The sequence below is a fragment of the Pararge aegeria genome, chromosome 1 (genome assembly GCF_905163445.1).
Source record: "Pararge aegeria chromosome 1, ilParAegt1.1, whole genome shotgun sequence".
In the NCBI taxonomy this organism is placed as follows: domain Eukaryota; kingdom Metazoa; phylum Arthropoda; class Insecta; order Lepidoptera; family Nymphalidae; genus Pararge; species Pararge aegeria.
In genome coordinates this window covers 9695800-9767888 of record NC_053180.1, presented here as the reverse complement: position 1 = coordinate 9767888, position 72089 = coordinate 9695800, and the positions used below count along the sequence as shown (strand labels likewise).

Sequence of the window (72089 nt, the reverse complement as noted above, 5' to 3'; positions counted from 1 at the left end):
TGTGTGTAACCTTTACGCGCGATTGAAGTAAAACTTTTATTATTATTTATTCATGAAAGATTTACTCTTTCATGAATAAATGTTCCTGGGACTTCGACATTTTATTTAATATTCACGATTTCATTTTAGATTCTATTTAAAATTCATTAATATCACTTATAATTATAAATATTTTCCTTTGTTAAATAGAATAATTGAGAGTAAAAAGATCAGGTTAAATAGCACATGTCTATTTAACCTTGTCATTGAATATTATATAGAATGTCGCAATCGTCAGAAAATATACTAATGATTTATTTATTACAAAATTAATAAATAAACAAGTATATTTATTATTTATAGATTTTCAAAAAATCAAGAAGCGTGGAGTATATGACATATACTTACGACCAATCCAAATTATTATTTCTAAATAGCGGAAACTATACAGACGTCTGACGTAAGCTTTACTTCCGTCTGAATAATTCTGAACTACTCCCTAGTCGCGCCTAAAGAAGTTTTACTTCAAAAAACAAGAAAGATACGACTAGGTAGTCCCTTTGTACATGCAGAGAATGTTTGAATCTTGTCAAAAGAAACTTTTAGATTTCATGAATGCGGCAGCGCTAAGGGTAGATTCCGCGGTTTGTCAGAAGGCGTTGTCTTATACCCTCCTATGATTGACTGCAAAGTCGGTTTGGATGCATTGGTTTAGCATATGCGCAAAGATTAGACCCACGAGGTCTAATCCTTTGTGCCTTGAGCAATGTGTATGAGTGATGTGCGACATCGACGATGACACGTGATTATAACCTAACTACAGCCGCGGCCCTAAAGAAACTAATGACTGAAAACTACAGCTAATCTTGGCTGCGAATATACCAAAATAATGCGATTAGGTTACCAAACTTGGATGCTAAGAACTTCAGCTTTAAGCATTTAATAGTAAGCCTACAAACATGAAATTAGGAAGGTTCTTCCTGGAAACCAGTCGTTAGTGAAAGCGTTCCTGTGGCTCCGCCAGGTGGGTGAGTAAGAACACGGGGGCTTATCTCGTAAAAGACTAGCATTTTCATAAAAAAAATAACGCGTGTAAAAATAGACATTCTCCAAATATAAATCAACCTTTTCTATATTTTCAAAACAACTTAAAGGTTAAGGTGAAACGAGAATTTGAAATTATTAGTATAGGAAAATCTACTAATTATTAAACAAAATTTTTTACATGGAGTTTGATTTCAACGGGTGAATTCCGCTTCCGGAATGTCATAATACAGTTAGGCATTAAAAAGGTACACTGTGTACTTTACCTACTGAAGAATCACGGCATAGTATTAATCGTACAGTGCGTATTACTCGTACGAAAGTTGGCTGATAATAGGTTGCTGCTCACAATGATGATGATTTGATCGAAGGTTTCTATAAAGGTTATTACTAACCTTTTATTGAAAATTTCAAATCATTTGCAGAAAACCAACGTGAGCAAACCTGCATGCAAGAGAATTCTCCATAACGTTCTCATAGGCGTGCGAAATCTACCAATCCGCACACGGTTGGAGAGGTTGACTACACCCTTCTAATTCTGAGAGGAGCCCCGTGCCATGTAGTGGGCCGATAATGGGTTGGTGTGATAATGTTGAAAATAACAGTTGTATTAATGGTTAATGGCATCAAAAACGTGAACTCTCCTAAGGTAATTTGCTAGTAATGAAAAGACGCAACATGGAGCTAAGAAGTTAATGGTGCTATTTCTGTTGTCCTCAAATCACTGAGTTGACTGACTTGGCATGTTTAGAAATAGAGTCCTCCTTTTCCAGAAGATACAGAAGGAAAAGGATACCACTTCTTTAAGACTTGTCAGCGTAATTTAGAGATGAGTGGATTACTGTAGTGGATTAATCGTATATGAAACTAATTAAGTAAAGTTATAATATATATTTTTAGAAGAAGTAAGTAGAGCTGTTTGTCAAAGAGCGCGTCTGGGAAAGTACTACTGCCATGCTCCTTTCTGACACTAAGTAGCATTACTGTGTTCTGGTCTGATAGGCGTGGTTGGCGGTGTAATTACACCAACAAATTTGTAAGCAGCAGTTGATGGATACAGAGCGGACAGAGAGTCGCAAAGTGTTGCAGGACCTATTTCTTATATGCCCTGCGAATTGTTGCTCTGTTTATAGGCGATGGTATACCACTTACTGCATCGTCCGTCAATTATTGCTATAAATATAATACCATAATATACTACGACAATGCACACATCGCCATCTAGCCCCAAAGTAAACGTAGCTCGTGTTATGGGTACTAAGATGACAGATGAATAATTTTATGAATAATATACATAAGTACTTATAATACACACATAAACACTCAAACACTGAAAAACATTTTCCAGTTGTAGGAACCGAACCCACGGCCTTGGACTCAGAAAGCAGGGTCGCTGCAAACTGCGCCAATCGGCCGTCAAATTTATATATTATTATATATTAGTATTAATATATATTAGTAATATATATATATATATTTAATAAAATATATGCAGCGTGTAAAAGAAAACCGAAATAATACTTCAGAGGCTATAGAAGGTACATTATTTACTATCTCTGACACTTATCTGTGTAACTGAACCGCTTATATTTTTTTAGTAAACCACTGCCATAGTTTTTACGGAAAGACATCAAATACAGCCCTAACATCACATGCAAAAGTAAAATCAAGAGACTCCCGTCACCTTTTTAGGTACGCGTCGCGTAGCGTCGGTACTATGCATGCAAAACAGTTGTCATAAGTAAACACTTAGAATGTTTTGATTACTTTGTATGGAAAAATAAATATATGTACTTCTTTGATTTAATCTTTTTACAGGATGATTTCTTACGATATATACCTATGCACCCTTAAATAGTATTTCGTAATTCCGCTTTGTATAATACATCCCTACTAATATTATAAATGGCAATGTAAGTTTGTTTGTTACGCTTTCACGCAAAAACTTTGAAAACTCATGAAACTTTGTACACATATTCTTGGAAGTGTAAGAAGTAATATAAGATACTTTTTATCCCGACATTAAGCTCTTATCCTTTGGGAGAGGGAATGAAAGTGTTTGACGATTTTACACCATAACTCCGACTAATTATGACCGATTTAAATAATTGTTTTTGTACTATAGAGGTTATAATGTGTGTTTAATTTTGCCCAAACTTTATGTAGATCTGATGAATGTGGTTGGAGATAGAGGACAGAACTCCACAGCGGACAGCAGCAAACCCCTTATAGGCTTGGCGATACTGAATACTTTAAATTTTTTAGAACTACAACTCAATTGAATGCCACATCAAAAAATAAAATCAAACGTAGACGAAGTTGCGGACAACAGCTAGTATATATATATATATATATATACATATTGTAATTCAAATAACAGTTCTTGGACACTCGTATTACAGCTTCACAACTGACCGCGCCTATATAACGTCAATCAAATGATGAACAAATATATCTACGTCAAATGATGAACAAAGTGTCAACAGCCTATCCAGTGGGATAGGCTGTTGACACTTTGTTCATCATTTGACGTAGATATATTTCCCTCGTATCCTCCTTTATCATTATTATATGAGTTTCGTAATCCCAGGGCTCAGGATTCACTTTGCAGATGAGTAAAAGTATACTTACTTGTATTAATTTTCATTAGTCATACTTAATTTATGTTAACGTGACATAATACCCTATTTTTATAAGCAGTTGTGTTAATTGCATAACATCTATGTATTGTATAGTTAAATTTAAATTACCGATTACAGAAACGTGTGTATAATATGTATTAATGTAGATCACTGTGGTGATCGTTAGTATCTAATTATCCTTTATTAGATACTAGCGTTTTTCAAATTAAATAAATAAATAAATATACTACGACAATACACACATCGCCATCTAGCCCCAAAGTAAGCATATGTAGCATGTGTTATGGGTACTAAGATAGCTGATGAATATTTTTCTCTTTTTATATGAATATAATACACATAAATACTTATAATATACAGATAAACACCCAGACACTGAAAAACATTCATGTTCATCACACAAACATTTTCCAGTTGTGGGAATCGAACCCACGACCTTGGACTCAGAAAGCAGGGTCGCTGCCCACTGCGCCACTCGGCCGTCAATCAAATTAAACTATTGATAGATAGAAATATGGATATATTAATTAAAAAACCCATAACCAGCCCACCTAGACCCCGGGTCTCCTCCTACAATGAGAAGGGGTTAAGGCAGTAGTCCACCACGCTGGCCTAGGACGGATTGGTGGACTTCACACATCTTTGAAACATTACGTAGAACTATCGATTCTTTCCTTCATCATTGAAGGAAGTGATATTTTATTTACTTAAAACGCACATAACTTAGAAAAGTTAGAAGTGCGTGCTAGGATTCGAACTCGCCCCCCAAAAGGGAAGTCGAGCTCCTGCCCAATGCGCTAGATAGATGATATATGTTATATATATTAGATATTTTATAACTGGAATTGTTTGCAGTACACCCACAGGACGTTTTGGAAAGGATGTGAAAATGAATAAAAGTATATATTTTTTAATTACTTAGTTCCTCATCAGTTTATTTCATTTGCTTACACTACAGAAAAAATGGAATGTAAAATAACTAAGTCATCTGAATCCTCCGAATCCTGATGCATCATTATACACTGCGGGTGTACAGTATGTGTCGAGTTCTAGAAGCAGCCGACGCCCTCCACTCGGCATGAGTCGGTGAAGCCTTTAAATGCGCCTCTACTGTGTGATCTTTACGAGATACTGACTCTATAACGCACAAATGCTTAGTAATGCCAGCATCTCCTTCGGATGCACCGGCTGTTTTTTATCGTATATCATGGACTTCGGCAAAGTAACGCACGCTTCTAGCCAATATTTCAGCTCGAATTTTGTTTCCTCCTATTTTAGTTTTTTGGATAGTTCCAGGTGTTGTTAGTTCAAATGTGATAAAGTAAATCATAACTATTCCGAAATTATATCACGGTTATTTGAATGGTCCTATATTTATTACAAGCTCTACAGGTAATGTCCTCGATACCTTTACTATTACGAGAAAACAACATGACCCTGCGCTAAAGTGTTCTCTCTAACCCTTCTCTTACCGTGGGTGTCGTACGAGGCGACTCAGGGAAAATAACGGAGAACGAGTAGCAATGTCCTCTGTCCACGCTGGACAGACGGGTGGCGACTGGCGAGCGGGTGGAATAGGCGGCTTCAGTCCTATTAGAGGCTTATTGTGATGATGTTCTATGTGATGGGCTTTAAAATGAATATCTACGAGAATCATAGAATGTTATTATAATTAATGTTACACACTAGTTGAAAGATATTTTATCTTATTGTAAAAAAAAACTAAAGTTATTGCCTATATATTTCCCGTTTGAAGTGTAATTGAACATTAAAATGTACTAATGTTATACAAGTGCGAGAAGCAAGCCCGTGAGAAATAGTATAATCATACCGCATCTACTACACCTACACGCCCTTTGTAGCCATAAAATAGATTTACAACACGTTTATTTTTATTAACTGTAAGCTCACGATGTTGATTTAGTAATTATTTCGGACAGTAATCACTGAACTTTTCTCCCCAAAAATATTTCATTAAGATAACTAGTAGTTCATCTCGGGCTTCCGCAAACTTCTATGCAACATTATAAATAAGGTGTTAAATATAATAACATTATAAATAAGGTGTTAATTAAATAAATAAACTATTGTGCCTATTGTTGAATAATAGTACATTACGTATCAAGTATGGTATACATTGAATTTTACAGTCGTTGCGGTTTTATATAAAGCGAACCTGCTCAAAAAGCCGAGAGTGTAACAAGTAATGTACCTACCATTAGCTTCTCATACAACGATTTTCATCACATTGGTGGGGAAAAAACGGTTTAAACTTTTAAATACGTTCTGAGAACATAACTGACCCTTTTTTTGCTGTCTTTCCACTGTATGAAAGTTTCGTAGACCGCTCCCTAGATTTTGGTTGAAACAGGTTATTCACTAGCGATTGCGGCATCAATAATTATTCTATTGCTCTACTTTCCATTTTACACTGGACATTTTAAATTACTTAAAAGTTGATTATTAATAATTTTAAACTTAAATTAAACAAAATATTAATTACCGAAAATGGTGCGACGGTTTCTATTTCGCGCGCCAAGGTAAACCGATATACAGCCAGCATCGTTCACAGCATAATGCTCATATTAAGCTCAATTAATAAATGGAATATTTTCGTGTACTAAGGTCCGATGTAATAAGGTCCACGTTACAAACAAGTATGATGAAAAAAATAATACTAAGTTGTTAAGCAGTTAAAAGTAACATTTTAAATTGGTACGTATGTCTAGATTTAACAGGTGTGCCGCTTCAGTTTTTCCAAATAGGGTATGTTTGGGACACTTGAACATTGGGAACTGACATACCGACTAATCCTAAACCACCCAGACGCCGTTGTTTAATCGATATAATTGTAAAATAACTATAAATAACTCACAAGATTGTTTTATATTTATTTTAGGTAGTTTATTTATTTTAGCCTGTTAGTCTGGATAGACCGTTAATTTTTATGCCCCTAAAATTACTAAACCAACATGTATTAATTTTAGAATCTGCAATGATCTATTATTAACAACATGTCGAACGATCAGTACAATAAAAATACGTACTAGCCCATCGTTCTAATATTATCTACGCACTCATACAAACCCACCATACAAATCTACAGCTCTGTGCATATGTGTGCCCCTATGTTGCAATCCCTAAAATAGGGCAGGCCCTGCTACTAATAGAAATAGAAAGGGCCGGCGCCTGATGAAATCTATTCAAATTTAATATTTTTCTAATTATTTGTATGCGCATAGTTTATTTTTGAGATAAAGTTTCCTAAGGATACGATCGGGTTTATTTTTGTACGTATTTTACATTACCATAACTTTTTTTTTGACTCTTGACTTCTGAAGATCGTATTTGTAATTTATTGGGTTGTTCATTAGTAGTTCATGAAACTGCGCGGTACTTTACGAAACATCGACTAAGTACGTGTTGGACTTGCATATGAAGGGCTCCGTACCAAGTTCCAACCAAGTTTGAAACATCACCGTGTAATTAAACTGAATAAGAGTTGAAATCAATAATAGTATTCTATGGGTGTTTTAATACTAAGTTTTTGTACTATAGAGGTTATATGTGTTTAATTTTGTCCAAACTGTGGTTGGAGATAGAGGACAGAACTCCTCAGCGGACAGCCGCAAAACCGCTCATTCAAGGCTTAGCGATTCTGAATACTTAAATTTTTTTTAGAACTACAACTGAATTTCATACCACATCAAGAAACAAAATCAAACGCAGACGAAGTCGCGGGCAACAGCTAGTAATTAATATAAAGGCTTTCAACGAAAATGATCGTTTTGTGTAAGTACCAAAAAAGAATTCTGAATAGATGCAGCTGCTGAATCTGCTCACGTAAATTCTAAGTAAGAAAATATGTACGGCGTCTTTGTAGCGCATGCGTTTGAGAGTAGTTCTGTGGTCTTTAGATACGAAACATTAAAATTAGATCCACGCGTCTGGAGACCCAAAAGCTAGCGCTTATTTAGCCGTTGTGCTCTAAGCCTATTAAAAGTGAACACTTGGACCGCATTTATTATTTTGTAAGCCTTTAGTAGTATTGTTATTTGTAAGTATTTCATGTAATTCTCAGGATTTGAATGAGGGAAACATTTCTCTCATAATAATTGTGTAATTTATGTAACCCTTTTTACTTTTTCAAAGTTTTAGGAAAAGTGTTACTCAATGGTTTTGTTCAATTAACCATGTTAGGTAACTGTTACATAAAAATTTCCATTTTGTAAGGCGTCAGTTCGGCTCTGGTTTCAAACTTTGAAGATTGTTTGCATCTTTTAGTTACGGTTTTGGGTCACAGTTTTCATGTGTGCGTGCTATTTGATAACTTTATTATAGTTTTATATAATAATTCTGCGATTGTTTTGTACCTACTTATTAACTAGCAGGTATCCTCGGCATCTTTTATCATTTACAAATATTTTAATATAGACGAGTTTATTATGCACGGAATTACATAAAGAGCCGCGTATTGACGTTATTAGAAATCCTCGCGAACGTAGCGAGTATAACTAATAAAACAATTGATGCCCGATAATGACGTGGCTTTATGTTCAGATATTAAAGACACCCCTGGATACAGATGGATCATCATCAACTTGCGATCGGACAGCATGCTTAGAGCTCGTGTAAGTACATTTGCGATCGAAGACAATTTCACTATCGACTATCGCAAAGGTCTCTATGTGACGTATTGTTGACAGCGGATTCAACTATTTTGTTTCAGTTTATGTCTAATAGGGATGTCTCCATCAGCATTAAAGGTATCGTTATGCAAAATATTGTCAAGATTGGTTTGTATAAGCTGAGCATAGTTAGCAAAGGTTATTTTAAAATCCCGCAGAAATTGTGCATATTCCGGAAAAAGTTCATTACGATGCGAGCTATATCTGTGCAAAATTTCGTCAAGATCGGTCCACCGGCTAAACAGAAACAGGAAACCAACAACCGGACTAATTTTGTAATGTTATTAAGAATGTTATAATATACGGCTATCGATGTGTAGTACAAGTTTTTTACAAGTCGACAGCGACATTATCAACTGCATTGCTAGATGATTGAGATGTAAAGCTTTGTTTTACAGTATTTTTACCTCATTTTCTTATTCAGAAAGCCCTATCCCCAGTTATAACGCGCGACGTATGTGCGGAAATATAATAATACAATTCTACTTTCGTTTAATTAATGCAATGTTGCTTTTAATTTCAATTTAAATAAATTAAAACTATGTATGCATTTTAAAAATACATCTGTGTGAATTTTAACAAAATTTGAAAACACCCAGTATGCTATATAATAATTAAGCTATATTTATTAGATTACAAAAAAAATTTTTTACCTATTTCTAGGACAATAGCCCAAATAGCCCCAAGGTTACTCACAATACGGTTCAAAGGTTACTGGTACTTGTATTGACCAACTAATTTGTATTACCATAATGATTGTATGGTAATCACTGTCTCATCGCCTAAGTCGCAGTGTTGCCATCTCTGATAGTTAGTTCTGAACTTCTGGTAACCCGGAATGACAAATGAATATATTTATTATTCTTATAAATATGCTTTAGACGGGCACGTTATAACAAACATAATGGATGACACGCCGATTTATAAATTCTAATTTATATTATTTAATTTAAATCTATTTCCTTGACAAAAACGATCAATTTCGAGACTCGCTGAAGCTATAAGAAATTTCTTTGATATTAATATTGAATACTGTTTATTATAACGAGTGGTCGACATTGGACCACAATTAATTAAAATTATAAGTTTGAATTAAAGTACTGTTGTTAAAGATTATACTTCTATAATCACAGAGATTGCATTTTAAATTTAAATATTTATTAAAAAAATTAATAAAAAAGAGCATTGATTTATTATTTCACTACTGAAAAAGAGTATATATGCGTGTGTATCAAATACATTGTAGTATGTTTACCTAATGGTTTTTTTTATTGATTAATTTATTTTTATGCATAGTATAAAAAATGGTATTCTGCACTGCTTCTCTATATAAACTATAAGTATGAATTATTTCATACTCCTCCGTCCGCGCAAATTTCAAAAAGAGGGGTACAAAGTTTTGGCTTCACATATTAATATATAAAAAACTGTGGAAAAATAAAAGATAACAAAACCGTTTTCTTGAATTTAAAATTTAATTACTTAAATAACCTTACCAAAGTAATTCATAATTAATTTTACCATAGGTGCTATTGTGTAAGATAACTTATATTTATATTTGTCCCAATTTTCACGCGGCAATTTTTACAATTATTAAGTTCGTAACGAAGTGGAACCAGCTATGCACCGGGAGGTTCATAGATGATATAATGTACAGCATAGGGTGACATTCCAATATGATTTAATACTTATAAAATTCACACAATACAGACGAAGTTTCTTGTCTTAAGTATTTATTAAATGTAAATTTCAACGCAATAGATTATTTTCCAAGAAATATTGATTCGGCTATAATTCTGTTAGGTTTAACGGATTATTGGATGTTTATCACACCTAAATGTCGTTAAGCCTTCATACCACCTACGGACCAACGAGTCATCGAAGTCCTACGCGATGGTACCATAAAAACATAACCTAACCGAGCCGAATCACTAATACTACAATATTATAACGTAGCCACAGTGAAACCCTCCTAACAAATAAATCTGAGCCTTATTTTTAAAGCAACAAGATACTACATTGTATACTGGAGCGTGAGGTCGCGATACCAGGGCGTCATGACTTTAGTGCAGGTTACGCAACGCAGCACTCTCACTTTCGCGAATGAGGTCTTTGCGGTCTAATGCCATCTTTTATACATCGCTGGACTTTATGTTATTCAAATTTTTTATTATAACCATATTTTTATATATTGACGACTCTCAATTGGAAAATGATAGATATATATTTTTATCATTTTTAAATAAATGTGCATAAAACATAATGTCGGTTAACTAAAAACCAATGGCAATTTATCAAGTATGCAATCAGAGCCGTATTGAAGAAGATCTCTTTGCGATCGCAGAGATGAATTGTAACTAGTCCGGCGTCTTGGTGTGTAGACTGTAGTGTTTTAAACTGTTCAGTTCTCATCTTTCGCATTTGTTTTATTTGGCAAAATTCAGTCTCGTAACATTTTCTTCATTGGCTTTTTTACTGGCATAGGTAAACAAAAAATAACGAAACCAAGTTTAGTTGTTATATTTATAAATAAATAATTCATTGCGAAGATCCGCCTTTCATGTTCTCCGACCGTACCTCACACCTTAGAAATAATTGTACCCCACCATCCTGCTTTTATTATGGTCCCGGTTTTGGCTAACATGTATCTAATAGCTCAAGTCCAGAAGCCCGTATTGATAAATCGGGTAGTGTGTTACTAGGCTGTGGAAGATCATAATGAGATAAGCATAGGGGGAGAGGGTGCTATTTTTCTTGTATTAAATACAAATGAAACGATGAAACTGATATAATTTCTTCAAGGTACCTATTCAAATGGTACTACAGCGTACCGGCCCGGCGAAAGTGTGTCACGTAGCCCACACGGCTCCGGAGTAGGGATGCGGTATTCGGCAAGATATTTAAGGCTTACGAGCTATAAATTCACGTTTACGTATCAGTAGGTACATATTTTTTGTTGAAAATAACATTTTCACTTCTCTTACTTTAATGTTCATATTTATGTTAATTGTATGCGGTATTTAAACTTGAACCCTTTTGCTAAGTACAGTACCGTAAAATTTAGGTACCAGAACTTGGTGATTAAAATATTGAATCGGAATGACTACATTCACAGGCAGTAGGACTTAGGGATTTAAAGATATAAAGTTGCATACATGAAGAACTTGGCTTTAGAGTTTTGAACATTATATGGACGATATTATAAATTCTATAAAATGCTTCAATACGAAGAGACTAATTTCACTTTCTTTATAATTAAAGAGTTAACTTACAATATCACTGCGACTATGCGTCACAATCGAAGGTAAAATTAGAGTATATTGAAGGTTCGAATTTAGTCAAGTTATCTTTTCGGGTACCTTAAAAACTGATCATCAAAAGGCCGAGATTGATAAGTAATTAAAGTAAATAAGGTGTGAAGAGATCGATGCTACCCACTATAAAACATTACGAGCAGAACCAGCTATTGAGAGACTTTGGAATCCTTTAATAACGCACCCTACTCACCCTAGCGCGACTATAAACGTTGTTCACCTGTGAAGCAAGGCAGCTTGTGCCACATTTAACGTCTTGGTTTGCATAAAATTGGTTCAACCGGTAATCTTGTCCAGATAAATATCCAATAGAAATACAGCTGCTCTTACTTGGGTCACATGGAGATAGAAAAAGCCAAAGCTAGATTTATTTTGTACACTTAAGCTTGTCCTGATTTATATCTCCTGCAAATCAAGCTGCTCTCTCTTCCCGAGGTCGCATTAACATGGAAGATAGCAAAGCTCTCCAGATCTTCTAAGCTAGATCAGATTTAAATCTCAAACTGTGCACAAACTTGAGTCGCGACGAGATCAAAAAGTGAAACCTAAATATTATTAGTATTCGTTAAATTTTCCAGATACAAATCTCTTAAAAATCAACTGTTAGACTAAAGATCAACTCTTAAGAATCAACATTAGATAGACATAGAAAAAATCGAAACCAGAGCTCTAAAGTACTTGAAGGTTGTCTAGATTTATATCTCCTGAAAATAAAGTGCTCCTCAGCTTGGGTCATATGGAGATGGAAAAGACAAAGCCAGAGCACTTTTCAAACTGTCCAGATTCAAATAGCTTCCAAACATCTAGCTGCCTGTTTACATGGGTCAGATGGGGATGGAAAAGTCAAAGCTAGACCTCTTTAAGTAAATTTATCCAGATTCAAGTACTCTTACTAAGCTGCTTCCTCCCGGAGATACATAGACATGGAAGAAACCAGAACCAGAGTTATAGAGTAACTTTCAGCTGGTCCATTTGGACCATCTGAAATGGACATCTCCTGAAAATAAAGCTGGACCACAGCTTCGGTCGCATGGAGATGAAAAAGACAAAGATATCTTCAGTAGTTTTGAGATTGTCAAGATTCAAGTAGCTTACAGAAATCTACCTGTCTCCTTACTTGGGTCGCATGGAAAAAGTCATAGCCAGATCTCTTCAGTTATTCTAAGCTTGTCCAGATTTATATCTCCTGAAAATCAAACTGCTCTATCTGGGGGTGAAGATGGAACAAACCATAGCTCTTCAGTAACCGTACAGTTGTCCAGATTCATGTCTCCGTGGAACACTTGAACCGTCGCACGGCACTGGGTTACCGGCGCGGTTGCGTCACTCCGACAACCACTTTCTGCTGTCGCTCGCCTACTTACCCACTCACTGAGACTTGATGCTATCGTGTATTGGCCGTTTTAACTTAAATATTATTATTTTAATCCTTACCTATGCGATTTTTGCGGAAAAGTTTATGATTCCATCGGAAACTCCAGATATTAAAGAGATATAGATTGTTTTTCATTTAAAAAACAAACTATTGAACCGAATTGGATGAAATCTCTATGAAACCGATCTGAAATTATGTATTTTCAAATAATAGACGGATTTCTGAGGTAACAAACTAAAGAAATACAATCGAATGATTAATATCCTCCATTGTAATCGTTAAGTACAAGATTGCGATCCAATTTCGAAAATTGTATCCTGTATTAAATTTACAACCTGCGGAAAGCCCATTAAAACGCTGAGCATTATAACTCGGCTGTATACTTTATGCCTGCAGTACAGACACTTCATTACTTCGATCACAGACACAGAAAATTTTAGAAATTCATTTAATTTTACTTGTACCTAAACATGTGCTTTGAAAATGTTTATGCTCATTAGAAAGAGACCACGCGGATGGAGGGGATCCCGAAGAGTTGCAGGTTAAGCAAGCACTCGATTGCCCCATCTTCGGTCTTACCGTACGGCGGGGAATAGGAAGAAATGAAAGTTATAATGATACGTATACGAGTGAGGGTTTCAAAGATATAGATACAACAAGTTGCTACAATGCGGGTTACTCGCAATAACAGGGACTAAAGATTTTTTTTAATAAATAAATAAATTTACTGCGACAATACACACATCGCAGTCTAGTCCCAAAGTAAGCGTTAGCTTGTGTAATGGGTACTAAGATAACTGATGAATAATATACATAAATACTTATAATATACATATAAACACCAAGATAATGAAAATCATTCATGTTCATCACATTTTCCAGTTGTGGGAATGGAACCGAAGGCCTTGGACTTCAAGCAGGGTCGCTGCTCACTGCGCCAATCAGCCGTCTTTAACTCTGATGCACGGAGGTCGACATAATCAAGGGATATTTTTAGCATGAAACTAATACCTAAGAATCCACATTCTTCTTTAATAAAGGAACGGCTCAAGAAAAAGTATTTGTATAACCCTTCATAGACAAGTTTGTAAATATTTTAACAACCAGTGGTAAATGGCAGCAGTACATTGCGGCGGCGTCGTTGCATCACATGCCGCTCACCGCGCCCCCACCAGTGGGCCAGCAAACTCCTTCCAACCACCACTCCACTAATTGTACTACTATTTCAATTTAATGAGTACATACACTTCATAATGCATTCGTTTTATCAAACTACTCGTAAGTATCAAGTGCACCGATCCTAGATGCCAATCTTTAGTAAAGACTTGTATATAATATTTTAAAGGATCACCATTATTATGTCAGCGTATCCAACCGCAAGCAGACGCCTCTTCTAGTATAGGAAATAGGGATTTAAAGCATTCCATGCTGCTTGCTTAGCGTAACAACGATTAAGTCAAAGTCAAATATTTCTTTATTCAAATAGGTCTTAATTTAGACATGCAGGTCGTGAGAAGATGGTTACAACTAAATTCTTAAACTTAGAACTACGTTACTAGGCTTCCAAACGCACCTTAGTCTAAGAAGAAGGCCACAAAAACTTAGTGGGTGTTCTTGTCTTCTTTCCAACTTACCTTTTTCTTTCAATGCGTCCATTCGTTTGTGTGTATGTTAGACGGATATTATTTTTTATGTCGGAAAAAACCTCGAGACCTTTTGCGGTAGGGCTTCGTAATATCGATCTTCACAAAATTTTACACATCCCACATTTTAGACATCCCGGAAACTAAAATTTCTTCTACCAGAAATATCGAGTTCTGGTAGAAGCTGCCTTTTGAGGAACTGCTTATTCCAGATTGTATAGGCGTGGATACTTACGAGTATATTACACACGTACATTCATAATTAAATCTAATTAAAACTTATTCAACCGAAACACTTTATGTTTTGAGTAAAAGGAATGTGCAATGTTTTTTCTTATTAAGATTTTTTGTTGTAGTCAATTTTTCGTCACAACTTAATATCTTAATCATAACTCAATCTCTTAAAACGTTTGATTTTTCTGCATAAAAATACCGGGTTATGTAGGCATGGATAAATATACTACGACAAACACACATCGCCATCTAGCCCCAAAGTAAGCGTAGCTTGTGTTATGGGTACTAACTCAAGATAGCTGGTGAATATTTTTATGAGTATAATGCACATACGAGTATATTTATGTGCATTATATTCATTAAAATATGAATATAATGAAATGCATACTTATAATAAACAGATAAACACCCAGACACAGAAAAACATTTATGTTTATCACACAAACATTTTTTCCAGTTATGGGAATCAAACCCACCGCCTTAGATGCAGAAAGCAGAGTTTGCGCTACTACGCCAACCGGAAGTCAAATGAAAAAATGGATTATAGTCAATTAATTTATAGCAGCCAAAATCGGTTTGCTTTAAAAGCATTATGACAATTTTTAGCGATAAATTAGTCAAAAAGTGCATTAACTCTGTTTTACCTCTGCATAGAGATGTTATTAATAACATAAGTGCCCTAAAAATAGGAGAGAGGGAGACATATCATATCAATTTATTAATTAAAAGTGTGCACATTATTATAACAAAGCATTAAATTCCTATTGCAAGATCAATCCCGGTTTTTTTGTGGCTTGAAGTTGAACATACTTAAATATATTACAAAAATGTAACGCTGATCCGAATTGGGGGGTCTAGGAACTTCAGTGATTTCATATCATCTGCATCTATATTCTTTAACAAACCTTACCAAGTTACAAATTCAAATTCAAAATTTCTTTATTCATGTAGGCCTATCACAGGCACTTATGAGGCGTTCATACATATATGTTTACATAATTGTAAGGGGATGGTGGTAACTTCGCTCGCTAACTTAAACCTAAAGCTACGAGGGTTCTAAACGCGCCCTGATCTAAGTAGAGCCCACAACAAACTTAGCTGGGTAATTTTTTTTTTGTTATCTTACAGTAAATTTATATTAAGCTATGAAGTTAGAGCAATTCACACCGAAGCTTTTTATCGTTTAAGTAATCCTTAACATTATAATAGGATTTTTCTGCAAGCTTACGTTTTATATCTCAAAGATATCATTCGGTAATTTGTTATAAAATAATATACAATTGCCCTTGAATGAATTAGCAATTTCATGTAGCATAGTAAACTGCACAACGAGTTTATTTTTGCTTCTAATATTAATATTGTTACAGTCCATTTTCTTTTTAAACTTTGTTATATTTTTATGGAAGTAAATTAAATTTTCAAATATGTACTGACTATGCAACGCTATTATTTTAACTTCTTTAAATTTATCCCTTAATGACTCTCTTGGGCCCATTTTATATGTCGCAAAAAATACTGCATTACGAAAATAATCTATACTTATAATAAAACTGTAACTAGAAGATTTCTGTACATTTAATATATTTTGAAAATTTTGCTTTATAATCGATACTGAGTCCAAACAGATTTTTATTTAATTTTTGTCCGTCTTTCTGTCTGTCTGTCCGGGTATAACGTGAAACTACTGAACGGATTCAAATAAAATTTGGATTAGTGGTAGCTGATATTCCGGGTCAACATATAGGCTACTTTTTATTCCGATAAACAAAAAGCTTCTCCCGGGAAATGAGATGATAATTTTTATCAATTTTACTTCATAGCTCCGTTGAACTTGAACTGATTTTAATAATTCTTTTTTTATTTGAAAGTGTATACTATCAAGCAATTATTGTGTTATTTTATTGAAGATCGAATAAATATTGTCGGAGATAAAGGACATAACTATTCACAGATAACAGCGAGTCGCAAAGCATATGGGACAGCGATCGAATGCATGCGTACCATCCCACTTATAAATGCGAAAGTTTGTGAGTAAGGATGTATGGATGGATGGATGTATGGATGGATGTATGGATGGATGGATATATGGATGGATGGATTGACATGTTTAAAGTAATCATTATTACCTACAAAAAAGTCTGGGAGGCTAAATGCCTAATTGTTAGGACACTATAACCGTTTTTTGTTATAATTTGTCAATCAAAACTGGGGTACAATCTTAAGATGATGACGTTCCTATCAGATCCAAATAAATAATAATTTCTCTTTAAATTATTCAAATTGGACCTATCTTACAATACGTATCTTACAATAGACTTGCGACAAAGGTCACTTTTGTATATTTTTGGTAAGAAAAAGTGACGTTTGACAGCAAATATCGCGATATTTACTCCTGTGACAAGCCTGTTGTGAGAGACATAATCACCCTGCGGTTTCGATTTTATTATTATAAAATAATAAAATAAAATATAAAATTTTTAAATTTTTGATGCATTCAAGGTCATCGAGTCCATATATTCAATTTAATACTTTAACACCTCGGGGGTACTACATATTAGTATAAATTAGTAACAAAAGATTTAAAGCAAAAACTCCATATAATTAGTCCTTTTTAATTTATCCCATAATAATAATATGCCGTGTGGTGACGGCAGATCAGAATTCAGTTGTCACCACTCCTTCTCCACCCGCGGGTGGAGAAGGAGTGGCCAACCATCTAGCCACAAATATAATTTAATGTTGCTGTGAAGAACTATAGATATTTATTAATAGTTCTCGTATTTAAACAGTAGCCTCATTTAGCAGTACCTACTCAGTACCTTAAGGTAAGATCAAATGTGATGATAAGTTATCAATGGCAACAGAAAAAAGATTGAGGTCCTACATAAAATAATAAAAAGTGTGTATACGTGTAGGTGTAATGTCCCTTTATTCGGTACTGGACACAAGATAAAAATAGTTTGTACTGTTCTATTGGTTGTTATGAATGTTTTTATATACTTTGTTCCCAAATAAATCTATACCAGACTGAGCCATACCAAAGCGTGGGTGATTTTCTCTTGAATCATAGCATTCTCTTAAACACTATTTATGACGTGATAGTTGTGAGTTTTTGGATGCTTACTTATTTTAATATTGTTGACGTGGTTGTTTCAGATTTATAATTCTCTTTTTATGGACGCCAAGGCGTGTGATATAAAACTGCCATTTTGAAATAATACAAGCGTAAGCTCACTAGCCCAAAAACATTTCTTACGTAGTGATTGTAACGTGAAAGAAAAAAAATTATGAACTTCGTAATAGCGAGTGAATAATTCATTTTCAAATGTAATTTTAACAATACCTAACAAACAAGTTATTTAATAGGTATATATCGGATAACGCTGAATAAGAAAATAATTGGCGGTTCGCGTAAATCCGCTTTGTAAGTATTAGGTCACTGACACGTGTTTTGATGCAATTAACAAGAAAATACGGAAAATCACAACAGTTATTCAAAGTCAAAGTCAAATATTTCTTTATTCTTATAAGCACAAAGATGGCACTTTTGATGTGTACATTACATGTAAAATGTGACATAGAAGTGAGTGAAATAAATTCGTCAACGTAAAACTAAAAACCAAACTCTTTATTATTTATTACTAGTTGTACCCTGCCACGCTTCGCTGTGGCACATTTTTATTGAATGGTTGTGAAATGAGAATAAAAAAAAAAACATTACATATAAGTTTAATTTTGCAATATTTGTGGATATACAATATTTCTTGTTTTTCACTGTCTGCGTAGATATAAAGACTCGCGGATATGTGAATGATGCAAAAAATAGATAAAAACAATCCTTGATGCGGATGCTTTTTGAAGCGTACACAAACCTACATAATATTTTTTTTTATATAGATTTATTCATAAAGAGGCTAGCACGCTGGATTCATGTCCCATTACTTGGTACTGGCTGGATATCGAGTGTGAGATTTTCTACCTACGTTTAATTATTCAACATGCGGGTTATCTCTGGTTGGGCGTTATCGTCAGGCCGATAGGAAGGTTACGGGCCTCGAGGCAGCGCCTCCCTACGCGTGTTGGGTTCTCGGGGAAACTATACTTCCCCGGTGTTATAGTTTTAGCGCTTATAGTGTTAGGGTCTGCCATAATGGCGTCGCGTCGGCCTGCTAGATGTGTCCGCGGCGATGTTTTCGCCGCTCGCAGGGACGTATTCGTCGCTACCCTGTCCTGCGCTTTGCAGTATTGCTATAACATATAGCTATTTCGATCCCATACTAATCATAGTTAAATTTCATGCAATAAAATTAGTAAGGGTTGGTAGAAAATCTCACAACAGGCACCGAGACCTCCTACGAGAGAATTAGAATTTTGACCGATAGATCTTCAGGGCTGGTTCAATGCGATTCGATGGCACCGACTGCTTAACATGGTCGGTGGTGATAGCCTAGTGGCAAGCGTGGTAGCAGGAAAACATCTTCGGGGCAAGTTAATGAACATTAATCATAATACTCTACAGGATCACTGCTCATCGCTATAAGGGAAAAGTATCACTTAAGTATAGAACTAGCGAGCTATCGAAAAAATGCAGTAGTGGGACATTAGTAGCCTGAGGAAAGCTAGGTATCTAAAAGCTAAGTGCGTAAAACAAAGCTTATCACTTACCATCTAGTGTGAGCAGTTAAGTGACGGTCTGAAAATACGGTGACATATTGAACACAAAATACCTTTTGTAAACGCAACTATAAGTATTACAGTAGGGCTAGCATGCCAGCAACGAGGTAATTGTGTTCTACCATTTTCTCGTTTCATCTTATCGTCATAAGGCATAAAGATGAATATTTTGTACTATAGAATTAGCACGACGAAAAAATAATTATAAAATCATTTCATACCAATTATACCTAAGTGATAACGCATAACATATAAAAAACTTTCTTTTTTTTACTAAAACGTATTACCCTTTCTTAACCCTCGATAGCCACGTAGGGTCGTGCCCCATCTTGATATTTATAATCGATATCGATTGCGATAGATCCTGCGTGACGATAGCAATCGAGATATCTTCAGATAAGTTATCGAATTTCTGTTTATATTAAGTCTTGTTTAAATGCCTGATAACGGTATTTTTTATTATTCTTAAATTTATTAAATTTAAATTATATTTATTAAATAAGTATATTTTTACTAATTATTATGGTAGAAATTAAACGATGAACTTTGAGAAAAAAATATTTTAAAGATACAGATACGTTCAGTTTTAAATATGTAAATATAAACAATAATAATAAAAATTTAAATAAACGCCAAGGTAAATCAATTAAAGTTGCATTTACATTTGAAAAGTAGATAATTATTAAGAACAAAATCAAAAAGCGTACACGCAACACCATTAACGGTACAAAACAAAAATATTATATGTCATTTACATAATCGATTTAAATTGAATATAGAACACGCTTAACCTAACAAGCGAGCTAATCATTGTGCGCGCACCTTTAAACTTTTACTCGCGAACTTTCAGTGCAGCTTCCTTCCGGACAGCCTTGCGCGCGCGCTCCGCCAGTCCGCGCCCGTTCGTCGGAGCGACTATACGTGTTCGTTCCTCGCGAGTGACGCCACGCGCCGTGCATGTGCTCTAGTGACCCTTAGTGCCCTGAAGTGGAGACTCGCAGTGCAACCGCTGGGCCGATCGGCCCTGGCGGTATGGAATCCCCTCAAATGTACGACGCAACCGCGGCTCCTCAACCGCCGCCGCAGCCCGACCTGAAGAAAACAGGAGAAGACAAGCGAACCCCTTTCCCGCCCCCGGACTTAGACGAGCTCAATGGCCAGGAAATCAGCTTGGATTTACAACACCTCATCGAGGACCAGTTTCGAGGGGAGGAGACGATGGCATTATTTCAGGAAATATTGCCTGGTGGACGCTCCCCACAACAGAGACCGTTTGCAAGAACTACCCTCGCGTATATGCCTCAGCCAGTTCATTCAGGAGCATCGTACGTAGCACCCGTTCAAGCAAATTCTCATGAGCAAGCTCCTCCTATTAAGGAAGAGCCTCCTGAACCACACGATTTTCGACGAGCAGTGACATGTGCGCAATATACAGGTCAATATAATGCGCATCCACCAGTGGGTGTAAGTGGTCCCTACGGGGGTGGATTTACTCCCTTGCCTCCACTAGGTGCTCCTCTATTACCTCCACTCTTAAAACACAAACAGCCGCCATCAAGGCGATCTTCTGGAAAGGCAATAGACAAAGGAACAGATGAATACAGAAGGAGGCGGGAACGCAATAACATAGCCGTTCGAAAATCGCGCGAAAAGGCTAAAGTACGCTCGAGGGAAGTTGAGGAAAAAGTGAAAACTTTGATAAGGGAGAAAGAGGCTTTGTTGAAGAGGCTCGAAGCTGTAACTGGGGAGTTGAGTTTACACAAACAGATGTATGTGCATCTTATTAATTTGAATCATCCGGAGATTACGGAGTTGTGCCGGTCAATGTTGCAACTGGGAGCTCCTCATGGGCCGGATCATTCGCTCTGACCGTAGGTGAGTGTGTGCTACTGATGCGTTTGGGTGTGTGACATGCGGGTGTGTTTGTGGGACGCATGTGTGTGAAAGCCGTAAAGCATGGAAAAGGGTTTTATTTTTATGGTTCGTTATGCAATGTGTTTATTGAATGTGACGTTTGAAATTGTTGTGTTGCACTTGTAGGTTTATTTCATTGAAATGCAAGTCACCACTTTTGTTGCGTATTTTCTTTAACAGGTAGATGTTTTATTAGATCAAATTGATCAACATTACTTATTGAAGTTACCGCGTTATCAAATTCAAGTTTCGGTTCAAAAAGTGGTTAGAACGTTAACTTATACAAAATTGTTTAAAATTTAATTAATAACTGAAATAATTATAAACATCATATTCAAAATAATATTTTTTTTGAATCTTTGATTGATATTTTTCGATTTGCCATACATTCTCAGTCGTAGGACTATGAATGCATTGTTGTTAGTAGGTATCCCCTCTTCTGTTACAAATGTATATATAATTGGATTATCTCGAAAATAGTTAGCTATACATAATGAGAAGCAAAGTTTAAAACATTTCGAAGTATATATTACAACCTAATTATTGTATTAATTAATTGCAAATAATTACAAATGACAGCATATTTAATTATTTCTAAGCAGTTCTCGTAAAAAGGCTAGTTTGCGTAATTACTCTTTGGTGACTAATGATATCACTGACCGATTACGAAGCGTAAAAAGTAGTATTGTTTTACGTTATCTCTGACGTAGAGACCACGCCGTTAATAAAACTAATGTTTCTTAATATTTTTGATTTTCTTTATTTGAATCAGTGCTTTGTTGTTACCTTAGAAAAGACAGACCATAATGGTCTCTCGTTAAGAAGAAAAAGATACTATTACTTGTACTAATAGACCTCTTTACAAAATATTTAATATTTCTCACTTCTTTCATCGTCCAACCTAGGTCAGATGCAGGGCTGCTTGGCAGTAATTCAATTTGACTTTATGTCCATATCTAAGATCTAAATTCGTCGTTCTTTTTTCGTCAGTTATTCATTGCACAGGTGACTAAACTCTGATATTATTATATTTGTCCGTGAATTAAATCTGTAACTTGTAAAGAACCTTTAGCTATTTATTATAACTGGATCATCATTAACGGAAGCTAGATTGCTATTACGTCATAAAGACGTATCTCCTTCTTCTTACGAAGAGTGATAATGACTATGACAACCAAAGCTTTAAGTACAGCATCTGATTGTGATTGACTTCTTTTATCAACTACCTGTCTCATTGTCAAGCCCCGAAGAACACCCTACAGACTTAGCTCTATATCTAATTCTGCATACTTTATTACGGTATTAGGTTATACCTTAAATCTGCATATATAATATCTTCTAATATCTTTCTGAGCCGGCCACATTTGGAAAGAGAATTTGAAAAGCTAAGACAGGGAATAATTGTCTGGGGCTTCTAAACCCATACTATATCAGAGAAAAGGTGTAAACTTGATCCATGAACAAATAAGTTTAATCCATCGTTACTATGCATCGGTTTTATGATGCGTATGGCTTATATTTTCATCTCGTTTGTTATATTTCTTCTAATCACGTGTTTCAGAATCACGTGTTAATAATATAAACAATTTGCAGTGTTACTCACCTTATTATAATTTATAAATTGTAGTTTAGATTTGTAGCATATATTGATTTAAAGCATTGCCTTCTTGCTTTCCAGAAAGTTTACTGAACTTGTGGACCTAGGTAGGTACAAGTTATCACCATCATCATATCAACCGACGGATTCCCACTGCTGGATATAGGCATATTGTAAGAATTTTTATATTGCAACGTTTGTCGAGCTGCTCCCAACGACTCCTCTGATGGCATCTATCCACCTTGTACGCTTTTTTTCTACTTTCAGTACAACATTTTCGTCTGCAAAATCTTCTCGTGCGGGTTAATTTATTTATTGACGTTCACTTATATGACGAACTGTAGACATTTGATCTTTTTACCAAATATTAATTAGACAACATCTTAGTGTAATGACCTTGACCTGAAGGGGAAGAAACCAGGAACATAATTTTGGTATTCTTGTATTCCTGGTTCTGTTATACATGTTATACACATTAGCAAAAGAGAATAGATGAATATTGTACGAGTTCGAGCTTTTTTTGGTTATTTATTCCAACAAGAATACCTTAATGCCATGACCTTGACCTGAAAGTGCAATAAGGAAGGTCAGAATCTAACTGAACTCTGATTTTAAATTCAATCAGATCGCATGGTCATTTCAGTTATATAATTTCATTTTCACTCATTAATTAGGTCATTGGCACATAGTTTTTCTTAAAAGATGATATACTATTTTAGCAAGGTCATGGCGCGACCTTCACCCTTATTAAGATAAACGTAATATGTAGCAACTTAATATAATATAGTTTTGTAATGGTAATATTACTGCCTCGAATTCTTTAAAGGGTCATCCGGAGGCCTCAACGAGGGTTATAAGAATCCAGCTGCATTCGAATTTTCCATGCACATGTTTGATGATATAAGAAGGGAACGTAAAAATACTTTGAAAGTGATGAAAATTAAGATAGCGAACCTAAAGAAAGTGAACGTTGGGCCTTTGTTAATTTTACAGAATATTTCTGGCATATTCATGTAATTGATGATTCCTAACAGTTATGAGGATATTGAAGTAATAGATGCGAGAAATCAATTTTCGTTCATCAAAATTTTGAGTCAAATTGGGAAAAGAATGTGTTTCCTGCCGATTGACGGCAGGCGGATATCTGTAATATTTTATTGTCAGACAAGATTACAAGTTTGTTTTAAAGTTGAGTATAAAACTCATCAAAAATTAAATACAATTAAAATCCTTATTTACATGAATTTATGTAATTTATCGTTTTGAACTTATTCAGTAGTCTACTTCAATAGGCGCAAAAAGAGGTAATTTTAGTTAAATTTGTGCTAATAATAAAATCAAAATTCATAAAACAGTGGGAAAAGTACCACACAAAGTAACACTGCAATAAAAAAGTTAATAGTTAAATTTTATATAAAAAATGTACAGCATATATGTAAATGTATATAATCGTGCCATCAGTGCCATCAGTGCCATCAGTAATGATCTGCTCATTTGATAATACCTTATTAAGATGGATAGATAGTCTAGTTTAGCTAAATTATGACGTTTACCTGGACATTCTTCTAATTTTGTTTTTTTTGATACCATAAAATCTAATTTTTGGGAAGGATTCTGGTGAAAGAAGTTAAGTTTTTTGTAAGAAGTTTTACATGATAGTTTCGATTACCCGAATTTGGTTTATTTTACATTTATTCTTTTTCGAATTTGGTTAAAGTATAGAAATGGTCTTGTGCCCCCTATATCTTGCTTGTGCTGTAATCTGTGCAACGTGACACCCCATCTACAAACGTTACAATTCCCGATATGGAGTCGCTTCTACAGCTCTATGGCAATAATAAAATGTAATTATAGGAAGGATCCAGGAGTGGGTATCGTATTGGTATCGCTTAGTAAATTCAACAAAATATTATGTCCTTCAGTTATACTAAAATATTATTCGTAAATAATATTTTTCAAAACGAAGTCTTTAGATTGATTGCGCTTCAAGGTAAATCAATAGAAGTGTATAAAGTACTTAAAACCAGTTTTTAAACACGTGCAGCTTTAGAATACATTTTTAATTGTGTAAATTTTGGCCTTAACCCTTTCTACCGCTTACACAATTGGCCAATGGATGAAATTTCTTTTCTTAGCTAGCGATTTCTTATTTTTGCTGTATTTATAAAACTTCTTTAGCCAGTACTTTGCTCTTTATGCTCGATTTCGCCACCACAAAAAAGGGATTGGACAGAATAACTCTTAATTTACCGCATGCCCGTTATATTAATATTTTGAGTTCCACGTACATTTAGGTAGGTCTTTAGAATGTTGTTATGCCTATGCGTAATCTATGAATTCTGATGCATTTACTTTTATCAAATTTAGCGTAACGCGTTTTTAGAAATCGAACAGTCTATTTTATCATAGGACTGGTCATAAGTGGCGTGGGTTTTTGACCAAGACAGGCATGGTGTATGGAGATTGCATAAAATGTAAATTATCCTCCACCTTAACGAGATATAAAAGTTTCGGGATAGGCAGTGCTTTGAAATGCACGCTGCTGGTGCCCATTAAAGAAGTGTGATATTTCAGGGTTCATGGATGAATTTATGTGTGTTTCTTTGTACTACTATACCTTCAAAATGGCTGAACAGATAATTTGTATGATGTTTGTGGTATCGTTGTGATTCTTAAATCATTCCGAATGGCACTGGCTATCTATAGATTTTTTGAAATTTAATAAGGCGTATGTATTTTTTCCGTAATAAATCGCACAGTACAGTTACAATGTAATGAAGCTCTTAATTTATTTTACCTCTACATACTCCTAAGTTCTTCTACTACCATCTACTTTGATCACCAACGTGGTGATTAAGTTTCATTAAAACGGACATTTAAACCTAGGAAACGCTAAAATCAGATTTCCAATAGTTTGGTTGATGCCAAAAAAAAATATTTTTACCGACTCCTAGAAGTTGGCGACGACGTTAGGCGCCAACTTAAGTTACGCCTCCGATTCGGCGGTGCTCAATGTTTAGGGAACTTGTAAACTGACACTTGACAGATAGATAAATATATATAGCAGTTTTGATTTTAATAATCTTGAATACGTAAGAAAAATGAAAAGTATGATAATACAGATGTAAAATACCAGTTACGTTATATGAGTTGCCTGGTAAAAATCGATTGGTGTAACGTAAATGTATGTCTAAGAATCTCCTTTGATTAGACATTACACACTTACACGCTTGCCTTGCTCGTCGTTAAAACGGGCATAAGTCCAGCATTGAACGGTGATAGGATAATCTCTACATAGATCTGATTGCCTGATCACTGCGATGAACTTGGATGTGAATATGCAATCAAGCTTTATTCTAAATACGAATAGTTTATCTATTATTTTTTTTCAGTGCTGCGTATGTTTAGTTATGCTACGCGTAGGTATGCATTATCTCTCAACTACTGATAATATGTCCCTATTTTACTATTTTGACTTCATATTATTAATTATTAAGTAAAATTATTTCAAATACTTATTCACAATTCTGAGAACGATTATAAATTATTTTAGCATCGTTGGGAAGGCCCTTGTCGTATTTTTACTTTTGCTGTCGCACTGCTGGGCATAGGTTCCATAGAGAAGATCTATGGGACTTAGAGCTAAAACCCACCACGCTGTTTCAATGCGAATGCTAACCTTTTGCTTATATTTTTGTGAAATCTTAGCATTCATTGAAAATTATTTCTTTATAAAGTTGATTTAGTGTAAAGTACTCAAAGTTGCGCATATTTTAAAATAACTTAAAGAGGGGCCTTATTCAAGTTGCAGCCTCTTGATGAATGTTTTTTCATATTTTTTGTTCGCACTATTTATTTGGCTCCAGTTGATTGACATAATATTGGCTGTAAGTTTTGAAAATGTGAATACTTTTTCAAAGGAACTATAATTTGAATTACAGAAAACACTATTATATCAGATCCAAAGACAGTCGTAGGTCACATTAGGCGTTTCAAATGGGGACAAAATTATAACTGCCATCTGTGGTATGTGTTATTATAAGAGGTCAGCGTATACACGCGTACGAGCCAAAAGGAAATAAACCTTTTTAAATTACAACAAGGATTGCGATAATCTGTGGTCATAATAAAAATCTTGCAAATAAACACTGCACGAAAACGGACCTACACCAATATTTGAAAAAAGAACGCGAACAGAATCGAGAACTCGTATTCAAATCGTTTGTGCAAAACGTGGTTCATAACTTTCATTTTCGCTGCGAATGGAACGTATAAATATGAACTTTAACGGCCTGACGTTAAGGCTTTATTTCACTTCCAAACATTCGAAATTTCGCCGCATGTCCTACTTACAATCTTTCGATTGAATTGTTGATTTTAACTATTTCACGTTTGCTTAAGGAACAATAATACAAGGTTTTATGATTGGCTCTTTCTTTTGTCCTCTTAAAACTATAAATATATTATAAATACCATCAGTTAGCAGAGCCCGAAAAATATTAGTAGTTAAGTTTATTTTCAAACGGATTCAAAAAGTTGTATCGTGAATATTATTTGAAGGAAATATGGAGTGAAAACTCCTTGGTTATTTGGTCTTATTTGAAACGTCTAACTGTTATTATTTCAGTCGTCGCGCCTGCAATCGCCTGTAGTCAATAGTTAGAACCAGACGAAACAGATGATAATTCAGATATATTTCTGCAACAGTTTCAATAGAAAACAGTATATTTTTTCAACTACTATAGTATTACATACCTACATAGCATATGGAAGCTCGTTTAGTTTTTTTATAATTCTTATTCTATTATATACTATCCTATTAAGTATGAACTAATCCGATATACTTATAAGCCTATAGGAGAAAGTTCCTACTCAACGATGGACATTTTAACGATAAACAAAACCAGAAAGTCAGGTGTAATAAAAATTCTAATTCGGTCCATATTCGGACAAACCATATTCATTAACATTAGTTCGATTGAATTAAAAATGAATTAAAATGATAAAAACCTTGCTCATTAAGAGGTTGTAGGGCTAAAGTGTTTGAAAGGACTAAAATGTTGACTATTATCTTTTGTCATTATATAAAACAGGCATAATGGATAATTGTCGTCTCATTTACTGATAAAATTTTTAAAAGTTTTTAAGAAATAAATTAAATTTAAAAAATTTAAGTGATATAAGTGATTTTGTAAACAAATAAGCGGGAGGTAAATTATTACAAAATCGTACCGTAGCTTAGATACAAATATTCATAATTTTCACTAACACGTAATAACAATCGTTATAGCCCGCCTACCCATATTGGAGCAGCGTGGTGGGCTAATACTTTAATTCCGCCTCTCCTAGGCCTTTGACCAGCAATTGGACATTAATATTCCGTGAATGATGATGATAATGATTCAAAAAGCCCTAGATAGCCAACTATCTAAAAAAGATTTTTTTTTTTTTTAAATAAAACGAAAAAATCACGCAGCCCAGGAAGAATTGTTAATAAATTAAGTAGGGTAGCATGAAAATAAAACGGAAAATCTTTGTTCAACCCTGCAACGAGTTACAAAAACATTAAGGTTAGGCAGTGCTTTGGTGCGTGTATGAAGTGCACACACTTCATTTCTAAATTTGTAGAACAGAGTATAATTCATATTAACTGGTAATTTATGCGTAAAGGCTTTTCTTGAAGTTGCTTATTGTGACAACTTTAAAATAAACACGTAAAAGTAATATAAATGACAGTAGTAATCAGTTAACTTTATAGACAGACAATATTATGGAATATTGGATGTGCCCGAAATCCTTTAAAACACTAGGTTTTAAAGGATTTCGGGCACATCGAATTTTCCTTCAAAGACTCAAACCGTAATTTTTAGTGTTCTCACGAGGATGTGTACATGAAGCGGTGATTCACGTGTTAGTGTGTGCGTGCGGGTGGGTGTGTGCCCGGCTTTCACTTTTTTTCGTTTAAATATGCCTTTTGTGTTTTGGACAGCATTATGCGGGAGAGATATAGTTAAGTCACTAAACGTTGTTCGAATTACAAATGGGCATGATAACTGCCTCGTTGGTCTAGTGGTTAGTACTTATTGGTTTAAAAAAAAACATAGAACTCGCTTCATCAACACAGAACGCTCCATTAGCGTACGTATGAACATATATGCATACTGTGTTCATACGTTTAGTTTTCACTTCTATTGGCCGTCCTTTTTTTATTTATTTTTTCTATAAACTTTGGGGCATCTATCTTAAGTTATTAGCAAGAGAGGAAACATTTGTAACGCATAGCGTGCGAAGTGCCAGACGCTTAGTGTCGCAATATATATATCTGTGTCAGACGTCTGAGCGAAGTAGTCTTGTTATTGTTTTATAAATATTTTACCTTTAATGCAACATAGATAAAAATAGCTTCATTCATTTTCAAGCTTCGTTGGTCCAGTAATTGTTTGACTAGGAATATTCGAGAACCAAAACTTGATACTAGGTTGGGAAAGCAAAATATTTGGTTTTCTGTCGAGAAATTCTCAGTAACAACCAGTACATTTCCGTGTCATGGAAATCACGAAGCCTGAATCGTTATACCAAACGTGGTTTGATGTAGTTTATTTTATTATTTTACTTCTGCAGTATAATAATTTCCACGTGTTGGGAGAAATACTGGGTTGACACGCAGTTAAGGCAAGGGTACCAAGAGTTGTGCAATGTTGTTAAACAGAGATTGAAGTCAAAGGTTGGCTACGAAACTAAGAGAGCTTTTTTTCCTAGTTGGAGCTTAGTAGTTAAGCGCTTCCATTGCTCACATACTTGCTCCCAGTGACGTGCATAGAGGGTGTGTATAGGGTATGCAGATGATAAAAAATGAAGCAAAATCTCCATAAATACTTAACGGTAGGCTTTTTATAACTGTTACAATGCATTTCCTTAAGTTTTTTATAAGTCGTACTGGAGATTTTCTTCATTTTATATTATTTGCATACCATGTCATACTCTATGCACGCCACTGCTTGCTCCCATCTTATTTACGCAGCTCTACTAGTGAAGCTTCTAAGTTAAGCTAAGCTATAAAATCAATAAATCCTTATTGGTGGATATCGTACACCTAAGCTACATAGCTTCGCACTTCTGGAAAAGCAGCCTTAATTATATTTGGTTCACTATTGCATAATACGCGCAGGAGTTGGAAAGTTTGGGAGGGAAATCGGAGAAACGCGTTATGTAATTCCAGGTGCCCTTTGTAGTTGCGACCTGTTCTTTTTGTTACTTAGTTATTTTTTTAATTTTAGGCAAATTGAAAAGGGATGTTTAAGGTGCCAAAGTTAAAATCCTTTAAGTTTAACCACTCCTAGAGTTGTTTTGAACGAACCAAATCATTGTTTCGTTATTAAGGTAATAATCATGGTCAGTGAGATGTTGCTATTTTAGAGACTCCATTTTTTTAAATAACTGTTTTTACCAGGTATACAGCATACAGCAATTTATCCTCTGTGATAATGCACAGTTTTAATTTTTTCTCATCAAATTCGCCCTAAATCCAGCACTAGGTACGGTTGACGTATTAACTAAATGAAAATACCAATAACCTGCATTCGGTAATAGGTATTCATGAATATATGTCATATATCTGAGGATGCGTCTGTATAACGTTCTACATTACAAACTTACAAATAATTTAATTTTTAAGGCTACTTTTAGCTAACGGATAATAAAATCTCGATAAGATTACACAATGTACAATTTTAATTTGAAAAATTCATAAAGTTCTCATCATTGGCATTAATATCAGCCCTTCCTGCCCTTATCAGTTGTGATTCAAACGGCATTAAATAATTGTCGTGAATGAGCGCTTTTTACATAATATGTTGTATCAGGAAGCAATCGAAATGACATCACGAGCATTCCCGTTGCACGCATAAATATAACCGTATATATATATAGCGATTCAATAAATATATTTTCCATATCATCAATTTCATCATCGTCATCATATCAACCGATAGTCCACTGTTGGACATAGGTCTTTTGTAGGGAGTCTTTTCCTTCCCACGCTGGGCTGGGCAGGCGGGTTGGTCAGGAAGCAATCGTAATGACATCACATTCATTCCCGTTACACGCATACATAGCCAATGCGTCCCCATCTTTTCATACCAGGGATTGCCCAACGACCTTTTTGATCTCCCTGCTCGGACCGTAACATGGTTGGAGAATCAGGACAATGACTTGTAACTTATTAATTTTTAGATAATATCAATAATTTAAACCGCTTATTCGTAGAAAATGCAATACGGCTAAATGAATAAATACATAGCCAATCAATAAATATATTTTCCATATCTTCAATTTCATCATCATCATCATCATATCATACCGATAGACGTCCTGCTGGACATAGGTCTTTTGTAGGGAGTCTAGACTGATCATCGCAGGGCTAGACTGATCGCACCGGCGTCGCTGCTGCCCTACACCGGTCTGTGCCATTTATTCAGTCTAGCCAATTCGAAGTGGTTATACCGCCACTTGTAGGTCTATATACCGCCACTTGTAGGTCTATATACCACTTGTTGGTGATTTGATAACATAACATTTAACAGTAGGTAATTTTTAAAAAACCGCCCAAGTGCGAGTCGGAATCGCGCACGAAGGGTTCCGTACCATTATGTATATCCGTTCCGTATTTAATGGCCGACTGGCGCAAAGGGCAGCGACCTTACTTTCTGAGTCCACGGCCGTGGGTTCCATTCCCACAACTGAAAAATGTATGTGTGATGAACATGAATGTTTTCAGTATTTGGATGTTCCTAATATACAGAATATTATAAGTATTTATGTGTATTATCTTAATAAAAATGTTCATCAGCTATCCCATATCACAAGGTACGCTTACTTTGGGGCTAGACGGCGATGTGTGCATTGTCGTAGTATATTTATTTATTTATTATCTATTAACGCCTGTATGGGAGCTCCCTTAAATATTTATTTTATTCTGTTTTAGTAGGTGTTCTTATAGCAACAGAAATACAACATATGTGAAAATTTCAACTGTCTTACTATCACGGTTCATGAGATACAGCCCGGTGACAGACGGACAGACAGACATGCAGACGGACAAGCAGCAAAGTCTTAATGGGATCCCGTTTTACCCTTTGAGTGCGAAACCCTTAAAAAGTCTATATGGCATACCTCGGTGTCCTGAAAATATGGATTATAATTCTGAAACCAAGCTTCAACAATTCCAAAAACGAATAATTTAAAACTGTTTTAAGCGATGCGATGGAAGTAATCTCTGCCCTTCATAAGTCGCATTTTTTTACTTCAGTTTATTTGGCACACTAAGGTGTTTTGACCCATAAACGGCTTGTACATTACATTCAACTTGTATAGATTTAGCTAGTCAAAGTCATCCTATTAACACTAACGGATCTTAAAACTTCGTGAGATCTATTATAGCCAATTATTTAGAATTAGTACAAACAAATGCCTGCAGCAAAATGTACTGCGGTGAATAATGATATAGCTTTATGAAACGAAAACCTATAATTTCCAATTAAATTGGCTTCAATTTAAACTTTTGCTTATAAGTTCCACATGGTCAAATCATAACTGACTACGAAAATAATTTTATGACTTAAAATACAACACCTCTTCATACAAGAACTGTAAAATTTATCCTCAAAATTCAGGTTAGTTGAGTTTAGATTTTTACAATAAGAATATCAGGTGTACCTATATCTATTTATACATTTCTTTATTTTGTCAATAAAATGTAACAAATTTTAAACAATACTTATATATAATAAGTTCTTATTGCTAACGTAAGGTACTATTTTTTTGTTGTTCTGGCTAACACAACTTTGTAAACATATGCAATGAGTAAATAAAAAAAATACAATAACTAAAACATAACCTATCACCTACGCAAAAATAAACGTAAAACTTTTTTACCCTATATAAACGCTGCTTCCGAAGGCAAACACATTATTCACACTTAAAATTTATTTAATTTTTATTTCAAACAGCTGTAAGATAGCTAGTAAACCTACGATGCTGTAGAGACATCATTGGTACTTCCAAGTCGGTTCCATTAAAATAACAATATACTTGGTACTAAAATTCTCAACAACTACCTACATTCAAATTGATAGATAAATAAATAAATAAATAAATATACTACAACAATACACACATCGCCATCACTCACTAAGATAGTTGTTGAATCTTTTTATGAATATAATACATATAAATATTAAAATATACAGATAAACACCCAGACACTGAAAAACAATCATTTTCATCACACAAACATTTTCCAGTTGTGGGAATCGAACCCACGGCCTTGGGCTCAGAAAGCAGGGTCACTGCCCACTGCGCCAGTCGGCCATCTAAATAATAGATGTGATATCAAAATCATAGATTATACGCAAACTACGTAATATCCAAGCTTATTGTTGTGTAACAATAATTAATAGTCAAAAACTTCGTTCCAAAAATCTTTTTAATGCTAATAGAAAATCGTATTAAATCACGGTTGCACGGTGTAGGCACCTACAAAAAATGTCATGTGAGCCTCCATTCTCAATATTCCCATAGAACGTACGATGCGAGAAAAAATGCGTTTCGCTAACGACTGATACTTGATTGATCTCGAATATAAAACTAGAATAATTGGAGGAACACTAATCTCATTACAGATCCCATAGATTTAGATTTAGAGTCTTAGGTCTAAGTTAATAATCTTAAGGCACATTTTGTCCATATCTAGTCAAACTAAGTCCTCGTTTCCTAGAAGATTAAAAACGTTTCGCTATAAAAATAAATAAATAAATATACTACGACAATACACACATCGCCATCTAGCCCCAAAGTAAGCGTAGCTTGTGTTATGGGTACTGAGATAGCTGATGAATATTTTTTTATGAATATAATACACATAAATACTTATAATATACAGATAAACACCCAGACACTGAAAAACATTCATGTTCATCACACAAACATTTTCCAGTTGTGGGAATCGAACCCACGACCTTGGACTCAGAAAGCAGGGTCGCTGCCCACTGCGCCACTCGGCCGTCAACTATGCATCACTGTACCACTTAATACCACCACCATACACTTTCCACTAAATTGAAACTAAATCCGACTAAGCGTTAATATACACCCTTCTAAGTACAGAATTAAGAACATACAGAATCCGTGAACACGACTAATATTGAAGCATCAAAAACCACTCCATTTTATTAGTGTTTCTCGAAAAGGCGGTTAGTCACTTCATTCATTTAGGATTTGACAGTAAATATTTTACCTCTAATGTTCTAAACCATGAAATGATGAGAATGGGAAAAGTTTTTGAGCTAGCAACATTCCCCCGGTTGATGTTAGACGTGTTCTCTGTTTTTGGTCACAATGCACTGCATGCAATAATGGCTGAGTAAGGATTCTAATAAGTATATACTCTTTTTCATAAATAAATTACTAGGTTTTGCCCGCGGAATCGTCAGCGTTAGTTTTAATTTTTTTCCATCACATCGAAACCGTTTATTTTACCGGAATGAAACGTATTCGATATTCTATGTCTCTGTATTGTAAGACTGTCTCCAACAGTCTATCCAAAATTTTCTCAGTTTAGGTTTTACTATTAAGCCCTACAAAGATGGTACCAAGATGATTTATAAAATCTTGCGGAAACGATCCCCACGGTTTATTACATGAGATTTTTTCCATCTATCGAAGCAAACCAATTAAGTGCAAAATCTTCAATATTGTTGCAGTGGTTTAGCGGAACATACAAACAAACACACCCTTTCGCATATATAACATTTACTGTCTTTCATTTTATATCAGTGTCGACGAAGTCTTTAACTTAACCTATTAGATTGGCCATAATGTCACATACGACATTTTTGAATTGAGAACAGTTCATTTACCAACATTTGACTTAGCATCATAACCCTCAGCCTACCCCCTCTGTAAATGTAAATACGAAAGACAACCATGGACCCACCTCGCTGCACTTATGCCGGTTGGCGGGCTTATCACGCCATGTTAGTCCTATGAGGTAGATAAATATATGTATAACGCAGTGTTGTAACTCAATTTCTACCCGATTATTTCATAATATTGTTTAGTAAAAGAACTCTTTACCAATTTTAGTCACTTGCACGTTGTTGCAAAGTTGGGAACGAAAACATTTAAAACTTTGAAACAACAAAACTTTTACTTTACCACTTCTTTGAATTCACACGTTGATTGCGTTAAGATGTGCCACGTGGAAGAACCCGTGATTCATGTTTTAAAGAAATTAGTTTACCCTAAACAGGTTCAAGTGTTCAGTAAAATTCTACTAATATGACGGTATATTATTAGGTTGTTTGTTTGCCACATATATTCGGCTTAGCCGTTGTCCTGATCTTGTATTTATTTAATGCATTTGGCATATCATTGAAAAGCTGGTAGTAAAGTTTATCTGCGAGGCTCAGAAAATAGCATTTGTTACTAACGCATGGCTTGAAGGTTAACAATCTTGGTGTTAATTTGCAAAGATGTAGTTAGCATCCTGGAGTCGGCCAAAAGATACGTTTTATCGCGGTAAAATAAATAGTTCCGGCCGCAGGTGAAGTCGCGGGGAGCGGCTAGTATAGACGGGCCTTTTTAATTACATAAAAATATGACCAATTTTATTACGAAATGCGTTTTAATTAACTCTACATTTCTCGAGTTTCCTTCGAGGGTGTTTCGCAAAAGTTTCTTTTTACTGTAAAATTTCGAGTCACGTTTTTACGTTATTGGTGTTTTATGGGAATGAAAATGAATGAATGGGAACTTTAATATTTGAACTTGAATTTTTTTCGTCTTAGCCTTGATGGTTTTACATGCATTACGCGGGAGAGGTGTGGATTTCTTTGTGTTTATGAGTATGTTTGCAGCTATTTTTCTAAAAAACTACGACATCATGTTGTTTGAGGATCATAATTTCAAATAACTTTTTATGTGGCTTAAAAGTGATAACGTAGGAGAAAGACAGCCTCATGAATGTGGAACCTGAACAAGGCGAGTCGTCTTTAGGTTATATGCTCCCTGCGCCAAAGTATTGTATCCTGGGTCTGCCAATTTTACATACATCATACATTAATACTGGTGCATGAGAATCATCCTATACTGAGTGTCAGCGGCGCGATGCAACGGTGGTTAAATTAAAAGAATTGCAGTCAGTTGCAGAAATTAATGTTTTAGTTATATTTGTATTGCATAGAGTCACTGTTGATCGGATAATTTAACGCGGCTGTCAATGTTGATTACTAACAAAACCACTTTTTATACTGTGTACCTACTAACCACATTGGAACAGTGAGGGTTTATGCTATATCACCCTACCCTAAGAAACAGAAGACCTGTGCCCAGGAATAGACACTAGTTGTGTTCATGGTATAGTTTTAAAAGTAGAAGCTGGGCTAAATCAACATGAAGGTCTAGACCAATGAGACTAGAGGCTATATTGGCATTATTTGCTATATTTATAGGCTTATGATGACGATGATGATGATTTAACGTTATTTAAGTTGTCTAAATATAACAATTCATTCATTCATTCATTTTTAAAATTTCTGACAAAAATAAACCAGACATTATTATCTGGTCATTCATCAAAAGTATTGCGCAAATAACAAATTAACTGTAGTATTTTAACTATAGCTAGTAAATAGTTAAAAACTACAATGTCGAGTGGCACTATTTAGGGCATGCCGATAGCAGTGACACACATATGCGTTATCTGACAAACAAACAAACATACCTGATATATTGATAGCCCATCGAGACTGTTCCCTAGTAGTACTTGCTCACACTAGTTTGTATTGTTCTATAAGACTTACAACTGTTTTCAAAATCATTACTATAGGATTTCATAGGGCATCTGATAGCAGGAAGGTTCTAATTAATCAGATTATTGAAAATTAAGTGTTCGATATTGCGCTGTCTGGTGTGAGTTGAGGCGGGACCATATGTCAGCGTTTGGGACACCAATATTTGTTTCTCTAAGCTAGTTTCCTATTCAGTTTCATAATTCGTTGAACTATGTCATCAATTTACAATTTACAAGTATAATTATTGTATTAATAATATATATATTTTTTTAAGTAATGAAATATTTTTCTACGGATATATGTATATATTCACCATCTACGTACTCGTATTTCTTGTATTTATTTTTATTCGCCATTGGTTGCCTGGAAGAAATCGATATGGAGCGATAAGGCCGCCAATTTGTATATGCTGTTTTATTTTATTTTTCTTTTTTATGTACTTTTTGTGATGTGCAATAAACGAATATTAATTCATTCATAATATAATTCTTTTAGGTTTGCAATAAATTCAAGAATTGGATAACATAGATGTAGAGTATAGCCGGACAACTTCTACCGATTCTGCTTTAACGATCTTAGTTGTATAATATATAGAAGAAATGAACATATGGCATATGCTAGTCGGATATATGCTAATGGGATTCATTGATTTGGCTAAAGATGCTGAGCATGGCCTGCTAAATGTCTCTTAGCTTTATGATTAAGTCCATGGTTTGCCTTCACATTAAGACTTATGGGCGAGATATTAAATACAGACTGACTAACCATTTGACTAAAAAGAGCTTTAAAGTTAATCATTTATGTATTTATTCAAAAAACCCCTACGTGTCCTAATAACGCTAAGATAATTGAAAACTACGCATCGTAGGATCGTAGGCGTACTGTCTCGTCGTAGATAGTGGCAGATAAACATATTAATTCGTTTCTAATTATTGTGTAATCCAGTTATACGCAATAACGCTTATAGTTTTTACTGTACACAAGTTTTTTGTTAAACTTTACTAATGAAAATACGAGTAAAAAATATACTATTCCCAGTCCTCGAGATAGCACAATCAAGATAAAACAATGTCTAAACTGTTGTGTGGTGGGAAAACCGAGGATACACTTTTTTATGAATTGATAACATATATATATATGCATTAAAAGAATAATTTTCGGCTATTTTCAACTTTTTGCTGTACTGAATGTAGTAAAGAAATACTCCCTTGTAGGCTTTGAAGTAAATTGCTAAACACTACGAGCACGCTACGTAGAGTTATTTTGATCGTCGTCGTAGCCGCTAGTAAATACGTTTTCGCAGGTTTTGATACCTATCGAAATGTACGAGTAGGTGCAATTTGCAGCGATTCTACTTCTCTGCGTAACCGTTAGGAGCGCTTTGCGTATTGCATGCAATTACCGTAAGCAAATAGATTGGCATTCTAACCCCGGGATGACCGGGGTTTGAATGTGAAATCATTGGTCGTTTGTATGAGTTAAGATGATATTTTGTCACTCGAGGAGCAAACACAAAATGTTTTAAGTCATGATCTATCGATGAGCTATGCTAAGAAGTATGGTACTTAGTTATCTTGATGATGTTACTGGTAAGTGATAAATCTAGATTTCGTCAGAACAAAAAGAAGATTAGCTTGTCTAGAATCGCAGTCATCTTTAAACCGTGTCTCATATGTAGTGTGACGTTTCACACGTCCGCGCGTTGCGGCGTACTAGCACTGAATGACAATAATATCGTCGAAGGCACTTTCACTGCATGCTAGTGTGCGTGTGCGGGCGTGGCCATGTTTTTTATTAATTTAACCCACATTTAAGATTCGTTACGTCACATGTGTAACACGTTGGTTTGGCCGTCATTGTGTTGTTCATTTGTGACGTCCGTGTTAACTATAATAATTCTAATTGTATTTTTTTAGTAAGATTAACATTCTTATAGTTCTCTACTTTTTTTACTATTCAGAATCTTGTAATCTCAATATTTTTATTCACAAATATATCTATTCAGGTAAAGCATGTTTTGACAATGATTTTATGCTATGTTTATTTGAACATTAATTTTTGAAATGCTTCTTTGTTAGTTTGCAATAATAACGTCACAAGCAATATATGCCAAGCACGTTGCTTACCTATTTTTATTAGAAAAACCATTGCTACTAATAATAACAATATGTAGGTTTTTTTGTTGATCAGAACGAAATATATCGCAACAGTGGGTTATTTTAATTTTGTAGCATATTCATTTAAAAAATATTTATACAATGAAAGGAGATGAAAATCCAAGAGCTGGCAATTACCTTGGCCAAAGAATGAGGCCATTCAAAGGGATAATGCTGCTGGCGTCTCAGACATGCTACGTTGCGGTGGTTTCGAAGACATTTTAGATTTAATTTAGTTTTATATAGGTACAAAGATTATTTTAGTTTTTTTTTTAATAAATATTATCACCTTTTCTAGGAGTAATACAGTTAACGAAAACTATCAGTCTAGATCTAAAACAAAACTATTTCTAAATAGTGTATTCTGGCTGAATTTTCTTAAACAAATTAACCTTCTCCCATTTTTACAGCTTCCGCCTAAACCGATAACTGATATAAACTATTTTACCATAAAAATGTTATCAAAGCACGGGTGATTGTAGTGCATGGAGTGCATTGCCCTTGCAGTGTTTCGGGATTGGTTCGTTGACCTCAACTGTGATTTTTTTATGACAACGCATAGACGCGATGCGGTAGAGTATTTAGGATCTGTCGTTTAAATTTTAGTTTGGCTTTTCTGGGCAGTGTGAACAATGCTAAATATTTATTATACTGTTTTATATTTCTTCGCCTTTGCCTACATTTCTTTGTTCTTAGATTGTTGTGGTGGAAATCATCATTACAGACCATTATTTTCAATGAAACAGGAGGCCTATGCCGATTAGTAGGACAATAATAACCTAAAGATGATGCTTTCATATAGAATGGGTTTAAGTCTACTAACGTGTTTCAAACATACATACGTACTCTTCAACTTTATATTATTCAAACAAACTGTGCCAACTTTGTAATAATAGTATAGATAAAGCATTTAAAAACAGAACTATTAAGACCTTAGAGAGTTGAGAGATTACTTAGTTTTTGTTTTATTTTATTTTATTGGAGACTTAAAATTAAAATGGTTGACCTACTTGTAAATTCCTCATCAACATCATCATTTCGGCCTGCGGATGCCCACTGCTGAAGATAGATCTTTCCCAAAATGCACCACCACACCCGGCTTTCCTCATCAACCCGTCACTCTCTTTATGTTGTCGATCCGTGTAGCTGGAGAGCGTCCCACACTTCGATTGCTTTTCGTGGTCTCGACTCTAGAACATTCTTGTTCGTAGGCCCAACTTTAGACAAGCATGGCCTGCCCATTGCTATGTCAGTGGTTCTCCTGCGGATATCCTCGTTTCTAATTCTATCCTTCAAGGAAACTCTCAACATAGTCCTTTCCATAGCTCGTTGAGTGACTTTAAATTAATGGATCAGTTTAATTCCTATTTATTTTTATTAAATCTCAGTATTGGAAACGAAATAACTCAACACAACAACTTGGTTTGAGGAAAAAACCACAAAAAGTCTGGCCGTAATCGGCTCTGTCGTTGCTCCATATGCCATTGCGACAGCTAGCTAGAACGCAGTAGGTAACTGCCATTTCGCACGTCCCACTTTCTAATAACATTCAACTTCAAACCGAAAAAAAATATAATAAATATGATGTAACTCAGTAGGACATTAGGTCTGTGGGACTGTTACGCAAGTCGATTCGGCCTTACGTAACCCGTGAAAGTCGGTCGTAGAGCTTCCGCGGTTATATAACTTGTCTTAAGTGTGCTGACACAGATTTTGGTTAAATGCAAAGATTCGTACGGTCAATTAATACAGGTTAACCGTGAAACGTACAGAAAACTGCTGCAATGCTCATTATAAACTTGCTAGTTGTAAACAGTATGTGATAGTTCCTCTAAAATGCATTTTTGCTTCCTTGATTGGTATGAACAAAGGATGTTTACTATCATCAGGTTAACATATATACAGGTCATACGAGAAATATACAGAGAAGAACTCTGCCATTTAAATGAACAACTGCTAAGAAGTTTGATTGTGGATACAAGAATGGTTCGATAGTGCATATTTTTCCTTCTTTTATTATTTTTTGACTATATTTGTTTGAGTAGGTACTTTAGGACTTGGTAGAATAAATTCAATTACTTGAATTTTCGACACTAATAAAGTAGTAATTTGCCTTTTTTGGTTATCGAGTCTACCGGTGATCCTAGAGCGAACCTTGGCCAACGAATTAGTTTGGCCATCCAAAGGGGCAATGTTGCCAGCATCTTAGGAACTGTGCCTCGATGCGGTGGTTTCGAGGACGTTTTAGATTTTATTAAGTTTTAAATAGTTTATTGTGGGTGATATTTATATTTTAAAGCACTTTATTAAATAAAAATATATTTGCCTTTTAAAAATTATATTATTTTAAATTTTCTCGATATGTTACGATCGTGACATGTCTAATCATTTCTAATAATATAAATATGCTTTAAAAACTACAATGACATAGCAAACGTTTATTTCGCATAATATTTGAATTGAAATATAAAGTTTCTGTTTTTTTTCGTACATCCTTACTAATATTATAAATGCGAAAGTGTTCGCTGTTTGTTTGTTGGTTCTTCCTTCATGCTTTAACTGAGCAATCAATGAACTTGACTTTTGACATAGAGTTAGTTGAAAGGACGGAGAGTAACGGTCGGCGAGAGACGGAGGCTATTTTTATAGCAGGATAACAAATGGTTTCTATGGTTTTGTAAAAACCGAATATACGCGGACGAAGAACGTGGGCAGCAGCTAGTATTTTAATAAAAAAATACCGGCTCCGTCACATTTCGAAGCTATTAAATCTGATACAGTTTAGATTCCTTTTCTTCTAAATTAATCATTTTGTCTATACGTACCAAATTTTAACCAGTTTTTTCTTTGTTTCAGGTCAGAGCAGAATTGAATTATTAATAAAAAGGACTCCGTGTGATATCATGCATTAAGACTTAAAATAAGTGACGCCTCTTCAAAACTAAGCTTAGGTAGCAAAATTATTACTTTGTGATTTTTACAGTTTACTTACTTTTATATACATATACATGGATAGTGGAGCCTTTTATTCTTTAGTTTGTATTGGCAGATAAAACGAAAATCGTCTACAAAGTTGTGATCTCAAATACGGTAGCCTTTTTTTCAAAAATCTGTTCAATCATAAGATAACACACAGCCACGAAAACAAAAGTCTAATTAATCAGCGACCGGTGTTCCGATCAAAAAACAAAAACTCTTTTTTATTACGCTAATATGAAAGGTATTAATGAAATGTTCGTAATTTCGTATTTAGATTTCATAGTAATTGTTTTCTGGTTAATTAATGACTGTTTTCAACAAATGTTATTATTTTTGAATATTAAATACTACCTAGGCCATAGTGATAAACCAGCACTGCCATGAGAAGTCTCGAAAATATTTAATTTTTTTAGTTAAATAGTTTTAATCTGTCGTTACAATCATGAACTCAGTTGAAGTATAATGATTTTTTCTATTTAAATAATATTTATGTATATGAATAGGTGTCGCTAGATCCGCTCAAATTCTATAAAACAAAGGCTAAGTGTTTAATTTATATAGAAATTATGAAAATTACAGAAAAAACCTACTGAAACTATTACCTTCATAACAAAGTTCTTTTACATTATCAACTTACCTAGAAGCGTCTTTTATTGTAAAATATAGAATAATTAGTTTATTAATGTAATTAATTTGTAAATTGGTTGTATATAATTAATAATAAATAAATTGAATTGTGTGTATGAAAAAAAAATACTTTGTCTTCACATGTTTTCCAAAATTTACTGTTTTAATTTTATTCTGCTGAAGTCTTATTAGACTGAAATAACAATGAAAAGGGTGATATATTTTATTGTAATAAAAAAAAAAAGTGTAACATACGTTAGTCAGTTACATTTTTTTTTAACTTCAGCATTATTTCGTACTATTAACTATTGGCTTTTATTTCGTTTTTATGTTTATGAAAAAATTCTGAATTAATTAAGTTACATTACGTGACTTTATAGATATTATAAAAAAATGAATGTACATAAAAGTAAAGCTTACAATTGAGCTGATAAAGTATCAGATGGGATATTATGAAATAATATTTTTTTTTTGTTGATTTCTAAAATGTTTATTCCTAAAAAGTACCTTTAATTTTCGATGTTAATGTAGGTCTAAGTTTATAAAAACACAGTCTTTATGGGCACTGCCGGTTGGGAAGTACAAGGAGTTTATTTATGTTACAAAAAAGTTTTTTTTTGCTACTTATTTGTGAATGGCACGCGCACGGGTTTAAAGGCTGCTAAAATGGTTTATTTTTATAATACCTTAAAAAAAACTAGATTGCTGACTCTAGTGAAATATGTTTTTATTTTTCTATGATAATTATAGATAGCGTCATATTTAGTATATTAGAGTTGGCAGTCATAGAAAAACGGGTCTCGAAACATATAGTTACCATACAGATCCTGCATTAAAAGATGACTAAGTAATAGGCGTTTACATACCAATGGCAATAACACTGTTTAGAGGTATTTATATATATGTAGTAGGAAAATATAATATTTGTTATATTATTACTTAATGTTTTACTACAACTTTCGTGGCGTAGTAAGTATATATTGTAAAAGATAAAATAAATAAATCAATATTTTTGTAAAATATGTCACTAGCTAACGTACTCGTATTAACGGAATTCGCTGACATCAATAATATATTAACAAATATGCTTAAGTTATTTCATTGGTTTGTAGATGTAATTATATATTAAAATAGATATAATATATGTTAACACTGATACTCCGTCCCGTTATAATAAAGCTATATTATAAAGCTATATTATTTATAGTTAAGGAAATCTGTAACAGAAAAATATATTTTCTACTACAAAATACATAAAAAAATAAGTGTAGAAGAAAATTCAATAAATTTTAAGTCACACAAAAAGAGATATCAAGGCGAGCGCAGACATGAGACACGGCAAATTATACTATTTTGATTGGTTTTATTCAGTATTTTATATTATTAGTTTCCTTTATATGCTTCGAGACTAAAACTAGTAGTTTTTTATATGGAATGAAAATATACTAGTTTGACTTTATACGCTGTCTTGTCTTTCGTCTCTGCTAGCCCTGTCGTGGAAGGCCAATAGAAACCTAGTTTCAAATTCTATACTTTACCTAAATTTCCTTTTTTATTTAATTTTTAGTATTGTTAATTTTTTATTCTAATTTATATTTAACTTTTATATAAAAAAAAGTCTATTCTATTTTTCCGAATGGTGCTACTTAATCTTTCTATTGTTTCTTTCCAGAGCCAAAGACTTTGTTAATGTTTCCCATTTTTTTCTTTATATTTTACGTTACTTATGTATACTTTTGCTTTGTCCCTTTCGAAAAAAGTGGCCTCATTTTTTTCCACAGTAATTAGTATTGTAATATCGACAATGCGTTGCGAATGCGCAACATCAATGTTGTAGGTGCAAGTAGTATAATAAATACTTATTTAATATAATTATCGTTTTTAATTTTAACCATCCATTTTGCAGGAGTCCCGAGCGTTTGGGTGGTCACATTTTGTATTGCCTTAATGTCTTATTCCGATGTAGTGCGAGTGATTCTTTAGGAATATTATTTACTTTTCCTTCTACAATATCAACACGTTAGTTTCACAGATATTTGTACTGCTGGTCTGCGACTTGTAGATACCTAGAAATAAGCAGAATTTTTTTTTGCCGAAAACATAGATGTATGAATGTAGTTTTTTTTTCTTTACCAAATATTATGTAAAAGGTTTTGTATCCTATTCATTACCATTTCAATATTATTTGGCATCGTTATAAAATTTATTAATAATACAAATAAGTTGACCAAATTTCTCTTATATTTCAATTTATTTTATATTTATTGATGAGATAATCATCTCATAATCATCAATAAATAAAAAATACAAATTAAACTTAAGAGTTCAATAATAAATTTTATTACGTTGCCAAAAAATATTGAAAAGGTAATGAATATGATATAAAACCTTTTCAATATTTTGTAATTTAGAAAAAATATTAGTATTAACTCTATTTATTTATTTATTGCCACATTTATAAAAGACTACGAAATAGGACAGTATTTTTACAAGGACAACTTATGTTAAAAGAGGGTTCCGCAAACGCGAACTCGTACTTTTTTTCTTGAACCAGGGTATAATTTTTCAGCCAAGCCTTCCTTCTTTGTGGAGTTTGGCTGGCTATTTTCCAATAAATAATGAGCTGCAGGAAGTCATATTTATCGTTTATCATAATGTTACTAAAATACTTAGTATACGAAAGCGAAACTGCGTGCAAAACTAATGCAATCTATTTTGATAACAAAAGTATTAAGAGATGTTAAAGAATTCGTTAAAAGATGCCTGTAGTTCTTAATATCATTTTGCGTCTCGCATAAATATTAGTGGAATACTAAGCAAATCCTCTTGATGCAAGATGCTGCATCGCATCACAAGATCTTGGTGATATTTCAACGTATTATGAAGATTGAAGATAATTTTCTGTATTATTTGGGTAGGTATGTTGTTTGACTATTAATCTAGACTATAATAATATTAGCCCAACCCTACTTTACCCCTTGACTTCAATAATGCAGTTTAAGGTGGGCTAAACCTCATCGGTTTCCAGGCGAAATCGTACCGGAACGCTAAATCGCATAGCAGCAAATCTTTATTGAAAGAAAAAAATTGAAAAAAATTGAAAGATAGAATGGTTATCCTATATCTAGTCATTAAATATAAATAACAAAGCATAATTATAGTGTATCTATGAACTATCACTTTCGGCTGAAATAGTGGCTATATAATAGTCATAATTTATCTTGAACTATTTTAGTCTACGGTTTGCATCCAAAGAATGCAGACTGCATGATTCATTTTAATTAAATCAGATGCAACAATAGTTGACATTTATACCTGTTAAATAATAGCGTGACATTTTTCAAATTATGTTTCTTATGTTATGATGTATTGTTTTTAATTATTAGCTAAGTATAGTGAGAAACAATAGATCATAAGAACTGATTTTGTACTATAATGCAATCTGAGTTGAAGTAGCTTTACATTATACTCGTATCATCAGCATCATTTGTCCCGGCTTAGCTCCCCTTTTAAAAGACATTGGCGGTGATTGGGTTTTAAACAGTTATATAGCCGTCTCTTTCAGAAAGATATATATACTTTTATTTTAATCTTTTCAGAAAGATAAGTATATATACTTTTATTTTAAGCTCATCTAATGGAAAGTGGATAACCATTTCCTATAAACAAAGCATTACTTTGCAGGTGATGCCATCTATTAATCTATCTAGGCGTAGATGTTAAGTCTCAAGTGCCTGAAATTACTCCAGCATGCACGCCCTTCAGGCCAGAACACAGCATTGTAGAAATAAGGATTGCGGTAGTAATACGCCGATAGAGTTGTGTCACAAATGGTAGAGCCTTTTTGGACATAACTCTACTCTACTACTACTACTAAAACACAGCATTATAATTATAATTTAAGTGAAGTTACAAGTTTTAGTTCCAGAGATTATATTTCAGCTTTATTATTTATATAGATTTACCCGATCCGATAACCGTATCCTTATTACCGACGCGTATTATGATCGCGTATGGGGTCGGGTGATGATACGCAGTTACGATACGCGTTTCCTAACTGCGCTCTGGTATCATACGCGCCGTATATACGGCCCGTTCCATCGAGCGAGTCGGTTTTGGTCCGATCATCAAAAGAGAGGTGACATGAACTATACAATTTGAGTATGATAAGAAGTTAATTAAAAGACATCCAAAATGAGATGCTAAGCTTGTGATTTAATCGGGAAAATATTATCTAGTTACATCAGTCATCACTTTAGATAAAGTAAATAATAATTTATGAGAGTAAAAGTCCAACCAGACCTCGTTTTGCTATGACTGTCCGATATTATCTGAACTTAGATAAGTAAGGCATATAGAAATAAGGCAAACTGTACCTTAGATAAATTATGTAAAATTGGTATTTGTAATGTTTTCACAACTATGAATTAAATAAATTTATTATTATTAAATATGTCTGCTAGATTTTGTTTAGACTTGTATACCTAGTGGATTATCGTTCGAAGATTAAGGATGTTGATGACAATACTTTCAGTAAGTACACGATTAAAAATCTTGGCATCGATACATGTAGCTAGATATGAATCATGCCAGACTCATTGATAATGCTATTACGATCTGGAATGTATAATTACTGTGAGAAAATTAACTCGGGTCATTTATGCTGTATAAGTTCTCGTATCTTGTTGAAATAGGTACACTTTGTAGTTGACCGGCAGTGTAGGGCTTAAACTTGTTGTGTCATGGATCGATCTGACATTTCAGTTCATTTTATCAAACAATGGAACCTGTCAAGATGACAGTTTATGTGGTGACGGCCACGGTTTTCATAACAGTTCTAACCGTTCGGTTAGTTGTATCTCGACATTATTTAAGAACTTATAATCCCTACTTATATTATGAATGCGAAAGTGTGTTTTTGTTTGTTTGTAATTCTTACATGCTCTAACTAGAATTAGTTGAAAAAACGGAGAGTAAAGTAGGCTACGTTTTAAGGCTCCCTAACTATTACCTATTCATAAGATGGAGCCCACTGACAGATAGACGGACGGACACTAAGAAGGAATGTCGGAATTCAGGACCTTTGGACAGTATGTACCTTTAAACCCTTTCCGATAAATGAAACAGTAATGAAAATTGTATTATTGGAAGATTGGTATTATCTGACTTCGTGTTTTGTAGTAAGAGGTACATATAATTCATCATCATTTCAACCCATTACCTACTACAGGCCACCTCCCAGAATGAGAAGGGTAGAGCCGTAGTCCACCACGCTGGCCCAGTGCAGATTAGTGGACTCCAAACACCTTTGAGAACATGGCAAGTTTCCTAAAGATGTTTTCCTTCACCGTTGAAGCAAGTGACATCTTAGAAAGTTAAAGGTGCTGGGATTCGAACTCGGCTTTCCGAAAGTGAAGCCGAAGTCCTACCCACTGGGCTATCACCGCTTCATATATAGTTGGAGGGTCAGAATTCACCTAATAATATAATTAGGTACTTTATTAGTTTCACCAGTTTTTGTTTTTGAATATATCTTAAGATTTTTTTTAAACCCTTTAGATCAACATATAATAAATCTAGAATATCATATAACACATAGTGCCTACAAAATAAAAAACGTCACGATTACGAAGAATCTCATACTTATGTTCAACTTTAATAAACCTAATAGAGACCGGGAAAATTAAACCGCGAACACGACTTACTTCCTACAAATTTATAATGTTGGAAGTTTCTCCATAGGCGTATCTACGAAACCCTACCCTTGGTGTGTTCTGAATTACGACTATTATACCTAATAATTATTATGCTCATACTAATCACCAGGTATATAATGTACTCATGATCACGTTTATAAAGATCTTATATAGTGCAAATACATTGTTGTTATTTGCCCCAGACAAATCCCTGATTTATATAAAGCTGTATTTATATATGTATGTCAGTCAAGGTGAATGGAGACAATGCTAGTATTTTTGATTCGATGCGTCTGCCAACAATGGTCTACGTAGTCCAAACATTAGTGAGCCCCGGACATTATTGGAAACGACAAATCACGAAATAGTTCAGTTTGTTTTCATCAAGCTTTATTTCCACTAAGATCTCAAAATCGTGTAGTACCTACCTATCCCTGAGATGTCTCCATAATGTTCTCAAGGGCGGGCAAAGTTAACCAATCCGCAATGTGCCAACGTAATGGACCCAGGCATAAGCCCTACCGAAACAGAATAAGAACCTTCTTAGAGGAGACCCGAGCGTTTTATTGGGCCAGTAACTACTGGGCTTATAATGACGATGATGATGATCATGACGTTGACCAATAAGAAAACCTGACTGCTGCCCGTTTTTTAGAAATTAATATAAAAACTTAAAAAGATTACACGATTAAAATGGTACTTTAAAATCAAACAAATAGATGTTTTCAAAGAAAATGAAACGTCGTTGTTTGAAGCACTCGCAGGTGTAAGCAAACGAAGCATTTAACAATAGTTTCAACAAATACCATAAATTAATATATGGCAATAATATGACACCGCGCAGATAAATTAAACACGCGAGTTCTAATTTACAAGGCGTATATATTTTTTTTGTTACAATTTAATGTTACAATAAAACTCATAACAAAACTAATTATTATTTTAAACAGGTGATGCCCACATGGAATGGTGTCAAAAATGCTGGCTGCATTTCTGCGCTGAACACCATTCGTTTTTTTCATAAAGTTTTTGAAAAATAAAACAGTCTTGGTAATAAAACAAACATAAGTACCAAAAATTTAGTTCGTTGGTTTGGTAGAACATACGCATACAAAGTATGTATACAAACTATATATCTCAATTACTTTATTGTGTGACATACAAGCGAACGGATGAATACCGTCTATTAATCCATCATTCTTGTCTAATGCTTAGTTATAAAAAAAAAAACTCTGCAATGGAAGGTTATAATGAATATACCGTACTTGTATGGTCACTAGCATTTTTTTAGCGTTTAGAATATACAACACGGAGGTAAATAATGGAAAAATTATAAAGACGCACAAATCATAAACTAAATCAATGCAAAATCCATTACTACCGATAACCATCGCGTGCAGGGACCGCGGAAAATAGAAAAACAATTGATCTTCCCATTGTTGTCGATGCGCTTTATTCATAATTTTTCATAATTGCACGTTAATTACAAGGTCCCTTCGATTTCCTGGTCGTTTCCTGATTCCGTTTAAAATAATTAACATCATCCGTGTACCTATCCTCGCATGTCCGAATTTTAAGAGTTACGGCTGGGAGATGTTTGGAAAATTACAAAAAAAAGCTGTTAAAAGATCATTTTAAGAGAACGATATTAAGAGAGAACCATAACAATAATAACTGTGGATATTTTGTATCCAGGCCATGAGGATATAAACACTTGGTTTTTAAGCAGGTGCTCTACATCTTGCCCCTAATTGACATTTTTATTAATTAATATTCTAATTTTGCTCTTTCGTCTAAAAGATTTGAAGAAATTTGGAAATTTCAAATAAAGAACGATGATAAATAAATTGGATTTTTAAATCAGAAATAAGAAACATCTTTTGATTGATAAATAATTGCAATTTTTTATGATCGAGCCTATATACTATCCGAATTTAAACAGTATTTTTTTCCACCAAGAGATAGCGAAAAAATGGCACGGTTTTTTGTTTATAATTAGTATATAGAACGGATTGAAATAGTATACACATTCCATAGAAGGTATAAGCATTTTACTTTTGATAAATAAATGAATGTTAGCTTATAATCTACACAGAGAAAAATAACAAAATAAATACAATAGAAAAATTAGAAAGACGCTACAATTTGGAGACCTTATCGCAACGTTAATCTTTTCCAGGCAGCCAACAGCGTGAAGGAGACGTAGCTATAGATGCAAGCAGGATAAAAAAATCTTTGATGTCCTAAAAAATAAAACGTTGAATCTTTTCATATCTGTAGATTAAGTTACTATCATGAGATATAGGTCAAAAATCAAATCTCTATATAACATATCGCTATACGCTTTAAAGCCAGAAGCTGTGCAGGGACGCAGGGCTGCCCCACAAATGCATCCCACTTTAGAAATTAGGCCGATGTAAATATATCGATGCACTTGCACGCGTGCAGGGTTGTGTGTCTTGATGTAAAGAGTAAATATCTTTGATTTAGCATTTTGTGCTTTATATTCAGTATGTATGTATTGAATTGATGAAGTATTCATAAATAGGTAAGGGTACGAGAAATTACTCGTAGGTTTGGTGATTTGCATGCAAGTATGCTACTGTTTGCCTGCTGTTTACAATAATGTGTCAGGTTCTGTTAATAATGTTAATATCAACATTATTACTTGTCCCCACTCGACACAACCCCAAGTTATATTGCGTATTGGCACTGATTATCCTCTTTGCTTTGAATGACACGTAAAGCCATCGAGCCTGGTGTCACTAATATGTGATCTATAATTGCGAAAGAATAATTGACAGATTAAAATTGGAAAAAAAAGATAATAATTTATCAATGTATGTTATTCTAGTAAACCGAAAGTACAAAGAACTGCCGAACAATGATTACAACCGGAAATGAAATAAAATCAGACTAATTTTATTGAAATATATTGTAATTGTTACAGTACAGTACTGTACTTGTTTGATTATACAAATTTAATTTTCTCCTTTTGCCAACCCTACAGATACGCCGGACGTCGTCGCTAACCGGAGCGCGTAACACCGAATTATGACTAGTACATTTAATAAATAACGATGTTGGGTTAGCGTTTATAAAAATGTCTGTTTATTTGTTTGCATTGACGTAACGGATATCGAATATCGACGGTTTGCAATATTCGCATAAGCAAAGTTTAGATGTTATGCTGACCCATTTGTTGCAGCCGTAACCAACGCTTAATACATATAGCAAATTATTTAATTATTTAGCAAATGTTCCTTTTTAAATCATTTAATTTCAATCAGCATTTTTATATCTTTCACACACACACCATATTGATTCGACTAATATAAAGCATTGAACTGAGTTCATATATTTTAATATAATGTTACGTGGACAAAATGTGGATACTGGCACAAACATTTTAAAATCTTCTTCTGGTCGAATTACATAAAGCTCCATTCATTTTTTTTACAGTTTACCCCGATGTATTTACTACTACTGGGCTTTGCTTTATACTAATATAAAGCAAAGCCCAGTTACAATTATTATTAAGGAATTTCTTACAGATGTGAAACGAATTCATCGTCTTGACACTGAGTCCCGATAATGATCTTCGTTTCTGATCCGCACCGCTAAGATCTGGAATGACCTTCCAGCTTCCATTTTTCCTACAATATGAGTACCTTCAAATCAAAAGTGAAAAGGCATCTTCTAGGCAAGCGCGCTCCACCTTAGGCTGCATCATCGCTTACCATCAGGTGTGATTGCAGTCAAGCGCTCATCTATAAACGCCGAAATGACGGCCGACTGGCGCAGTGGGCAGCGAACCTGCTTTCTGAGTCCAAGACCGTGGGTTCGATTCCCACTACTGGAAATTTTTTGTGTGATGAACATAAATGTTTTTCAGTTTTGGGTGTTTATATGTACATTATACGTATTTATGTATATTATTCAAAAAAATATTCATCAGTCATCTTAGTGCACATAACACAAGCTACGCTTACTTTGGGGCTAGATGGCCAGATGAGTATTGTGGTAGTATGTGTTTATTTACTTATTTTTATAAGCATAAAAAAAATAAAAATTGCCCTACTTAATTTTCCTAAGTAATAGCTCACTCTACTACTGTACTTATTGAATGGCTGTTGTCTCTTAACAACATTTTATCGTAACTGTTACTAAAAAATGCACAGGTACACAGTGGCGTGCATTGGGTTTCTTACCAGGGTATGCATACACCAGGAAAATTTCATAAAACGGCACAAATTCTCCTCCTATTCGAGTTATATATCATACCCTAGTATGCAGTGCTTTTGTGCATGTATGGAGTGCACGCCACTGCAGGTACATTATGTTATTTGAGCGATGTATATTGCCTGAGGAGGAAGCGTAATAAGCGTGGTGGTATTACTTTCCCGGTCGAGCTCTGTCACAAAAAGCTGTAATACTAAAACTACTAACTGTAACATTTTTCCATGTTTATTTGTAAGGCCCTTAAAGTTTATAGAAATAAACTGAATCTTCCCGTTTCCCGCTAACCGTTGTCCCAGTTAACCGTTGGTTAAAAATAACTGCATTCCATCTGAGATATCGCGCTTTTGCCAAGCGTTTAACCCTGGTTCCTTTGCACTGGTACTGAACCCAATGTCTATCAGTTGACTGAAGTACCTATGAACATTTTCGTTTTTATATACCGTTTCCGGTACCAAACTGTGTAGAACCAAACACCCCACTTCATATTTCAGTCCCCACTAATTTTATCAACTAATGATTTGGTATAGTTATAAATTTTGAATGCTCGTTGATTTTATAAGAAATTCAAAACCATTTTTTAATATTTCCATTGCAAAAAGGACATAAATATGTGCGTGAAAAATTATAAGTAGGGTTAACGGTAACTAAAAGCTAGGGTAGGGTAAATAAAATGGTTAAGACCAACGACAAAGTTATTGACAAAGTCCCGGATTCGATCCCCGACAAGGGCAATTGGCAATTCAAAATTTTTGAATTTCCTCTTGTCTGCTCTGGTTGGTGGCTTCGGCCTCGGCTAGTTACGATCCTAACGACAAAGACCCGCCCAGCAATGATGCGTTCCGGTTTGATGAGGCTTAGTAACCGATAAGGGCTATTGGCTTAATGTACCTGCCATACTCTCTAACAAGTTTATTCGTTACTAAGACTGTATCATCACTTACCAACAAGTGAGATTGCTGCCACGGACTAATTTGTAGTGAAATAAAAAAAAATGATTTGAAAAAAATTATAAGTTTAGGAAGTTTTAGAGGACTAAGAAAGTTTGCATATATCAGATTATTTCATTGGAATCAGAAGAAAAAGATAATCGAGTAGACTACAGTAAACGGATCTAATGGCTCCAGTGGCGTGCACAGGGTTTTCGACCAGGGTATGCATAGAGAAGGAAGATGCCATAAACTAGAGAAATCCTTCGCAATAATGAGTTAAACAAATTTTAGGGTAGGCAGAGCTTTTGTGCATGTATGAAGTGCACTCCACACAATGGGTCCCACTTTAATAGTTTGAGAACCTCTTTCTATCGGGCAAATTCCAAAAAAGGCAGAAGTGCTTAATTATCTGCCTCTTTTTAAAGTCGCCAACAAAGAAAAGCACATATTTATCCGAAACTTCAAAACTATTGGATAAATCTATAAAAAATCAAAATCTATGCAAAATATGCCATTTTTCGAACTGTACGCACCCACGCACCGCCATAAAAAATAATAGCACACGCACTAATAAAGATTGTATAAAACGCATACAGATGTAAGTAGGAAATCTCCCAAAAACCACTCACACTACCAAACACCATACACGTACACGTAAAAATTGTATCCTCACACTTCTAGTTTCACGCACTCATGTAAAGGTTCAGTCCAAAATTTACTCACACTAATGTCGTGATGCATGGATGCAATATAGGGCTTACAGGCAGAGTTAGTGTGAGTAAGTGGGTCAGAAAGATAGGAGGGACACGTGTTAGAGGGCTGAGCCGCTGTAACTGTGCATTTTTCTATTATTACATAATTATTTCTACTATAAGAATAGTACTAATTGACTCGAGTAACTAAATACTTAGTCCTGCACTTAGTTACAGTATAATCTTACACAGCCGGTTGGCGCAGTGGGCAGTAACCCTGCTTTCCGCGTCCAAGGCCGTGGGTTCGATTACCACAACTGGAAAAATGTTTGTGTGAATGGCTGGGTGTTTATTTGTATATTTTAATTATTTATGTGTATTATATTCATTAAAGTATTCATCGGATGTCTTAGTACCCATAGCACAAGCTACGCTTACTTTGAGGCTATATAGCGAAATGTGTATTGTCGTAGTATATTTATTTATTTATTTATATATTGATAAAAATAATAAAAACAATCTATTATTATAGAGCACTATAAAATGCTTAGCTAAATTATTCTGTGACTGTAGAATTTATAATTTGTTTACTAACACAATTAATATAATCCAACATTTAAGAGTCAAAACAATATCATAAAAATTATAGGATTGTTTAAGATCCTTAATAAAAAGGCTGCCTTAAAATAAAACATATTTTAAAAATTTAACAGATATTGTGTCATTGTCATTATCAAGGTTTATTTTCACCAATCTTGATTTTTCTTAATGGTAAATTGTGTTACAAAATGAAGTTGAGCATGCAACATAATGCTAAGTAAGTATTTAGCTTTATTATATTATTTAGTAACTGTATTACTTTGTATGTATGTATACTTTAGTTTTATCAGGCCACGGGTTGAATAGGTACGAAAATATAATGACATACACTGTGATTGCAACAATATACTTACAAAGACCGACGAAGAAAACAAAAAATTTATATATTTTATGTACTTTTTTTTTAACAAAGATATAAAACAACACAGTAAGCAAATAATAGTGCCAATTCTCATGTACAGGTACATTTATATCTCTAAAAATAACTGAATTGAAAAGTCTAAATATATTGCTATAATTTTGGGCGTTAAACCTTATGAAAACGACAGTATAACTTAAAGACTTTTCACTTTAGTTCTGTTTATAGGATTCTATAAAGCAGAATCGACACTAATGTAGCAGTTAAAATATTATACACGTTAAAGTGCCCTTAGCACAGTAATACATGCTCTGCGCGGGCGCACACAAGGATGATGACGGGCAGAGAGCGTTCACCCGCGCCCGCGCACGCGTTCGTCGTGGAAAAGGGATTTTCTTTAGAAAATTGTTACATTAAGAAAAACTGGCCAAGTGCCGAGACAGCGTTTATCAGATAAAGATCATCATCATATCAACCCACTACCAAACCAATACAAGGCATAGGTCTCCTCCAACAATAAGAAGAGTTTAGGCCGTAGGTTAACTACGCTGGCACAGTGCGGATTTGTGAACTTAACACGTCTTTAAGAACATTATGGAGAACACTCAGGCATGCAGGTTTTCCTTTACCGTTGAAGCAGGTGTTATTTTATTTACTTGAAATGCACATAACTTAGAAATGTTAGGTGCGTGCAGGGATTCGAGCACGGCACTCCGAAAGTAAAGCCGAAACCAATTGCCAAGGACCAAGTTGGTCTCATTGGGCAGCCTCAATCAGCTTTCCCTTCGCTCTTCTTCCCGCGGGTGTCGTACGAGGCGACTAAAGGACTACAACGGAAAAGCAACAAAGTCTTCTGTTTCTAGTAGTAAGCACTTCTGTACTAGTAAGTACTATCTACTGCACCAACCCGTCTGCTCAGCGTGGTGATTTTGAGCAAATTTTCCCGTTGCCCAGCAGTGGACTATCATCAATGGCGTGCACTTCATACATGCGCAGTAGCACTGTCTACCCTAAAATTAATATATAACTCGTAAAGGAGGAGCATTTTTTTCCATTTTATGCCATTTTCCTGCCGTATGCATAACCTGGTAAGAAACCTAGTGCACGCCACAGACTGTCATAGGCTGTTGATTGATTGAATCACCTAACTAAAGAGTCGCTTATCGAGTCAATAATGTCAATCGACACGAATCTCTAAGCCATACAAAATTAACACGTCTTCAAAAAAATTCAAATTCAAAATTCATTTATTTCAAGTAGGCCTAATTAATAAGCACTTATGAAACGTCAAGTCTGTTTGTAGTGACTCTACCACCGGTTCAGAATGCAGATTCCACTGAGAAGAGCCGGCAAGAAACTCAGCAGATTGCTCTTTTCCAACATCATTTTAAAGTTTAACAATCTTTAGATTTTTTCTGTTTTTTGAGAGAGGAGTGGCCTGCTTCCAAGCAGCCTTGTCGTTTAGGAATTCATCAATCGTGTAGTAACCACGATTTATTAATATTGTTTAAACTTAGGTAAAGGTAGATCTAATATTACCTTCGGTATAATGTTATAAAAGCATATACCCATCCCCACAAAGGATTTCTGTACTTTTCTCAGACGATATGCAGATATCACTAATTTATGTCCGTTTCTAGTTAGTCGACTGTTTATATCGACTTTTTTCGTCTTAAAGTATTTTTTATATTCTTTCTTGTGGATCATGATAACACTATTTATTGTATGATGTGTGTGTATTGTTTATTGGCACCATTATCTCCTTTTGCACTGATACGGTGTACATATTTATTTGGTTTAATTATTCGAACTCCTCCAAAAACTTAAGTGACAAACAATATTTCTTTTATTAATAAAGTAAAACAACACGTTTTAAAGTATCTTCTTAGTAATTATTAGAACATGGATTGATATATATGACTTTGCACACGAAAGGTAGATGAACAAAAATTTTTTTCCAAACTAAATCATTTTCAGCGATTCTCTACCCTCACGTTGGACTTTTTTTTCAATACAAACTAGCCCTAGACTGTAACCTGATAGTGATTGATCTCTGAGATGGAAACGTGCTATGCTAAATTGGCCAAAAGCGAAATGTCACAGCTACATAGGACTTGGAAAGACAGGAATGTCTCAATCAAGACAAAAGTGCATCTGGTCCGCTCACTTATTTTTCCTATATTTACGTATGCAGCTGAGGCATGGACCATTAAAGCATCTGATAGACAACGTATTGACGCTTTTGAGATGTGGTGCTGGAGGAGAATGCTGCGAATCCCGTGGACGGCACACAGAACCAACGCATCGATTTTGAGACAGTTTAAAATTACAAGAAGGCTATCTACCACCTGTCTTAAGAGGATTCTCGAGTACTTCGGTCACATTGCCAGAAGAGATGGAGACAATCTTGAAAAGATAGTGATCACTGGCAAAGTGGAAGGAAAGAGACCTCTAGGACGTAGCCCGATTCGTTGGCCGGATCAAATCCGCACTGCTCTCGACACCAAAGTGCATACTGCTTTAAACGTTGCTCAAAGCCGAGTCAAATGGCACAAAATTGTCCAGAAGGTTGTAAGTGGAAGGGGTCACGAACCTCAACAATGAGGAACACGACGTAGAGAGAAAGATCATGTTAAAAGTATGACAGTTATATTAAACCCATACCCCTATGGTTTGTACACGCCATCGTACCGAAACGATACATTGCTTGGTGGCGTCTTTAGCCTCACCAAGAGAAACATTATAAATGGGGTATCTCACTTATAAGACCTCAAGACCTCAGACCTCAGTGCTCACCACTGCGCCATGGAGGTCGGCATACATCTAATTTGTAAGAATATTAATAATTATTTATCTTCCTAAAATAAATATTCTCTAAGTCTAGCAAATAGGTACTAAAGCAGTAAACCAGTACACAGCGCTCGCTGCAAGTGGGGGTAGCAGCGGCAACCTACATTCCTCCCCCCTTTCGATAGAGAATCGACGCTTGCGCAGATATAGCAGTAGGCATTTATATAATATGTAACTAATGGGTATAGCTATAACAAAAATTGCCTAACATACCGACACATACACATACATAAAGTAGTAAAGGTATATAATCCCTATCCCTATCCCTATCCCTATCCCTACTAATATTATAAATGTGAATGTAAGTTTGTTGTTACGCTTTCACGCAAAAACCACTTAACTGATCCTCATGAAACTTTGTACACATATTCTTGGAAGTGTTTTAAAAGTAATATAGGATATTTTTTATCCCGACATTAATCTCGGTTCCTTTGGGAGAGGGGATGAAAGTGTTTGACTATTTTACACCATAACTCTGACAAATTATAACTGATTTAAGTAATTGTATAGAGGTTATAATTTGTGTTTAATTTTGCCCAAACTTTGTGTAGATGAATGTGGTTGGAGATAGAGGACAGAACTCCTCAGCGCACAGCATCAAACCCCTCATTTAAGGTTTAGCGATGCTGAATACTTTAAAGTTTTTTAGAACTACTACTAAATTGAATGCCACATAAAAAAACAAAATCAAACGCAGACCAAGTCGCGGGTAATAGCTAGTATTAAACAACTTTACAACTTTATAGTCATCATCATCATACGCAGTCATTTAACGTCCCACTTTTGGGCAAAGGCCTCATCTCTCATTGACGATTGAGTACTTATAAGTACACTTTATTTTTTTAATGAGGTCGCACATTTGCCTTAGCGTCAAAATCTCTGATACTCTGATTCAAAAATGTCATTTAATTTAATTGTTTCTAATTTTCTTTTTATAAGCGGATATCTGTCGAATTATAACTAATCAGTGTTTTATATGTTTTCATTATTATCAATCATTACCGGCCCATTACAGGGCACAGGTATTCTTTCAGAATGAGAAGGGTATAGGGCGTAGTACACCACGCTGGCCAAGTGCGGGTTTTTAGACTCCACCCGCCTTTAAGAACATTATCGAAAACTCCCAGGCATACAGGTGGTTTCCTTCTTCACTGTTAAAACTAGAGATATTTAGAGTCCGAATATTACATTTTATACTATTACTAGCGTACCCAGCCCGCTTCAGCCGATTTTGCTTTATTTTATTTAAACAATACATCATTAAATTTTTTATTTATGTCTCATAATATATTAAATCATTTTTTTCTCTCCGTTTTGATTCTGTTCTATTCTCTTCTCGAGCGGGTGAAGATCATTATCGACACCCATGTACACCCAACAATAGAATATCATCATAGTAAATAAAAGCTGTATTTGACAGTTCAAAAATAGGAGTGCTCCGATCGTCACCAAACTTTACGGGATTACTCGCCAGGTCAATCCGGCTATTCCCTGAAAGTTTCATTGAAATCGGTCCAGCCGCTTCGGAGCATACCCACACACTCTCTCTTTTATATACGAGTATATAGATAGATAGAATTTCAATTTTTATGGCAATCCAATTTTACTAAAGTATTATTACTAAATATTGTTAAACTTTAAAATTATGTTGGAAAAGAGCAACCTGCTGAGTTTCGTGCCGGCTCTTCTCAGTGGAATTTGCCTTCCGAACCGGTGGTAGAGTCACTACAAACAGACTGACTTGACGTTTCGAAAGTGCTTATTAATTAGGCCTATTTGAAATACATGAATTTTGAATTTTGAATTTTAAAGTGGTATTTCTTTTTTAAATTTTGACACATCGGCGAAAATTAAATAATATTCACGAAAAGATGTCACGAACGCTCGGAAGTTTCCCGAACGCTCTGTTCGGCTCTGTGTCTTTCATGGGTAAGTAATAACAGGTATAGGAAGGAAAGGAAGGGAGGCACTCCTTTTTTTCTTAAAATAACCCTAAAAAGAAAATTACACAATAGAGGGCGTGATCGTTTGCTAGGCGTTAGCTACTGTGTGTATACAACCCCCAATGTCACGTGTCTGCCATTCAGAAGTTTTCGGCGCTGCAGAGAAAGTCACGTGGCGTCGGCTGAAGAACGAAACACGTGAAGTGGTAAGTAGGTAACACGTTTGAGTCGGATAGAATGCTGTCCTCAAGGCCATGGGCATTTTCGAGGTTTAAAGGCACCTAAGCATGCCAGGTATAAAGCAATTGTAGGAATCAGCTCACAATCAACCAGCTTTGAATCAATTGAAATATCACTGATTTGGTAAGGTCACAAAAGATTCAATATGACGGGAACTGGTAACCACAAATCAACATGTTTTTTTTTTCTATAGGTTAGTCCTTGAGTTTAATGAAACCTGGTGATAAGTGAGTAAGTGATGGTGCAATCTAATATGATAAAGGGCTAACCTATATGGGGAGTTTAATATGCCATACAGAGGGTAGTAACTAGTGAAGTAAGTAGGTTAAGGATGCTGAGGGGTAATTACGACATGATAATTATTTGATTTAATACCTACAAGCGGGCGATATTATGTTACATAGCACAACTCACCTATCAGTTTTTTTAGAATTTCTCAACACGCATGTAAAGATAATGCACGAATTCAAATTTCCTTATCAATCATACGTGATTTTATAGCATCTTTATTATATTTCTTAAGAATAATTCCGATAGGTGATAGTTTTGCTTTCACTTTAATATAGTGTTAATAATAGTTTCAAAGGGCCAAGGGAGGGGCCCATTTTGTCCTCCAATCCTATAATCTGTCTATTATATAAAGTGAAGTTTATAATCAAACTGGAGCGAACTTTGCACAACATGATCAATCGACAAATAAAATGCCTGCTTCCCAACTCTTTCAATAGCTGAGCAACAGCTAGGGCGACGCCTTCTTACCTGGGTTATACTCGTTACGGTTAGTTGTTTTAGCCCCTTTTAAGGGGCTGAGGCCCGTCAATATTGGCTTTAAGCCTGCTGGTTTGTCGTGTCCGTGTTAGTGAAATCGACACGCGCTAGGGTGGTGTCCGATAGTCCACGCGTCATGCATGCCACCATTCGTAACTGCGTGTTGGCGCACTGTCAGGAAGTGCTCTACAGCGCTGGATCTATTCTGTGAAGGTGTTCGCACGGCCCGCAATCCGCCCGTGCGAAAAAGCGGCGTGCGATTGTGCGGACGAATACTTCTGCGGTGTGCGTCCTGGTGTCTCGATAGATGAGTTCATTTCTGGCGAATCTTGGAGCTTCTATAATCAAGTGCAGACACTTGTTCTGCTACATCTATAGTCGGTCTTTTGGCGGGCCGAGCAAAGGCATTACCAGGCTGGGACTGCGTTTGTGAGCCGTGAGTTCTTATTAGTTCACTGCATATTTTACTATACTGTCCATCCATTGTGGGAGCTGTTTAGCAGACGTTGCACACGGTTGACGAAGACAACTCTGTGAAATGATGACGCAAAATACGCACTATCTCCACATAGAGCGAAAGGAGGAAGACGAACTGTTATCGTCTTCCTCCCTCTCTCACACGTGTTCAGCGAGAGTAGGGATTCTTTTACACCTCGTACAAAAATGGTAGGCCTTGGTGTACTCCAGCACGTATCGAAAGCGCTAGGATTCAGCGCCTCTTTTCTCTGCGTCTTTCTTCCTTCGATCGCGTGTAGCATGATGAACCGCCGTTACGCAAGCTGAAGGCAGCCATCGCGTCTGAGCCCCACTGAGTGAACCGATGCTGGCCCGTGCAATTCTCAATCAGCCGCCCGAATCTGACTGAATTGGTGACTCTAGAACATATTATTGGTCTATGGTATGGCGCAAGTCTCATCTCGTCTGAGTTGGCCGTACCTTATGCAACCTTTCACTGTTACGACACGACTGACCGACATTGCCGATGTCTTATGTAATATCAATTGTTGCCAGCCCCCTTTGTCGGAGTCGGTCAAAATGCCGGGGTAATTACAATTCAATCTCTTGTAGGCTATATCGGCGGAATTAAACCGGAACACGGTCTGAAATCCGGATTTTTTAAGCACCAGTAACAAAAAGTTGACGATGCGATGATTTTTACCAGAAATGGTATTTTTTTGTGTACGACTATGAAATACAGACACAATTCAAAGACACAATTTAAAGACAGAGTGTGCCCATTTTCTATTCGATTATTCTACCCTCACCTTTCTGTGCATCGTATAGTGAGGCGTCGAAAGGGTAGACATCGTTACGTTGTTGATAGCCCATGGACACGTACGAAGCACTTTGCTTCCTCGTTTCTAATAAAGTATGTAGGTGTATCGCGCTTGATCTAAGATGGTCAGATTCAAGTGTGTTGATTGACATTAAAGGATTTCAGTTTTAGTTGATGTAAACTTAAGCCAGTTAAAACATCGTTTGGGACTGATCAGGATCAGATGAGAGCTACGATCTTCAAATTTGATATATATAAATAATTATGTGAGAAGAAATGTATAATGACGTAATTCACGTTAGTCTGTCGCATAAATGTGAATAGTATCATGCTGTGACACCGAGAACTGGCCGTTATGCGTTATGTTATGACGACGTGACTTTCCATGCACCAGCTACCATTGACGCATAAATGGGCCTTTTTTAGAAAGTATGGTACTAATGACTTCACAGTACCAGGATGACTTAAAATGCCTAAAATTATGTGTAATACATGCGTATTCTTACAAATTTTAACAATATAGACGATCTGTTCGTACATACCACGCGTAGACCACTCAGATGATTGGTTGATAAAATAATAAAAAAAGTATCGATCTATTAAAATATCACATCACTATTTAATGAAAAAAAATACATTGGCTCATCGGTAAACGCCCTTGTTTGTAAGTACAAATTTTAAATTTTACTATACAAGCATGTTCTATAGCCAATCTGGACGCATCAGCAGCGTTCAGCATTCAGCTTTGGGGCTGTACCAAACGTACCAATGTCGAAATCTTTAAAGACCAAACCAGTCTGCCAAGACACCCTGGTATAAAAAAATCACAATCTCAACAGGGACCTGAGAAATGAGTTCGTGTATAAAATAATAAAAAAGTATGCCGAAGCTGACCAGCAATGACTTCTTGGACATGTTAATCAATTGGCCTCAGAGCTTCTCACTAACGAACATTAAGTGAGAAGGTTTAAAAGGAAAAAATCCTTTGAGCTAGTAAAGTGCAGTGACGATTAGAGTAGTGCAGTAAATACGAGAATATCATAGTGTCAATAATATCACTGAGTTAAGTCATTGGACTATATATATACGTAGTTGTAACTATTTTTAAGTAGAAGTTTAAGTTAAACATAAGTTAAGCTGAATTGTAATAAGAAATTAAGCATCTGATGCTTTCTGGAAACGTCGCGTTTGTTACCCGAAGCATACAGTGGCAGTGGCTGATACCTCCCGTTGTTTCTTGCTACCTGATGCTATTACATTCCTCAGCAGCATCCTCTAGTAGGCTTTTCAAAACTGTAAATGAAAATCCCCTTATACATACACCCCAAATACCCCACCTCTCTCTGAGGAAGTCAGGTAACCTTAGGTTTCTAATGATCATAATTCCTTAAATCTTCGAAATATTACAATGTAGGTATGTCTACTTTGAGTATTATTGTCTATTTATATATTAACAAAAGTGAATTTATATGAATAAAATGATATTAATTATATAGTACGTCTAACTTATCATGTATATTTTAAATTATAAGTAGATATTATATGTTTATAAAATAAATATTTATTGTATTCCATGCATCTATAGAATTTTAACACCTACGTTTGCCAAACCTTCAATCCTTCCAATCGAAAGTGATTTCATTTCTCGTGATTTTTCTCTGGTGGTTACAATAAGCATTGTCTGAGCAAAGTCTAAGTTTGCTATATAAATCTCAGCTTTAAGAGTAAATGAATGAGACCTCGATTCTAGATATTAATAAACGTTGTTTAATATTTCGGGGAAAGTGAGCGAATGAAAGCAAAAGGAACGCATCCTGGATCCGGCTTGCATCCGCGAGTAAAAACCAGCGGCTTTGTGTAACACAGTATCGAACAGTCGACGTGTATTCGTGTGCGTTTGAAATTCAAAATTTATTTATGCTTGGATGTACCCAAGTGTATTTCACCTGTATACATACGAAAGGGTGCATTTTTTATTGAATTATGAAATCTGAAATAATGAGGTTTAGGACTAGGATTGGTTACCTTTAAATCCTTATATACTCGAACATTTATGTGATAACAGTATCAGGACAGCCGACATTAGAATTGCAAATTTCAGACGGAGTCCTTTTTGCTCTGACATCAAATCGGGATCCACTTTTATCCGCTTTTTAGACTTCTTAGAATAGGATGTTTCAGAATCTTTAACTAATAATTTTTAATGACAATGTGAGATGGTGATAACAAAAAAAAACACCCGGCTAAGTTAGTTGTTGGCCTCTTCTTAGACCAGGACGCGTTTGGAACCCTCGTACCTTTAGTTTTAAGTATACGAATATGGTTATCGCCATCATCTAACTACCGTGTAATTCTCATGTACGCATCAAAAGTGCCACCTGTATAAAGATATTTTTGACTTTAACTTTTTTCGCGTGTCATTACAATTCCAATGAGATAAGTTAATAAGATTTCAGGTCTCCGAAATAGGTTGCGCTTCGGTGTAACAGGCGGTCTTAAACGGACTTTTTTCTGACTCACTATCGTAAGTGGGTCGTCTTCTTTACTTACCTTTATAATTTATTTGACACGACTTTAGACATATCACCACGTGGTGTAACATTGTAAAAATAAACTTAATAAAGAGTTTCATTACTAACGATCGCATTTGTAGAATCTACACTATGCGATCGTGTACCTACATTGTGTGCGAGACCTCGCAGTAATGTTTGTGAATACATATGTGTGGGTTTTTAAAAGTACAGTTAAAATACGTCAAATAGACTCATAATACCCTGATGATGATGGTTTGATGCAATTTGTACCTTCCACATTCTTTAAACGCCAAATGAAGTGCAGTTGGTTAGATATTTGTGGGTGTGTCTAAAGAAGTTTAATATCTAAGTTAAATAATGTTACAATACAACTTATTAATACTTAACAAGTCATGCCCGCGTTGAATGGAGCCACTTGGCTCGCTGCATTACCGTGCTGAATAGGCAGGCTGATCCTTTGCGCAAAAAATAAGCCAGCCCTTCTGTCAAATGTTGGAAAAGGTTAAGTTTAGTACAGTAACCTACTGTAACAGTACTGAATTATTGTATTAATTACATTTGGGTACCCATCTTGCTGTTGCTTGTTAGAGTTTACGATCGAATATAAGGTTGCCTGGAAGAGATCGCTACTTAGCGATAAGGCCACCTTTTATGTTCTACTACTTGAAGAGACTATTTTTTTATACTGATATCGTTTTCATTTTTGCACTTACAAACGATAAAAATGTTTTCCAAATGTATAAAAGTGGTATAAAATAAAAGGTTCACATAATGGTACGTTTTGGTATCGAAACAGCTTAGTTATTTTTAAAAGAAAATTGTCCCAATTTTTTGTTCTATCGAAGAATTTCGCATCGCAACTTCTAGACAAAAACAATCCACACAAAGGTTCATGTCAGTTCGATTTCATAACATCAAACGCGGTCCGTCATAAGGCTCCGAATCTCTCTTAGCGGAACAACCAAAGCCTTTTATCGCGTTATCAGAAGCCTCAACTCTTTTATCAATACAAGGAAAATACAACGTTAATGAGCATAATACAAAATTCAGATTCACTGAACGCTGCTAAGTCACATTGATCATTATATTACTACAAATCATAGTAAGACAAAGTTCTAAAAAAAACATTAACTTAATTTAAAATAAGCCCTATGTGATAGGAACTAAGGTACATTGTTGAAACCAGTAAAGTTAAAAATGACTCCGTAGCGAAGTAAGCAGTTTGCCCTACAATGAAAAGTGAAAGTATGGCTACGTCGCGGTCCGCGGGAGGGAGGGTTACCAGCGCCCGAGCAGAATAGAATGTAAATGCGGATTTCGGTGTTTGATGACCCGCACGTGTATTCTTCACCATTTATATGGAATAGTTACATCTCTTATTGGTTTCTGCTTGCCTGGTATCGATAGATGCCAGTTTTTTTTTTGAAAATTTCATCCATCGTTTCCAATGGTGGTTATGGCATATTTTAACGACTTCTTACGTCGTCGTCATCATTTTGTAGTACTTACCTAGTAAAAACGCGATGGGGAAATTGAAATCGCTAGTATTTAACTATTTGATTAAGCGATAAACTTATTTATTTCGTAATAATTACACAGGGGTTCAACAATTACTTATAAGAAATAACTTCTTTCACTGTAAATTTCTTCAGAACTTAGTCCAGTAAATAACGTAAAAATAAAGGTGTGCGTGCACTCGAAAGAAACTTCTTTGGTTTGTTATCTTTCATATCCATCCATAATTATGTTACAAATGCCAGAGTGTATGTTTGTTTGTTGGTTATCGATGTTTGGTTAAAACACAAAATTGATCTTGGTTTAACTGGGCACATATTACCTGTTTTTTTATTATTTAATAACCTAATATGGCTGGCAGGTCTATATAAACTTCCAACCCCATTTTTACCTCTTTAGGGGGGTCATTTCTTAGAACAGTTTCTTAGCTGACATCTACGTCCTAGAAGGAACCTTCCTTTCAAATTTCAAGTTGTCGGCTTTATACTTCGTTTCGTGATTAGTCAGGGAGTCAGTGAGTTTTTTTTTTCTATATTTAGATTGGACAATTTTTATCACGGGATATCTAAAGGTTTAATTTTTAAAAACTGGCAGAAATACGGATGAAGTTGCGGGCAACAGCTAATATTGTATATAATATTAAAATTTGCTCTGGTTTAGTATAAACTGTATAAGCCTTAAGGCGGGCGGAAGGTGGAGACGGCCTTCCAAGATGAAAAGACGGCGGACGCTTGTCGTCGGTAGGAACGTCGAGGTGATTGTTTTGAAATTGTAAATTTTTGATTCTCTTCTAGTACTGAAATAATTTTTCTTAATTGAAGACACTCTGTCATATAAAGAACCTAAATGATAAAAATGATAGCATATTTAAGCATACTTTAGAGATTTTTGCACAATAAAATTGACACCATTATCAATATAAATTACTAAATTGAGGTTGTTTTACCGCATGGATTATTGTTCTGAGGCATAGTTTAAATAACGCAAATCTCAAAGTGATTACAATATATTGAAATATAGGCTAATACAAACCGATACGGTACAGAATGCAAATATATTAAAATGCGATTGAAATAGGTCTTACGTTGAAAGTAAAATTAAGCGCTCCGTCCGTACCATTTGAAGATTTCCCAAATGATTGCCACGTCCTCCTCGATTAGTTATCTTAGTTTAATCATGATTGAATTGTAGGAATACCTATGTATAAGTATTAAATTAAGTTCTGGTTTGTGGCTTTTGTCTGGCAATCTGGGCACAAGGCAATTCTCCAATGTCGAGTACATGGAAAAAACTCAAACGAGATTTTTCGTTAAAAATAACGGTAAGTTAGTTTTTTATGGCTATATAAAACGTCATAGAAAAGTTTGATCAGTTTGTGGACAGTGAAACAATAAATAAATAAAATAAATAAATAAATAATAAAAAGCATATACGACAACGCACACATCGCCATCTAGCCCCAAATTAAGCGTAGCTTGTGTTATGGGTACTGATGAATATTTTTATGAATAATATACATAAATACTTATAATATACATACCCCAGACACTGAAAAATATTCATGGTCATCATACAAACATTTTCCAGTTGTGGGAATCGAACCCACGGCCTTGGACTCAGAAAGCAGTGTAGCTGCACTGCGCCAATCGACCGTCCAAACAATGCCCTCATCTAAGCCACACTCACAGATAGAGTAGTCCCCACTTCGGAGTTTTCCAGATGATACCGACTTGTAAATGATTAGTTCATGAAACGAAAATAATTCGAACTCTCAAATATTATTTATACAACTGTCACATATTAGAAAAAACTTCAATTTAACCTTCTTCTTTTTTAAATCAGTATTTTTATAAATATAAAAGTAACAACACACAGTTTTGGATAAGAACCTAAGTGTCTAAAGTTATTATGCCTCTACCTGCTTGGAGATATAATTAAAGAGCATTTAAATTTATATCATTACAATTAAGATATTCAACTCAATTACGTATATTACGTGTGAATAAATTGTGATTTTCCAAACAAAAATGAACCTTAAACCTTTGAGATTGAGTCAGAAAAGTTGAAATTGAATCTACGCCTGATCTCGGTATGGTCTCGTGGGATTGTTCCCAACGTTCGTAATAAAAACTCCTAACAATTCCTACTTACCTAGTACCTACATTGTAAGTTATACTGAGGAAATATAATTTGAAAAACTATCCAAACGAACTCATTTATTTATTTCATTTCGATTCAAAATTAGTGATTCGATATGACATGATAATGACCATATTATGAAAATTAAGCTACGGCGGCAGGCATACTTATTTAAGAATTGGGAGATTATAAAACTAACTATGTTGGTAACAGGCGAAAAAAAAAAGATTCACCAGATTTCATCAATTGAATTTCATTCTCAACTACTCATTCCCCTAAGAGCATATACAATTTAAGGAGGCATTTTGTCCCGCGCAAATTTTAAAACAACACTTTTGAAGTAATCTACATTTCAGTGCTCAACCCTATTAAAACTTTTTGCTCTTATTTCAACATAAAAAAACATTATGTTGTTTCTTAATTATTACAAAGCAATGCATATCTAACTATCTTGAATTAAAAAAAAATAATATTGAAAGGAAAAACCAATAAGAATAATAAACCGGATTGATTGATATGATTTTTATTTCCTACTTATTGTATTTATTTAAATTTCAAAAAGTTCTATGGAAACGCTCGTAAAATCAAATATACCTTGAAAATCCATAAAACCACACGATCTCGCGTATTGATCTGCTAAATCAATAGATCTTTTAATATGCTGACGTGACATTGGTTAAATTTTCAAAATATCCAATAACCTGATAATATAATCATATATCTACTTCCAAAGTCAAAAGGGCATCTGAACTCACTCAGAACTTAAACAGAGCTGCATCGCCAGCTATAATAAAAATAATCAGTTGAAATACTTTCGATCCATCATCAATATACGTTTAGGTACCACTAACAAAGGCGTCCTAAGGCTGCCGAACTCACCCTCTGTCCCCACTTTGCGATCAACTACTTTATTCTTCGCACCCATTTGGTCTTACATTATTACGGCCCAGACGTTACATGTGAGTCAAATATTTCAAAATTGGCTGATTGATCTAAATTTATTTTTCTTCCTATGAGTTAAATCTTTTCCTCTGCTCAGGTTTTTTCTCAGTAACCAGGGCCAAGGGCCTCTTGTAGGGCAAGAGCCTCTTCCAGGGCCTTCACCCCGGTGAAAGTACTCATTGGAGCCATCTCGCTTATTTGGTTCATTCACTTCTGGACAGCAAATACGATGGAGTTTACTGGACGATAAGATTTCTGATTAATCATTCATTCATTAAAAAATGATGTACAATACATATAATGTATGATTAATTACTACTAGTATTATACTTATCACTGTTTCAAAAAATAAATTTTGTTTTTATAAACATTTATAGTATTAATAATGTAACTAAAGGCCATCAATAAGCGTATATATGTAAAGGTACATGATTTTTTTGCTAGCGAGATTTAAATTCTAAAATGGAAACATTAAAAAAAAGCCTTTGCAGCCTATTGTCGTAAAATGAATTTAAGAAATAGCTTACACGTGTTACGTATGTAATGCAAAAACAGAAATAAAAACACTGCGAACAAAACGTCAATTATAATTTAAATAAGTTCCATACCAATACAACATACATAAAGCGGTTGGGAAATGGAAATCGTGTGCGTGTATTACTTTTTACTTTTACAGGGATCAGCCACTATATCAAATAAATGAATAATATTTTTTCCTGAACAATAAAGGTTAGCACTGAAACTTAAAATAAGTTTTTTGTGCATTACCATTTTGTTACAAAAAATAAAAAAGACCGTTTTATTGTGTTGGCGACGGAATTATAGTAATCATCTTTATACTAATAATACTTAAATACTGTAAATTGTTTCATTAATATATAATTGTACTTTATTATATCAATTGTTGAGAAGTACTAGATGAAGATAAAGTAGAATGATGTTTTTGAACGCTCAAGACACGTGAGGTAGCTCTATAGTCTCTCTGTGCCGAAATTACAAGGCTAGTCGGAAGAAAGCTCGAAAAGCGACAGTGGAATCCACCGGCGCCTGCGTTCGTGCAATGCCTCCAGCGACTTTTGAAAATGGAACGTCTCGCGTCGCCTAACTAAATAGCTTAAACCCCATCTTTTCAATTATTGAAAAAAAGTATTCAATTCAATGAACCGAGTTTAAAATTTAATTCAAGTCAGTCAACTTTGACTAATAAAAACTTTGGAAGAGAAATTGTAAAGAAATAATCCGATTTGCATATAATTAAGTTACTTTGAAACAATTGTCAAACATGATAAGTTTAATTAAAAAATATCACCTATCTTAGAGAGTGCGCCGAAGACGCTCGGCAACCCACAATAGAACACCGTGGTTGGTTCCTCTGGAGGAATGGAGGAAGCACACGTACCCTTAGGATACGAGGGTTATTAATTAGACTAATTATGATAAATAAAAGGTTTAACTATAATGAAAAATCATAGCAAAAATTGGAATAAAGTCATAGTTACCTTATCTATCCTTTAGAGTAGGTCAAATCTTTTTAATTTGTTATTAGTTAGGTACTTTTGAAGTGGTGATAGACGAGTAGTTTGGACTTCGGCTCCGGTTTCGGGGGACGCACCTAAAGTTTTTTGGCGTGCTTCAAGCTATTTAAATATCACTGTTAGCTTTAATGGTGAAGGAAAACATCATGAGGAAACCTGCAGGCCTGAGAGTCCAAAGGCGGGTGAAATCTACCAATCTGGTACAGAATGGCAGATACTTGGTCAGCGTGGTTAAAAACGGTCAAAATTTTTTCTGAGAGGAAAGCCGTGCCCTGTAGTGGGTCGATGTTGGGTTGACAATGATGATGATCTTATAGTTTTCTGTAGGTTAATATTTCAGATGAATAATATTGAAGCAATCAATATAGAAATTTAAACTACAAGTGAAACGGTGAAAGTAATTGTTTGAAATGATGCGATTGCTTTCGAAATAAACAGGATTGGGGAGTCCTGGACTCATTCGTCTCGCTTTTACCTGTTTTTGTACCTACTGCTACTCGTTTTTGTTTAATCGATACCTTATGGATTTGATTCGTTTCCTTGCAAAAACCTAATGGAATTCCTAACAATTGTTCAATATTAATGATTATTTTCATATACATGCAATAGGCAAAAACTTTACTAACGATATCTCGCAGCCTTCCTTGCATCTAATCACCAAAAAGTGCATAGTGTCACAGAAAAGGTCGATGAACGCTAGCGTACAGCCACAGGACATTTTGTTACATTCGTTAAATAATAATAATTAGTATGACAGCACGTGTCATAAAATTCATTTGATTGAACTGACGTCACATTGGCTACTATTCAGTAGCTTGAGCTACCAAAGAAATATCTGTAAAAAAAACTAAGAAAAATTTATTTTGTTGTTTTCAATACTATATTGTCTGATGACAATGATAATGACCAATGGATACTAAAGTGATCTTATTAATTATTTTTATATTTATATTATTGGAAAGTATAATTATGTATATATACACAATAAAACAGACAAGTAGGTTGGTAGGTACATATTTCGGCCAAAAAACAGTCCAAAGACATCACATGAAATTTCTTATTATTATAAGATATTCTAATACTGTTGTCTACCCCAGCGTAAACTTTTAACTAT

General features: G+C 34.8%; 1 protein-coding gene across 2 annotated transcripts; it reads left to right on the top strand.

The window, feature by feature from the left end:
• Positions 1–20234: 20234 nt before the first annotated feature.
• On the top strand, positions 20235–42798 carry LOC120624005 (CCAAT/enhancer-binding protein-like). 2 transcript variants are annotated; one of them, XM_039890317.1, is made up of 2 exons: positions 20235–21468; positions 23186–23232. In XM_039890317.1, exon 1 carries the CDS (start codon positions 20626–20628, stop codon positions 21460–21462), a length of 837 nt encoding a protein of 278 aa, XP_039746251.1. In that variant the 5' UTR covers positions 20235–20625; the 3' UTR covers positions 21463–21468; positions 23186–23232. The 2 variants fall into 2 exon arrangements, with proteins under 2 accessions (XP_039746251.1, XP_039746244.1); XM_039890310.1 differs by lacking the exon at positions 23186–23232 and adding an exon at positions 41967–42798 and having other exon boundaries at positions 20237–21468.
• Positions 42799–72089: the final 29291 nt, after the last annotated feature.

Coding starts and splice junctions, on each gene's coding strand:
- LOC120624005 (XM_039890310.1), top strand. CDS start 20,626: ATGGAATCCCCTCAAATGTACGACGCAACCGCGGCTCCTCAACCGCCG.